This window comes from Cervus elaphus, chromosome 7, assembly GCF_910594005.1.
Source record: "Cervus elaphus chromosome 7, mCerEla1.1, whole genome shotgun sequence".
NCBI lineage: Eukaryota > Metazoa > Chordata > Mammalia > Artiodactyla > Cervidae > Cervus > Cervus elaphus.
In genome coordinates this window covers 23,017,922-23,090,010 of record NC_057821.1, presented here as the reverse complement: position 1 = coordinate 23,090,010, position 72,089 = coordinate 23,017,922, and the positions used below count along the sequence as shown (strand labels likewise).

General features: G+C 37.8%; 2 protein-coding genes and 1 non-coding gene across 3 annotated transcripts; 2 read left to right on the top strand and 1 right to left on the bottom strand.

Moving 5' to 3' along the window:
• Nucleotides 1-20,336: 20,336 nt before the first annotated feature.
• On the top strand, nt 20,337-35,470 carry CRISP1 (cysteine rich secretory protein 1). Its single transcript, XM_043908742.1, has 7 exons — nt 20,337-20,402; nt 25,391-25,519; nt 30,254-30,344; nt 31,881-32,029; nt 33,758-33,849; nt 34,037-34,125; nt 35,343-35,470. Exons 1-7 carry the CDS (start codon nt 20,337-20,339, stop codon nt 35,468-35,470), a joined length of 744 nt encoding a protein of 247 aa, XP_043764677.1.
• A 22,128-nt stretch (nt 35,471-57,598) lies between these two features.
• On the bottom strand, nt 57,599-57,670 carry TRNAC-ACA. Its single transcript has one exon. It is a non-coding gene; the product is annotated as a tRNA-Cys (tRNA).
• A 1,242-nt stretch (nt 57,671-58,912) lies between these two features.
• PGK2 (phosphoglycerate kinase 2) lies at nt 58,913-60,564 on the top strand. Its single transcript, XM_043908741.1, has one exon. It carries the CDS (start codon nt 59,030-59,032, stop codon nt 60,281-60,283), a length of 1,254 nt encoding a protein of 417 aa, XP_043764676.1. The 5' UTR covers nt 58,913-59,029; the 3' UTR covers nt 60,284-60,564.
• Nucleotides 60,565-72,089: the final 11,525 nt, after the last annotated feature.

The following is a 72,089-nucleotide window of genomic DNA, read 5'->3' as shown; positions in this document are numbered from 1 at the left end:
AATCCTCTAGTACAAAGGGACTTGATAAAATGACAAGTTTCATATCCTTCTGTCCAGAAAAAACTTCACTTTATCAAGTCAGCTGGCTCCTCTTTGTAAGTAAATCCTAAGAAGATGCAGTTTATACATAACACAGGTGTTAATTATAGTTCATTCCTTTCGTTATTTACCTTTAAGATTAGATATATTTATTGGCTTAAGACGAGAACAGAAGCCTTTAGAGAAGAAGAAATTTTAAGGGTATATTCTAATCTAAGTCAAAGTTAACATGTCTTGGCTCTCATTACTCAAAGGAATGCCAAGTCTAGTTGGGAATATGACCTGCCACTGTGTCATCACCTCACATCTGCTAAATGCTGACAATAACCCATTTTGGAGCTAATATCCTGACAAACAGCAATCTCCCATGAGTTAGTTGTGGCATATTTGCAAGTATTCATGAACACTGACAGAAAAATAAGCTATTCCTATAGGAATTCTTAGAATAAAAAAAATACTCATTTTCTTAGTTATGGTTTTTATGTACTGAGAAAAAGTAATGAAGTAGGAAGATTCTTGGCAAAATGAGCTCTTAATCGTATGAGTACATATTTGCAAAACATTAACCATGGTTTCATAATGTGCTCTTGAAATCATAAGCAAAGAAAATCTCAGAATCACAACATAAGAGGCAAGGGAAAAAAATCCCCATGTATGACAATGTGTTATATAAAATGGCTAAAATTAAACTCAAAAGTGACAGTTTTGCTATTCTTTACTTAGACCCTCTACTTTTAAAAATGGGGTCCAGTGGCATTTTGCTAATTATGAGACATGAGACACCTATAAAACCTAGTTCTTAAAGAGAAAAAGAGGCAGAAATTTCTGGCCTCTAATTTGGCCAGTTCAACTGTTCAGATTTTAAAACCAGAAATATAAAATCTCACTATGTTGTGTGAAAAGCCAAGTAGTTTATAGTTAGCTGTAAAAATAAAAACACACATAAATGTCAGAATTGCTTCTTTTGAAAAAAAAAAAAAAACCTATAATTTGAGGACCATTTAGAAAGTAAGAATTCTTATAAAAAATGAAGATATTATACAGGATGGAATTATATAACAAAGCATCTGGAAATTAGATTGACCTTTCCTCCTCAACTTAAATACCCCTATAATTGTATTTATATTTGAGGTAAAATTAAGATTTATATCATAATAATCCTTTCTTGAAATCAAAACATAATTTCATTGACTTTCTTTGAATTACAATGATGTTCATCAAATAATCCATCACTACTCAGCCCCCCGGAAGTTAGTGAGACCATGTTAGTATCTCCAGTCATTAAACTGTGAGCAAACGTGGTTACAGTTACTTCTTGGTCAAAGAATATAAACAAACTAGTAAGTATAAGCAAACTAGTAATTGATATTTACTAGCTTGTTCATATTTCTTCCAAAACCACAGCAGTACAGGAGTTTACATGTTGCGCATGTGTACTCAATCGCTCAGTCTTGTCCGACCCTTATGATCCCATGGATCTTAGCCCACCAGGCTCCTCTGTCCGTGGGATTCTCCAGGCAAGAATACTGGAATGGGTTGCCATTTCCTTTTCCAGGGGATCTTCCCAACCCAGGAATCAAACTCAGATCTCCTGCGTTGCAGGCAGAGATTCATTACTGACTGAGCTAGTAGTGTTATATCCATTTGATAAATTAGGAAATGGAGGATAAAGTTGGTCATCACTGACATGATGGTCATGATGAGTAAAAAGCTTGAGAATTTAGTGACATATGCTAAGCTGTTAACATGTTGTAGATCCTCAGCAGTGGAGACATATTTTTCTTACATTGTCACAAACTCAAAGACTTTTTGACATATTTTAATCTTTAACTTTTTTCTAAGAGTTACAATAAGACATAGTGAAAAATCAATTTTAACATGGGACATTTTCATATTACAGAGACTCAGGTCCGTCTAGTCAAGGCTATAGTTTTTCCAGTGGTCCCGTATGGATGTGAGAGTTGGACAGTGAAGAAAGCTAAGCGCCAGAAAATTGATGCTTTTGAACTGTGGTGTTGGAGAAGACTCTTGAGAGTCCCTTGGACTGCAGGGAGATCCAACCAGTCCATCCTAAAGGAGATCAGTCCCGGGTGTTCATTGGAAGGACTGATGCTGAAGCTGAAACTCCAATACTTTGGCCACCTCATGCGAAGAGTTGACTCATTGGAAAAGACCCTGATGCTGGGAGGGATTGGGGGCAGAAGGAGAAGGGGACGACAGAGGATGAGATGGCTGGATGGCATCACCGACTCAATGGGCATGAGTTTGAGCAACCTCCGGGAGTTTGTGATGGACAGGGAGGCCTGGCTTGCTGCGATTCATGGGGTTGCAAAGAGTCAGACACGACTGAGTGACTGGACTGAACTGAACTGAACTGAAAGCTGTCAATTGCCTGATTAAATCTCTTCATTTTTTTCCTCTCAAGAATCAAGTTCAGATTTTGTAGCATTCTAGAAGATTGATCTGCTTTCTGTTGATTTTTCACCACCATCTTTTTCTGGTAAGCATTAAGTCAAGTTATATTCAATAGCTCAAGTGATTCATATTTGTTTATCCCAGCAGTCACTACACTTTCAAACCTATGATAACATTTCCCTGCAGACCTGTGGCTTCTTGCTCTCTGGGATGGAAACATTAGCTAGTTCAGAATAGAGTCATTTTTAAGAGTGAGTAAAGAAGTTCTTTGGAAGGTAAACCTTCCTAAGGGAAAAGCAGACCTGAAAACTTGAGAAATTCAAGGAGAAAGAACATTTGAGCAACTGGATCTGGCCATACTTAAAGTGAAAAGCCATACTATACCATCTGACTTCTCACATACAAATGACAAATAATTTCTTTCACTTGTGCCTATACTTTTATATACTTACTTATATTTTCATTTTTCTAATTATCCCCTACATTTTCTTAAGATAGGGATTCTAAATTTAGTGTGCATAAGAATCCCTGGAAAAGTTAGTTAGTGACAGATTTATGGCTTTTCTTTTAGAATTCCTGTTTTAACCACTTGAGGAAAGAACCCAGGAATTTGTATTTTTTAGCCAATATTTCATGTGTCTCTTATATATCTGAGATTTTCATACTTTAAGGAAAATTGGTTTTAAGGATTAAGAAATTATGTGTTTGATGGTACTTGAAAAACATCAGCCACAAATATCAATAACATTGTCTAGTACAAATATTAGGTGTCCTTCTTATCCCTCCAAGTATATATACAATGAATAGCACTTGCTTTACTCAATCAGATAACTGAAAATAAGAAATCAATGGCTGTATCCTCAGAGAGGCATCCTTCTGATCAATAGCCATGGGCTGTCTTTACCTAACACTCAACACCAGGCACACTAACAAATAATCACTGAAATTAATGACTGTATATTGTCCTACGTTCCGGACAGCTGTTCCAGAATCTTCTAATATGAACTGATACTTGTCACTGCTGATGGCAACCATGGCCCATGCTATCATGCCATCTGCTCAGCTCTCACTCACCAGCAGCTGCTGCTCTTGCTTTGGCACCGTCTGCCTGGCTATCTCTGCCTCCCATCTGTACTACTCCTTGGCACTGCTAAAATTACAACACATTTCACCCCCACTCCTAAAGAGAGGAATTCCTTAGTCATTTCTCCTTTTAGATATAGGGAAGCCCTTTGTGAAACCTCCATAGGGCTCACTCTCCTTTCTTCTCAGACATAACCATTTCATAGTCTCAATGATTTCTTAAATTGTGGGAGAAATAGTCTTGTTTGTCACAGCAGAAATGCAGATGCAAGTATAATAACATTTGGTGTTTAGATAATGTTTGTGCTTAAAAAATACTAATAATAATAAAATAATTTTTAAGAACTAAACTATTTTACTAGTTATAAAGAAGCAAATGAACTCTTAGAGATTTTTGCAATATATACATATTTGCAATAAATATATATATATAAACAAATGTGTTGACTATAAACTTATCATATATTTGATTAACAAACAAATATGAGAACAGTAATATACTACTATCAGTGAGAAATATGAAATTTTAGACACACTAACCCAGTTTGGGAACTATATAGAAATGATTGTAATATAAGATATAGAAAGATCGTTTAAAAAAAAAAAGATATAGAAAGATCAATTAAGTCTTTGGAAGAAGGATTTATCTGGTTGTCCAGTGGTTACAGCTTCACCTTGCAATGCAGGGGATGTGGGTTCAATCCCTGGTTGAGAAGTTGAGATCCCACACACATCACAACCAAAAACCCAAAACATAAAACAGAAGCAATATTGTAATATATTCAATAAAGACTTAGTGGGAAAAAAAGTATTTAGAAGAGTTAACCTCTGAAACACTTCCCCAGTGCCCTCCTTTATCTCTATAGGCAGATGACTCCTTTCCTACAGAAAATGGAAGATTTCTAAATTAAAGAAATTAAATAAGAAGAGATCTGGATTCAGGGGTATGAAATGAAGCACAAGGCAAAAATAAAATATATGGAAAAATTAAAAGAAGATATTTCATAATAACATCTATATACTGAATCAGAATTCTAAGTTCTAATCTTCCTCCAAACAGGTAATTCAATAACTATCCATAAACTTTAAATTAAAAGGTTATTTTCCCCTTTGGTGGTGACAAAGGAAAACCTCCACATTTTTATATTTGAGGTGTTTAAATAAATTTTTAAGAGAGAAAATCATGGTTCTTGTACAAATATAACCCTATTATGTCAAACAGAAAACAAATCCAGGATTAGTAAAGACAGACTTTTGACTGAAAGGCTATTGCAAGGGAGGGGGAAAGGCTATTGCCTGGAGAAGAGACCAGAGCTAAGTGTGAGGGCTGTAGGATTTCTAAGGGCTGGGTGAGCTAGACAAAAAGTGTTGGAGAAGATTGGGAGGCGGTCAAATGCTACCTGTGTTTGTGAACTGATTTTATCCAAAGGAGAAATAAACTTCTCCTATCTTTAGGACAGGAAGTAGTTTTATAGCTCAGAGCAAGGCATCCCATCACAATCAGAGTCCCACTTCCCGTAGAAACACAGAGAGACTAATGCCATTTTTTTAGAAATATTAATAATTTAAAATAATGCTGATAAGACTAGGAATTTTATCTAGGCACATTTTGTAGAAGGTAAAGAGTAATCCTACTGTAGAGGAAGACATTCATCCTTTAAACAAAGAAGCAACCTGGGACTCAGCAAACTCTGAAAAACATTTATGTATGTCTCGTGATTTCACTGTCTAGAATAAACTGATACCTGAAGACAAAATTATTCTATTTCTCCTTGGGATAAAAATAACATACGTATATATTTCTCTGTCACTGTTGTTCCTTGTATAGACTTTGCTAGAAATAATAGTTGTAACTTTTTCTTTCATTTTTTCAGATTTATTAATTTTTATATATTTAACAAAATACAGATGTTACTATGTTCTGGGACATTGATCTAAGTGCTTAACAGATATTAATTCATTCAATCATAACAACCTCCCAAAACAGGTTTTATTAGTACCTCCATTTATAAACAAGGAAATTGTGACACAGAAAGGTTTAGTTGTTCAGGATAAGTTGATGAATGGCAGGGCAGAGACTGTGCTATTTTGATGAAACAACTAAAAACTATTTAAGTCACACAACATGGAACAACAGAACTGAAAATGGAACCCAGATTTCTATGTTTTGTTTCCTATTTGAATAAGTTTTGCGTTTAAAACTTCCTTTTGCTGGAAGAAAATCTGACCAACAAACTCAGAAACAAAACATGCCTACCTTTTAGAAATCATAGCACCAGATTAAGACAGAAAGTTAATTATGAAAGGAAGAATAAATGTGGAAAAACCAGAGTAGCTTTCTTCAAGTAGATTCATTCTTGTCTCTTCTTAGGTGCAGCCCATCCCCCTCCAGGATAAAAGAAAACAAACAAAAAGCAACCTTTAAAGGGATTATGTCTATGGCTTGATTCACTTAGAAATTTTATTTTCTTATAACTTAAGTGCAATCAAATGTGTTTTTTTAAAAACAAAACAAAACAGGAAGTTGAATGATACAAAATATAAAAACATAAAATCTAAAGGTTTCACAGGTGGTGGAGTGGAAAAGAATCCACCTGCCAGTGCAGAAGATATGGGTTCGATCCCTGATCCAGGAAGATCCCACATACCATGGAGCAACTAAGGCCATGTGCTACAACTATTGAGCCTGTGCTCTAGAGCCTGGGAATCACAACTACCGAGATTCGTGTGCTGCAACTACCGGACCTGCGTGCCCTAGAGCTCATGCCCTGCAACAAGAAAAGGCACCCCAATAAGAAGCCCATACACTGCAACTAGAGAGTAGCTCCTGCTCATGTCAACTAGAGAAAAATCCTAGCACAGCCAAAATAAATAAATTTTTAAAATAAAAATTAAGAAGTAGGATTTCTTCAATCCATAAGGAAGATCTATATCTGTAACTAACCTAATAAGAAATACCGTTTATAAATTATTTTTTGTGTGTAGAACATTTGTTTATTTTTGTTATTTTTATCAGAGAATAATAAAAATGTTACTTTACAATTTTGTGTTGGTTTCTGCTGTCCAGAAAAGACAGAATCAACTATATGTATACATATATCCCACATTTCCCTTGGATTTCCTTCCCAATTAGGTCACTATAGAGCATTGAGTAGAGTTCTCTGTGTTGCAATTGTAACTCTTAATCAAAATTATCTAAATCCCTTGTAAAGAGAAAAACGTGAAAGGTGGAAAAGTAAGAATTGACAGTCAAACACAAACATTTGAAGAAATTAACTGAATGGCAATGTGGAACTGTATCTGAATTCTACGTTCCTGGAAAGTAGCAACTATCAAGAAATCCCCAAGCATGTGTTGATTCCAAGAAAAGACTAGCCACAAAGGACCATCCTACTCTTACATATTCAGAAATATGGCACTTTCCCTCCTTCCTCCTGACTCTCATACACTTGTGTATGATTCCTTTGTTTACTTGACTCTGTAAAACTCCAGACTCCTTTTCTTTCAGGCAATCTTCACCTGTTTCCCTATCACAAGAGGCTGAACACTGTTACCTCCTTAATTGTCCTATGCATTTGTCTTTCACAAGGCACAACTTTCTACAGCTGTGTACATCCCTTTTACAATAATTAACTAGTAATTTCTGGATGTAGGAAAACATTTCATATTGACACCAGGAAAGTCCAGGTTTTTCTTAACTGTAGACACACTAGCTCCCAGGCAGACAAATGCATGAGCACTTATAGCTTCAGTTCTACAACCTCAGCCACAGATCACAAGTAAACAGATACAAAAGACTTGCACATTCCTTCCCAGCAGGCATAAACTTATTTATCTCTTTGAGCTGGCAACCAGAAATATCATGGAAAATGACTAACAAACTGGATTCTCCATCATCTCTCACCTAGTGGCGAACAGATTAACATCATTGACCAACCAAGAACACCAAATGAATGGTCAGATGATAAAACTGAATTATCAGTTACTTCTTCCACCCACCAATGGGGAATCACTTAGTGGCTGTAATGAATGAGAAACAAAAATGAAAACACAGAATCAGAAAAGAGGAGGGGAAAAAGAGTAAAAGAGGGTCATATGCTTTAAAACTTCATTGTCATTTGGACTTCACTTTAGGAGCAAAGAAAACCATGCCTGTGGTTAAGAATCCCAAGAAGGATTCTTCTGCATCAGTGCACTTTACCAAACTGACAGGTAAATCCATGAGTATCTTGGGGTTTTCTCTAAAAGAAACGCTACATTGATGTTTGATTCCTCTATGGTCAAGTTTACCAGTTGCTAAGTCTACCCTCCCAGATTGAGCTTCCTAGCGAGCGTCTGTAGTGTTGTTTCACTCTTAAATATAAGCTGACAATCATAGATCAGCAAATATTTTGAGCATAAGAATAAAAGATATCAAAGCCAACAAACAAGGAAAGTCATTATAAAGTAAAAAGAGCCAATTCAGTTTACAGGTTTTTAAAAAGGGAGAAAAAAAATGATTTTGCATGTTATACAAATATGTTCATTGTGCTATCTTATCCACCCCTACCAGAAGCAGCTATCAAATGATTTACTCAACAAACAAAATGCAGAGATTTCCAAATGAAGACTAAATGGTTAAGAAAGCAAGTGAGAACTAAAATGTAGGTAGGATCACCTTTTGAGGGAAGTGATTTGCTAACTAATAATATGAAATATATCCCAAAAGTTAAATAGAATTGTTGAGGAATTCTCAATTTGATAGTGTATTCAGTACTTTCACAAATATTTGACATTATTGAAATATAGCACATTAGAAATTTACTTCACTCTTTTCTACTGTGCATCCTAACAGAGAATCTAAATACATAAAATAAGTCACAAATTCTTTGCTTCTAGAAATTAGAGGTCATATTTTCATTCATATTCTAAATTTAAGATCTAGAAGTACTCAGCCCAGGTGGGATGCATGAGACAAGTGCTCCGGCCTGGTGCACTGGGAAGACCCAGAGGAATCGGGTGGAGAGGGAGGTGGGAGGGGGGATCGGGATTGGGAATACATGTAAATCCATGGCTGATTCATATCAATGTATGACAAAACCCACTAAAAAAAAAAAAAAAAAAAAAAAAAAAAAAAAAAAAAAAAGATCTAGAAGTACTGAATACTATGTTATATAACCCATGTAGGATAGTCCTCCATTTCCCAGGGTTACAGGAGGCTGATGAAAGAGAGGCAATTGGGGAAGTAAATAGGAGTACGTGTTATACCACCTCCAGTTTGGTGAGTTATCTTCTCTGGCTATACATCTAGAGAGAAAGATTAATCTTCCTACTAACTGTTGAGAAGCTGGGGAGCCCACCTTTGCATTCAAATATTTTGTGCACCAATAATATACAAAACTTAGGGATTTACTTAGTGGAGGCTTAAGAAGTTTTGGGTTTTTTTGCATTTTTGAGTTTAACATTTTCTAATTTCTCTACCTTTCTCTTTTTTCCTGATTCTCTAAGTGACCTGTATCTTTCTTCTGCTGTCTTGTCTTTAAGTATTTTTTACACACTATTCCTTGAAAATAATTGTATCCTCTTGTTCTTTTTCCTTTCTTACTCTGCTAGTGCAAGCCTCCTCTTAATGCTGAGTATAAAAGAAATCTTTCTCTCCCTAGACTGTTGTCAGGTCTGAAGTTGGGAGGGATAAATCTGCTCCTGTAGGAAAGTGAAAAAGTGAAAGTGTTAGGTGTTCAGTCATGTTCAACTCTTAACTCTTTGGGATCCCATGGGCTGTAGCTTGCCAGGCTCCTCTGTCCATGGAATTCTCCAGGCAAGAATACTGGGGTGCATAGCCATTCCCTTCTTCAGGGGATCTTCCTCACCCAAGGGATCGAATCCAGGTCTCCTACATTGAAGGCAGATTCTTTATTGTCTGAGCCACCAGGAAAGCTACAGGGAAGCACTCGGAAAGCTCCCATAGGAAGATGATGACATTTTCAATGTTAATCTAACCCCATGCATTCTTGAGTTCACCTTAATTCAATTCTCTGATGTCTCCTCAAAATGAAGGCTTCACAAACTCTCACCTGGAGTATAAAACAATGAAGAAGAACTGATGGAGAATAATAAGAGAGGTAGTGGAAAAGAAAAATTTCACCGAACATTTTCTAAAAATATCAAGGAAAACTGTATTCAAGATTATTGCAGTAAGGGTCAAGACTATATTGCAAGAGAAAAGAAAGACTGAACTCAATTCTGTTAAACAAAAGAGAGGATTTTACATTCCAGCGCAAACTAATGGAAAAGTACTGGAGGACGTGAGGGGGTAGGTCAGTCAATGTGATTACTACTTTACAACAATGTGTTTACTAATTGTTGCTTATTGAACTTGGGCTTCTATCCTCCCACAGGGACCCACAGGCAGTGGCCCTATTTTCCTTGATGTTTACATATCAAAGGATGGTTCCAAGGTATTTGAGAGAGAGATTCCTGGGTTCTAAAAGTTTCACAGTCAAAGAGGAGAAAAAGAATTTACAATTGTGAGTTTTCTAAAGTAAATGCTCTAATAAAAGGGGACATATGTTGCTTTCTGTGAGAGCAGATATAAGCACAGTTATAAGAATATAAAAAAGGAATGGCAACCCATTCCAGTAGTCTTGCCTGGAGAATTCCACGGACAGAGGAGCCGAGTAGGCTACAGTCCACGAGATCACAAAGAGCTGGACAGGACTGTGCAACTAACTTTCAAAAAGGAATGATAAAAGAAAAGGAAATGTTATCTACCCAAGAACTGGAACAGAAAGGGAGGCTTCTTGAGCAGAGAACATCAATCATTAACCTACTCCAAACATGGGACACCAAATCAAATTTTTTTTTATGTTCTTCTAACCATGAAATATATAGTTTTGTAGTTCATTTATTATATATTTCATGAATGTGGGCACACCTAACAAACTGAGCAGTACTAAATTGAATTACCAACACTCCAGACTTTTCAGTCCAGTGTTTCATCAAAAATTTATTCCTCTGTGCAAAAGGCCTTTCTAGTCTGTTCAAGTTATTATTGAATCCATGGTATGGTATTGATGACCAGTTTATGAATTAGCTAGAAATATCACTCTCACTAAAAATATGTCAGGAAGAAATGGCATTTTTATTTTTGTTTCATTCTATTTATCTGTTTTAAAATTATTGTGTTTTCTGAAATTTTTGGTAGCCAATTGTTAAGTAAATAATTGATGTTTTAAAATTTTTTAAGATGCATATGTTTTAACAAACATGATGTGCTTGCTTATAAACACAGTAGTCTTCCTCTATCTCCCAAAGATATTTCTGGGATAAATCCAATTCTATTCTGTTCTATCATTTTGTTATATCATATGTTAGACCAATGTGTCTCGATTTTCTGTTTTAGGGGAAAAAAAAGTCATGGCAGATTATTTCATACTATGTTAAGTAGCTTAAACAGAAAAAGGACAATATATGAAAATAAGAAAGATGTGAATGAATCAGCCAACTGGCATCCATACATGGGACTCATATGCAAATCAAGTTATTCTGTGCTTTCCAACACGTCCCAAATTCTTTTAAAACCATATTTGAAGCTGGATAGCAACTCTTTATGAAGACATCAGTGACAAAAATACAGACAGCATTGTGTTGGGTAAAGCAATGCCAGGAGTTGACAGGACCAACAGATAAAACCAAAGCAATTAAGTTTCCATAAACACTTGAGTTGGTGTTGAATCAACACTCTTCTTTCTAAACAGCAGTGTAGCAAGACATAAATGACAAATCATACATTTCCAATCTATAAACCATGCTGGTTTGATGAAGTAGCAGAATTCTTTTTCCAGCTTTTCTTTTTACCATGTGAAAGAAAAAAAAATGCTCAATAATTTGGAGTTTTACTTCAGAGATGTGAGTTTCTGTCTACAAAATACTAGAAAAATTATAGATAAGCTTTGGCATGATTCCAGCTTCCTACTATCCATCTCCAGCAACAACAACAAATTCATATGGCCAGAGGGAAGCAAGGTATGAATGACATTTAGTCATCCTTTCTCACAAACTGTTTTCCAGGCATTCATTATCAACTCTTTGGCAAAGTCAGAGAATGCTATCTCAAGAGCCTTCCATATCTCTGTTATTTTTTATTTCATTTCCCCTACCTCAACACATAACACAAAATAATTCAAAACTATGCACTATCTACCTTATCTCCCTTACTTTGTTCCCTTGTAGATATTCAATTGAACTTGTTCAGGAAAGAGCCAAGGAATATATTTTTATTAACTAATAATGTTTTCTTTCTTCCAAAGAAGAAAGCGATAATAAATTTCCAATATAAATGGAAGTGTATAATATATAGACAGACTTCCATTTGTGTTATACTATATAGAGACTTTAATATAAATGGCAAGACGCTCATGTAAACAAACATTTTCCAAGTTTTCAGAACAATAAAACAAAAGCATCTGATTATACCTGGTTTCAGAGTGATTTACTACACTCACTTATAATTTCTGTCTGTGTAGCAATGTCCTTCTTTGCTTTAAAAGTCTTATGTATTTGTCCTTATCTAGCTCATATGGAGTATTTAGTACTTTAGTATTTAATATTTCCAAACATTTCAAGGCAGTTAATCCATGTCATGTCTGACAAATGACATGGACATTTTTTATTAGACAAAATTTTATTAGGACACTCTCATATTGTAGGCAGCTTTCCTGTTGTACAAGAGATTCCTTAGGAAAATTGATTGCTTCTCTTTTCATTCCCAGAATTTCAAATTGTCTGGCATTTATAGTGCAGTTGCCATAAGTGCATTGTATGCACTTTATACCACGTGATAGATTGCAAACTTTAGGAATTGAGAGCAGTTTATGTATTTGATTATTCCAGGTTTCTTTATATCTAGAGGAAGGCATGGCACATACTAACATCTTAGTAAATATTTATTGAATGCATGCAAGCATGCAAAGAAAGCTGATAAGTTGCTTCTCTTTTCTAGGCCATGGGGTCATTTTGAGTGTACTGCTCTCTATAGTGGCTCCACTAAATCATGCAGCTAATCTCTGCAGTTTGTCCCAAATGTGGCAGTTTAAGGCTGGTGAGGTTCCTAAATGACGTTACCTGGATTACAAACTAGAAACGCATCCACAGTTGTGACTTGTAGTCTTCACAGGCTCTAGATTATTTCTGATTATTGTGTGTTCATGCCGCTTGTCTACTGTAAATTTCTGACTCTCTTGTAAACATTTTCACTGAGCTGACTTTCTCATAGAGCAAATCTCTCATGTGGAGTACTGTGTAAAGGCAAGAATATACTATACAGCCAAATATCTGGTTCTCGTCATAACACTGGCAAACTGTGTGAACTGGGGTAAGTTATATAAGTCTTTAAGTGTTGGTTTAATTATCTGACAAGTGAGATTAATGACACATGACTACTTAATAGCATCATCATAATGTTAAATAAGAGATTATGTGCAGCCTTATCTTAACACCATTCATTGTAATATAAATGTTAGTTGGAGAACAGACTTGTGATTGCTAAAGAGGAAGGGGGTGGGAGAGGTATACAGATGGAGTTTGGGGTTAATAGATGCAAACTAGTACATATAGAATGAATAAACAAGAGCCTATTGTTAGTACAGGGAACTATATTCAATATCCTGTGATAAACTATAATGGAAAAGAATATAAAAAAGAATGTACGTATATATATAACTGAATCACTTTGCTGTATAAACAGAAATCAACACAACATTGTAAATTAGTTATACTTCAATTAAAAAGTTAAAAAAATAGTATAACCACTTTGGGGAAAAGAAAAGTAAATGTTAGTTATTTCCATGCTTTTAGTAAACGAATTAATAAACTTAGACATGCTACACAAGTGTAATATTACTTATTCAGATCATTCTCCAGAACTACTTGTAGCAAGACTAAGAAGAGATTAACTTTCATGTAGGGCCAAATACCACGTGGTTATACACATCTTAAAGTGCCAAGGCAGGCGTCTTTTATTTCACAAACTATGTGACACTGCTTCCAAAGCAACCAGCCAGGCATAGGCAGCGGCCCTCTGGCCCTTTTATAACGGAAGGCAGGCTAGTTTCAGATTTTACATTAGGAGTAAACAGGCCTGGATTTGCAAACAGTTAAACCGTATAACATGTTTATGCAATCCTGTTTACATATCCCATTATATTACACTGGCCCATTTATCTAGAGTGGTGCCATTAGTGGGATTCCCAGTTGTCTCAGTGGTAAAGAATCTGCCTGCCAATGCAGGAGACAAAAGAGATGCAGGTTCAATCACTGGGTTGGGAAGATCAAATGGAGAAGGAAATGGCAACCCATTTCCCAGACTAAGATAAAAGATTTACAGTACATATGTTTGACAAATACTTTATATCAAGAATATGTAGAGAATTCTTGCAAATCGATAAGAAAAATGCAATCAACCTAATTATAATGGAGTGAAAAATTTGACAGACATTTCACAAAAGATAATATGAAAGTGGCTGACAATTATATAAAAATGTGGTCCATATCATTAGGAAGTAGACAAATACAAATTAAAAACCATGATGAAACACCATTACATAAACATAATGAGTATTTTTTTTAAAGAAAAGACTACCAAGTATGGGTGAGGATGAAGCTGGTAGAATTATAAAAGTACATATTTCTACAACTCCTTTGGAAAAATATTTGACAGTACTTGATGAAGGAAAATGTATGTATATTGTATAAACGCAATAATTCCACTTCTAGGTGTATGTCCCAAAAAAGTAAATAATAATATGTACCAAAAGGCATACAGAAAAGTGACCATAGAAGTTTTACTTGTAATAGCTCTAAACTGAAAACAAACCAAATGTTCATTAATAATAAATAAATTATAATCCCTGCATACTACCCAGCTATTAGCAAAAATAAACTTCTTTACATGCAACATGGATGAACTTCATAGGCATAATATTAAGTGAAAATGTTTATATGCTGAAAATATATATTTTGTCTATGTAAAGTTATAAAGTTGATTAAATTATGGAAATCAGAATGATTCTTACTCTTGGGAGTTACTCGAAAGAATTAGGCACTTTCTTGAGTGCTGAAATTATTATATGTATATTACTTTTGGTGGTGGTTATTATTTTTAAATTCACAAATTCACTGAGGTAAAGAAGATAAAAAGGACTGGTGACCTAATTTGGTAGAGTTCATTCTTATGAACTCTTTGATTAAAGGAAGGAAGAGACTGTTCTTGTACATACTTTCTGAGCAGGACATGGTCTAGCAATTTAATCCATATATGAGAATAAATTCCCAAGGGCATGCCAGAGGGCAGGACTTGGTTCTCCTTAGTGCTTTCCTTCATTTTTTATCTTTCCTCCTACCAAATTAAGTTGCAAATAGCCAAGTTCTGTTTATTTGTTAATAAGACCTACAATCTGAAACAGAAATATAGGGAAAATTAACTTTTTAAAGTGTATCAAGTTTCTAATATTATCAGAAGAGAGTTTAAAAGTTCGGGCTTAAAATTGTCTATTGCTCATGAAATAACTGTGTTGAGTAGGGACTGAAGCTAAAGTTAGTGAGGTGATATGTCAGCTACTTCTGTAATACTTCTGTTCAGAAAAACTGCCTTTACCTAAGTACATTAAATGGAATTTCATAGTTAAAATGGCCTAGTTTATACGTAGATTTCCAGACCTCCAGTCAATAGAGAATCATTTAGATCATTCTGGAGGTTTGGCCCTGGTCCTGAAACTTTTCCTGTACTAATCCTCCAGTGGCTAGTCTCAGTGGGTCCCCAGAGTCTCTTACCCTGGGTCCACTTATTTTTTCCACCCTTACAACCTCTACTCAACCTCTGAGTCATGCGCTCCAGTTCTATTTATTTCTCACATTGATCATTTTGCCAGAATCACTGCCTGACAAAATCTCTGCCTGATGCCTGTTGCTTTCTAGTCCCTTAACCCAAGCATCTGACTCTACCTCTAAGGGCTACTCCAGAGTCCAAAATCAGTACATTCATAAAAATTTCAGGCCAAGAAGGATACATGTATAATTACCTGAATCCAATCCTCCTTCTCAAATGCTTAGTATACCACTGATGCCCAAGTGTTAACCTTTATCTTTCTGTTTTGACTGTTTCTCCAAATGAATATTTGAACCTTAAGTAAAGGTAGCCTCCTATTTTCCTGGTACCCTTGATCTCTGAAGAGCTTTAATTTGAATGCACACATTCTACTTATTCATAGACCCAAGCCAAAACTTCGGCTCAAAAATTTGCATGTCCCTTTAGCTTAGTTGCCCTTAGCATCAACCAAAGTTCTTTGGAGGCGCCCAACATGTTAAGGTAACAATAATCCCAGATGACACTGACTATCCCATTAACAGTCTCAAGAGGTCATGATAAGCTTCTTTATAAGTTGTTTTCAGTTCTTGTACAGGATAAAATGTCTAGCATTAAATCATCAATTGTATCAAATTCCTTATGTGTCATTATAAAACAATGATTTTTCACCTACTTATGACAGAAGATACTATATCTGTATATAAAATATTTAGGTTCTATTTATCTATTTTCAATAATATAGGGGATACTGTATGTCAAAAGCTATCTATCAGAATTATAACCCATTTGTATAATATAGCATGGCTTTCAAGTATGGATTATAAAGCCCACTGAGCAAATTGCAGCATTCTAAAAATAACAGTGGTAGTTAACTCTCAAGAGTTGGTTGTGTTTTGTACTTCTATGAATTTGAAAGCCATCTATATTTCCAACATATTAGATTTCATTCTAAGCAAAAACAAATTGATTTTCAGAGAATTTGTGGATTTATTGGTGTCAGAGCTAATAGAATCAAGGACAAATCATTAGTATTTTAACTGCAGGATCAGTATGACTTTTATTATATCACATGTATTAATTAACAGATTGTGTGTATGTGTGTGTGTGTGTCTGAAATAGGCAATTATTTCAACTGTACAAAATATAATTTATTTAATAAATATTTATTGAGCACTTATGTATCAGGTTTACTTAGATTAATATTAGTTTTGTATCATGTCAAAAGAACAAAGTGCAAGATTTCAATAAATTTCAAATTCTGAAGCTCAAATCCTATGATAATTTATGAAAAAATCCTAAAAATGGCAGGGTATTTGTTTTAAAATATTTATAATAACATAACAGTACTTGTAGAGAAAAATATTAAAGCCTAAAATCAGACTTAGTCAAAATCTTAAGCTAATTACAGGTTATTCACATTATCAAAATAACAATCATAAGGAATATATAATAATAGAAATTCTGGGGGAAACAGGATACAATTTTTGTATGTATTATGGATAATAAGGATAAATCTGAATATTGAATTTATACATAAGAAAAAAGACTTGAAAGACAAAATCTGAATGATCAATTCCAGTTCTTTGATTGGTGTGAAATAATTTTTTTGGTATTTCTTAAACTATTTATGACAGCTTTTTGAGGTACATGCTAGTATATATCTGCAAAATTATCATAACAATTAAGATAATGATCTAACACCATACACAAAAATAAACTCAAAATGGATTAAAGATTTAAATGTAAGGCCAGAAACTACAAAACTCCTAGAGGAGAACATAGGCAAAACCCTCTCCAACATAAATCACAGAAGGATCCTCTATGACCCACCTCCCAGAATATTGGAAATAAAAGCAAAAATAAACAAATAGGACCTAATTACACTTAAAAGCTTTTGCACAACAAAGGAAACTATAAGCAAGGTGAAAAGACAGCCCTCAGATTGGGAGAAAATAATAGCAAATGAAGAAACAGACAAAGGATTAATCTCAAAAATATACAAGCAACTCCTGCAGCTCAATTCCAGAAAAATAAATGACCCAATCAAAAAATGGGCCAAAGAACTAAACAGACATTTCTCCAAAGAAGACATACAGATGGCTAACAAACACATGAAAAGAGGTTCAACATCACTCATCATCAGAGAAATGCAAATCAAAACCACAATGAGGTACCATTACACGCCAGTCAGGATGGCTGCTATCCAAAAGTCTACAAGCAATAAATGCTGGAGAGGGTGTGGAGAAAAGGGAACCCTGTTACACTGTTGGTGGGAATGCAAACTAGTACAGCCGCTATGGAAAACAGTGTGGAGATTTCTTAAAAAACTGGAAATAGAACTGCCATATGACCTAGCAATCCCACTTCTGGGCATACACACTGAGGAAACCAGATCTGAAAGAGACATGTGCACCCCAATGTTCATCGCAGCACTGTTTATAATAGCCAGGACATGGAAGCAACATAGATGCCCATCAGCAGATGAATGGAAAAGGAAGCTGTGGTACATATATACCATGGAATATTACTCAGCCATTAAAAAGAATTCATTTGAATCAGTTCTAATGAGATGGATGAAACTGGAGCCCATTATACAGAGTGAAGTAAGCCAGAAAGATAAAGAACATTACAGCATACTAATGCATATATATGGAATTTAGAAAGATGGTAATGATAACCCTATATGCAAAATAGAAAAAGAGACACAGATGTACAGAACAGACTTTTGGACTCTGTGGGAGAAGGTGAGGGTGTGATGTTTTGGGAGAACAGCATCGAAACATGTATATTATCTATAGTGAAGCAGATCACCAGCCCAGGTGGGATGCATGAGACAAGTGCTCGGGCCTGGTGCACTGGGAAGACTCAGAGGGATTGGGTAGAGAGGGAGGTGGGAGGAGGGATTGGGATGGGGAATACATGTAAATCCATGGCTGATTCATGTCAATGTATGACAAAACCCACTACAATATTGTAAAGTAATTAGCCTCCAACTAATAAAAATAAATGAAAAAAAAATAAAGTAGAAAAAAAAACAATTAAGATACTGAGCATTCACATCACCCCCCAAAATTTTCCCTTAGAAAAAGATGTAGAGATATAATGTAAGGGATATAAATGCTAATTTGTGTGTATATATCAGCCTACTATAGTTCAGAAGATTTTTATTCTATTTTTTCTTCAGTTAACTTGGAAAAAAAATATTTGCTTTATTGGATTGTTGAGAATTAAGTAACAGAATTAGTTGTATATTTCATCTGTGTTACTGTGTATTTTAGGGTTTGAGGGTTTGTAACATTTTGGAGGCAGAAACAGAGGAAGGGAAAGAAAGATATGAAAAAAATGCAGTGAAGGACAGATTGCTTATGTGTGTATGTTCCCTGAAAGAATTGATTTACAAATTCCTCTCATACAAACATGTTTGGCAGCGTGTAGGGGAAGTTTAACAGCAATGGAAAACTGCATTGTTTGTATTATTCTGCGCAAATCATCTAACCTGCTCTTTGAAAGTCTTTAAAATGAGAACCAGTTAGCCCCTTCTGCTTCCCACTCAGCAGGATTGATTCAGAACTAAACTTGGCAGACTGTAAAAAGAAGGTATCAATCAAATTTAATAACCTATATTTATTAATATGCTAGCATCAGCAACCTGTATCAGACAGAAATAAAATAGAGAGTATGTTCACTCCGATTTGTTCCACTCACAATGACAACCATTCTTGACAGAGTGATCAGACTTTACAGAATATCTCTAAATCATGTATGTAAATCATTTGCACCAACATCACACCCCCTTGCTATCAGTTCAGTTCAGTTCAGTTACTCAGTCATGTCTGACTCTTTGCGACCCCATGAACCGCAGCACGCCAGGCCTCCCTGTTCATCACCAACTCCCGGAGTCCAACCAAACCCATGTCCATTGAGTCAGTGACGCCATTCAACCATCACATCCTCTGTTGTCCCCTTCTCCTCCTGCCCTCAGTCTTTCCCAGCATCAGGGTCTTTTCCAATGAGTCAGCTCTTCGCATCAGGTGGCCAAAGTATGCTACAGGCAATAGAAAATTCAAATCTCATCTTTCTGTATTTATATTAGTTTCCTGTTGCTACTGTAACAAATTCCTATAAGCTCAGAATCTTAAAACAGTACACATTTACTATTTGTATAGTCTGGAGCCCAGGAGTCCAAATGGGTCTCATTGAGCTAAAATCAAGATTCAGCAAGTAGAATTCAGGGGAGAATTCATTTCTTGCCTTTGCCTATTTTCAACAGGTTGTCCATATTCTTTGGCTCATAGTCCCTGCCTCTGTCTTCAAAGTCAGTCGTAGCTAACTGAGCCTTCCTCATTGTCCATCACTGACGCTGCCTCTCTCTTCCACATACGCTTCCCAGGTGGCACTAGTGGTAAAGAACCCACCTGCTAATGCAGGAGGACATAAGAGACATGGGTTCAATCCTGAGTCGGGAAGATCCCTGGAGGAGAGCATGGCAGCTCACTCGAATATTGCTGCCTGGAGAATCCTATGGACAGAGGAGCCTACTGCCTATAGTCCATAGGGGCACAGAGTTGGACACAACTGAAGCGAATTAGCAGATATTCTTGTGATTACATTGAAGTTACATGGATAAGCCAGGACACTATCCCAACTCTAAAGTCAACTGATAAGCAATTTGAACTTTATCTGCTACCTTAATTCTCTTTTGTCACACAATGTAACATATTCAGAGACTCCAGGGATTAACATTAACTTCTGTTATTCTTCCAATCATAGTTCTCTCTTCCTCTCTTGGTACCAATGACTAGCATATTAAAATTGTTGTTCTGATCCTGCAGGTCTCTTTTTGCAAAAAAATAAAAAATGCAGATGCATGTAAAAGTGTTTCCCAAAAAGACTTATGACAAAACATTATCCCCACAAGTCGGCAATAGTCTAAAATTATGTTACCTTTCTTACAGGGATGACAATGAAATGCTTCTTGTTTCTGGCCGTTGCTGCTGGCTGCCTGCCTGTTTTGATTATAAAAGTATGTGAGGATTGTATATTTTATGATTACTTTTGAGAGGAGGATAAGAGCTAACTCTGTGCTAGAACTTATTTTGTTGCAGGCACTATTGTGAGGATGCTATGACCAGTAGGCCAGCTAAAGTCCACGGGGTCGCAAAGAGTCGGACACAACTAAAGCATCTGAGCACACACAGGCACACGCCCAGTATTCACCTAGTTCTCACCATAGCTGTATTAGGCAAGTACTATTCTTAATCTCATATTACAGAGAAAGAAACCAAATAGAAGAGGTTAAGTCATGTGTCCAAGGTCAGATAACTTGGAAGTGGCAGAGCCTGAAGGTAAATCTAAGCAGTTTGACTTCACAAGCCCATGCCTATATCATTAAACTTCTCTGAATAATGCAAAAAGCTAAAAATGTAGGGTGGGAATTACTTCTTTACAACTGATCCATGCATTTTCCATGACAAAATGGGAAAAATATTGTTTTTTAATTTTTATCCAGAAAAGGTAAGTATTTCATCAACATCCCAACTGAACTTTCTGATTTATGACTATAACAAGAATTTAATACATCCAAATTAAATATAAAATGAAAAGTGCCAGGACTTCCCTCAAAGTCCAGTGGTTTGTAGTCCACATTTCCACTGCAGGGGGCTTTGGTTCCACCCCTGGTCTGGAAATTAAGATCCCACAAGCCTCGCATCACAACCAAAAATAAAAAATGAAATATGTCAACAGCAAGGAGAGAAATGTGAGGAGCTGTTAGCAATGGAGTCAATATGTGATGCTTGAATCTCACTACTTATTAAAAACAAGAGTTTCAACATTCACAGAACAGAAATGAAACATTTAATGGTATATAAGAAGAAATAAATTCCGAGTATTTTACAAGTCATCCAATAACATGTACCTGTAAAAAAATCTCAAGGATATAAGGAAAATACTACATTGCAATGTACTGAAAATATTTTTTATGATGAACTGGTTAATAGTTTTGGTATAGAACTTGAGTGGTTTTTATATTTTCACAAGCTAGATAGAAGTCAAAAGTAGAAAAAAGTGAAAGCCACTTAATTCAATAAATGAAAGAAAATCCACATACAATAGATTACTGGGGTGCTGGTGTGGATCTTATCACTCACACTTCTTTCTCCATGAGAAACCAGATGGAGCTCTTGCCTGATACCCAACAATCCTCTGGTAAGTTAAATGTATTGCATTTTGAAGTGATCATCAGATATAGGCTGCAACCTTTATGGTAGAAAACTAAAAAGCCTCAGAAGAGAAGTTTAAGAGACTAAGTTCTAGGGCCCAGGATATGAGATGGTTGAGTCATCCATGTGAATACTGATGTCACTCCTATTGACTGCAGAATTTGGGGTAGACAAGATGAATTGTTTCAGGAGACCCAATTTCTATCAATGAGAGGAATTCATAGGAAAATCACTATAGGAGAGTAAATGTACAGAGGTGAGATAGCTATGACATGAATCTCACTGAAGCAGCATATTTTAAGGGGAGCAGGGAGAGTTATCATATGGAACTTAAGGAAATTCTTGTGGGTTCCCAGCTTAGTTCAGTTCAATCACTCAGTCATGTCCAACTCTTTGTGACCCCATGTGCTGCATCCTGCCCAGCTTCTGTGTCCATCACCAACTCCAGGAGCTTGTTCAAACTCATGCCCATCAAGTCAATGATGCGATCTGACCATCTCATCCTCTGTCATCCCCTTCTCCTTCTGCCTTCAATCTTTCCCAGCATCAGGGTCTTTTCAAACGAATCAGTTCTTCTCATCAGGTGGCCAAAATACTGGAGCTTCAGCTTCAGCTTCAGTACTTCCAATTAAAGGTTGTTGCTGAGCTGTGAAAGACACAGGGATTCTTGGCCTCCAGAGGAGAGGAATTCAATCCAGAGCCAATGACAAGGCTTGATCACTCAAAGCTATTGTGTAATCAGTTTTATTAAAGTAAAAAAGAGATAGAGAAAGCTTCTGACATAGACATCAGAAGGGGGCAGAAAGCGTGCTCCCCCTGCTAGTCTTTAGCCAGATGTTATATAGCTACTAGCAGGCTGCTAATTAGAGGAAATGTCTCAAAACTCAGAGTGGCACCAGGCCCCTCACCCACAACATGCATTTTGAGATAATATTGGCACAAGGTGAGTCACTCCAGGGCCATAAGACGATTGACATGATTCTTGAAGAAAGGCAAGTTTCCAAGCAAACATATGGTTTCATTAACATAGATTAGGAGAACAATGGTATGAGTAAAACATACTGGTTTGTCAAGTCAGTTCTGAGTCTTAGGTGGAACCAACTTGAAGACAGAGTCTAGGGTAAATACGTAGTTCATTAACATAGCGTAAGAAAAACATTTCCATAAGAAAAATGCATTGGTTAGCTCAAGATTTGAGAAAAGTTAAGTTCAGGTGGAAGCAGGTGCCATCATGGGATCAGAGAATTTTAAGAGAAACCTTTTAATTTTGTATAAAGAAGGGGAAAAAAAAAATCTGACACTTGTAGTTTGTTTCCTCCTGCCACTTAAGAGAGAGATAAAAAACATCTGACACTTGCAGCCTCTTTCCTCTGCTTGGAGACCCCTAGCCTTGGAGATCCAACCAGTCTATCCTAAATGAAATCAGTCCTGTGGCATCAGTCCCATCACTTCATGGCAAATAGATGGGGAAGCAATGGAAACAGCGACAGACTTTTTTTTTTGGGGGGGGGCCTCCAAAATCACTGCAGATGGTGACTGCAGCAATGAAATTAAAAGATGCTTGCTCCTTAAAAGAAAAGCTATGACCAACCTAGACAGCATATTAAAAAGCAGAGACATTACTTCACCAACAAAAGTCCATCTAGTCAAAGCTATGGTTTTTCCAATAGTCATGTATGGATGTGAGAGTTGGACTATGAAGAAAGCTGAGGGCGGAAGAATTGATGCTTTTGAACTGTGTTGTTGGAGAAGATCCTTGAGAATCCCTTGGACAGCAAAGAGATCCAACCAGTCCATCCTAAAAGAGATCAATCCTGAGTATTCATTGGAAGGATTGATGCTGAAGCTGAAACTCCAATATGTTAGCCACCTGATGCGAAGAACTGACTCACTAGAAAAGACCCTGATGCTGGGAAAGATTGAAGGCGGGAGGAGAAGGAGATGATAGAGGATGAGATGGTTGGATGGCATCACCAACTCACTGGACATGAGTTTGAGTAAGTTCCAGGAGTTGGTGAGGGATAGGGAAGCCTGGCGTGCTGCAGCCTGTGGGGTCACAAAGAGTTGGACACGACTGAACAACTGAACTGAACTGAACTGAACTGAACTGAGCCTTCCTGCCTGTTACTCTCTCACAATGAATATTCAAGACTGATTTCCTTTAGGACTGACTAGTTTGATCTCTTTGCTGTCCAACAGACTCTCAAGAGTCTTCTCCAACACCACAGTTCAAAAGCATCAATCCCATGATCTTAGTTTTTTGAATGTTGAGTTTTAAGCCAGCTTTTTCACTCTCTTCTTTCACCTTCCTCACAAGGCTCTTTAGTTCCTCTGTGCTTTCTGCCATAAGGGTGGTGTCATCTGCATATCTGAGGTTACTGATATTTTTCCCAGCAATCTTGATTCCAGCTTGTGCTTTATCCAGCCTGACATTTTGCATGATGTACTCTGCATATAAGTTAAATAAGCAGGGTGACAATATACAGCCTTGACGTCCTCCTTTCCCAATTTGGAACCAGTTCATTGTTCCATGTCTGGTTCTAATATTGTTTCTTGACCTGCATACAGGTTTCTCAGAAGGCAGGTGAGGTGGTCTGGGATTCCCATATCTTTAAGAATTTTCCACAGTTTGTCATAATCCACACAGTCAAAGGCTTTAGGGTAGTCAGTGAAGCAGAAGTAAATGCTTTTCTAGAATTCTCTTGCTTATTCTATCATCCAACAGATATTGACAGTTTGATCCCTCTAATCTAGTCCAGGCTACTTGCAGTATGATAGGAAAATAGCACCTTATGGGTATGTTTTTGAAGAAATGACATCCACAAGGGACAGTTTTTAGAGAAGTATAATGATTTTATAGTTTTGTCTTCTCCCAGTATCCTTAAATTTTTAAACAAAATAGATGACAAGAACTACTATATTTGAGCAAAGTATGACTGAATCCTATCCATTCAGAAACTGTTGGTAGTCCTGTGGTAGTTGAGACATACATAGATACCACTCAAATTATGCCACATAAGTCTTTCACTTAAAAAAAATAGTATAAAATACATGTGAATCACACACATAAAAGAAGATGTTTTTTACACAAATTAATGCTAACCCAAAATATTAAAGCCATTAATTGTTCTTCTTAGTAAGCTACAGGATAAAAGGTAAACAAATGAAAAGACTACTGACATATTTTAGTTTGTAGTTGATTTGAATTCTATATTGTATGTACGTATGCTGATACAAATATCAGTGTTTTCTCATATGACTCAGACAAAGATGCACAATCTGGGTTGAAGATCCTGAAGGTTTGTACTCAGTGATGAATATTTAGATTCTCCCAGACACATACCTTTAAACAATATTCAAGTGTGAGTGGTTTATTTGGGATGCAAAGAGAACACTTGCAGGAGGTGGGGTAGAGAATGCACCAAGGAAGGGAAGTCAGTCAGTAAAAGGTATAATCGTATCAAAACATTTTCCACTATGGTTCATATTGCCCAATAAAAATGCCCTAATATGGTCCAAAACACCAATTATAAATCTGAAAAACAATCCTATCATAGTGCACTGTTCTGTAGACTTGCATAATGTCAGATTGATATTCAAAAGTCCTCAAAACTAATACTGGAGCAATGGAAACTAGCATACTGAGATGTCTTAGAGCGAAAAGTGCTGTAGAGCATTGTTTATCCAACATAAACTATAAATTTATTTCATGAAGTCTATAAGTAACATACTATATGTTACAAATTCCACTTAAAAGAAGCAAGACTAATTAGTAATTTTCTGGTCACAGACAAGACCAGCCAAAGTTCCATATGATACACTCTTTACGGAACTGGCAGCTGTCCAAGAAGAAATTGTAGCTGTACATAACACCCTCAGGAGAGGAGTATCTCCACCAGCCAGCAACATGCTGAAAATGGTAAGATTAATTAAACAGCAACCATGATGATGCCAATAATAGTAACGGTGTTTACTGAGATTTTATTAAGTTCTATTTGGTTTCCATATACTAAAAGTCTGGTCTTCACAAATAAACCTATAATGCAGCAGCAGAAGAAACAGAGGCTCAGAGGAGGTAAGTAGCTTGCCCAAACTCACAGAGTTAGTAAATGACAGAGCCACAATTCCATCGCAGGAAGTGTAATTTCATTCTTAATGGACCCTAGGACAGTGTTTCTCAAACTTTAGTATGCTTGAGTCAGCTGAAGAATTTGATGAAGCACAGGACCCTGGACCCCACTATCTGAGGTCTGATTCAGGAGGGCTGAGATGGATACCATTCCAAGCTCCCATATAATGCTGATGTTGCCAGTCAGCATCATCAGTATGGCAGATGCTACAGGTGCTTTAACAATGCATTTGGAGAGGCATTTCACAGTTGTCTTCATTGGGCAGTAGCCCAGAGGCTAAGATGCTCTGAGAATCAAGATGTCCATGTTCTAACCTGGTGGTGCAGCTAGATGAGCAAATATTGGCAAATCCATTTCCCTGTTGCAAACACTAGTGGTAAAGAATTCTCCTGCCAGTGCAAGAGGTTTAAGAGACCTGAGTTCGATCCCTGGGTTGAAAAGATCCCCTGAAGTAGGAAATGGCAACCCACTCCAATATTCTTGCCTGGAAAATCCAATGGAGAGAGAAGCCTGGCGGGCTACAGGCCAAAGGGTCACAAAGAGTCAGACAAGACTAAAATGACTTAGCATACATGAAAAGAGAAATTGTCTTTCCTCTGTAAACCTGCGGTGTGAGCAAAAAAGTGCTATAAAACAAACAAATGTAGGAACTGTTCAGGTGTATTAGGTGACTAGCCTCACCTATATTATATCCCAGAAGTATCACTCAGGTTTGGGGGATCCTAAACTTGGTTGTTTAGCCCCAGACTAATCTAGAATAACAAGGGTTAAAAATAACGCAGGCTCTGGGAACTGATTCTAGGGGACAGTTTTCTTAGGCAAATGACAAAAAAGGGAGGAAAAGAGTAAATGGGAAAATTTATCTTGAAATATATCTCTTGGTCATCTTAGAACCCAAAATAATAAGAGCCAGCAGCTAGCATAGGCATTTTTGCATTGTGAGTATTGTAAATGACAGCATATTATACTTACTACAGTTTGAAAGGCATTCTTCTAGAACCTTGTTGCATTATTTCATTTAATTCTCTCAATCATCTTGTGATGTAAATGATACTATCATCTCTATTTTACAGATGGTAAATCTGAACATCAGAGAGATTAGGTATCTCATCTAAAGTCTTAAGTACTGGATAAAAACAGATTCAATATGAATGCCCAGCTCCAGGGACCAGGTCTTAACACTTTACCTTCCTTAGGACAAACAGGGTTCAAAATCCTCAGTTTCCAGATGAGCAAATAACTGTAACTAGGAGGTAGTGAAAAAGTTATAGAGTGAACAGAAAATATAGACTCTAATTTCAACGACTTTATTATTGTGTATTCAAGGTGAATAGAGAGGAAATATTAGAACATAGTATTGAATATATGGGCTTCCCTAGTAGCTCAGCTGGTAAAAAATCTGCCTGCAATGCAGGAGACCCCAGTTCAACTCCTGGGTCAAGAAGAGCCCCTGGAGAAGGGATAGGCTACCCACTCCAATATTCTTGGGCTTCCCTGGTGGCTCAGACTGTAAAGAATCTGCTTGCAATGCGGGAGACCTGGGTCCAATCCATGCGTTGGGAAGATCCCCTGGTGGAGGGCATGGCAACCCACTCCAATATTCTTGCCTGGGGAATCCCCATGGACAGAGGTGCCTGGGAGGCTACAGTCCATGGGATTGCAAGGAGTCTGACACAACTGAGTGACTAAGCACAGCACAGCATTGAATATATAGAATATATAAAATTAATATATTTAAGTGTTAAGATGCAAAGGTATGAGAGATCAATAATATGATAAATTAAGTGCCCCAGTAAAACTGAGTAACATTTTAAAAGACAATATGGGAGCTGAGTTTTTCCATAAATAATGCATAGGGCATGGAGAGAAAGGAACTGATAGAATCATAGTAGAGCTGAAAAGCCAATCACAAATGCCAGGCAAAGATTTTCCAGAAAAGAAAAATGAAAGTTTCTGCACATAAAGTTGGAATTTTATTTAAACAGAACCATTTGCTAAAGCCAGAACTTGTAATTTTGCTGCAATAACCATACATACTTACTTTTGACTTAACTTATGATGTATAATAAAAAAATTTGTATCTTATCATTACTCAGAGGTAATATCCCAAAGAGCTTCCTCAAAGAAGTCTGAACCACAGACTATTTGTGATTAAGGTTTCAGGTGCTTTACACAATAAGATAAGCATGCTCTGAGATGGAGATTAGCATGTATGATATTAACTGGGGAACAATTTCCAGAGATCTGTGGATGTGGATAAAAAAGCAGCATAGAGTGTACAAAGAAGCTGGGTTGTGAGTATAGGCACAACAGAAGCCTCCATAATCCCATGGGAAACGGTACAACTAGGACGGCTCCGTAGACCTTGTCCTGAGTTGGAGAGAGGTTGCGTGGCATTTATAGTTACTATAGCTATGTGCTTGTGCCCTTAGATACGTGCTGCCCTAGGGAAGTAAGTATGCTCATGAATAAGGACAATATTTGTTAAAAAGGACAGCAGAGCTTTCTGTGGGCAAGACTCTCAGCTCAAGAGGAAAAAAGTGCTTCAGTTCTGAAAGTGATCTGGGTATGGGCGGTGCATCTTAGCATGCACAATGAACAGTCAGCAGTAAATTAGCCAGAGAAGTTCCAGTTCTAAACACTTGGTAACCTGGTCATAATAGGCACGATTTTATATTTGTGAGTTCAATGATGTTATTCCCACTGCCAAGAGATATTATGCCCTGATGAGATGTTTTATGTCATCTCTACCTTTTTAATTAGACGTATCCATCAATGAAATATATATTGCATCTTTTTTTTTCCTTTTCTTTCCTCAAGGACTAGCTTTTTTTTCTTTTTTTCTTTCTTTTTTTTAACTGGAGTATAGTTGCAATGCTGTGTTAGTTTCTGCTGTATCACAACGTGAATCAGTGATACATACACATCCTCTTTTTTTGGATTTCCTTCCCATTTAGGTCACCACAGAGCATTGGGTAGAGTTCCTGCTTTTACAGTCAGTTCTCATTAGCTATCTATTTTATTTATACACAGTAGTGTGCGTATCTATCTATCTATATCTATATACATATATATAGTGTATGTCTGTCCCAATCTCCCAACTCATTCCACTCCTTGGTATCCATATGTTTGTTTTCTATGTCTGGGTCTCTATTTCTGCTCTGCAAATAAGTTCATGTATACCATTTTTCTGGATTTCATGTACATGCATTAATATATGATATTTGTTTTTCTCTTTTGACTTACTTCACTCTGGAAATACATCTTTTCTTGCATGAAACAAGCAAACCCAAAAAAACCACATTTTTACTTTGACCCTAAGCTAAGGAGTTACTTGATTAACCTCACAATTTAATCAATTCATCAGCCTGCAGGATAATTCTATAAAACTAACACAGATGGCAGCCTATGCATATAAGATAAACTTCTTCAATGGCAGGGAAAATATTGAAAATCCAAGTTAAGGCATTGTTGAAAAATTCTTTTCAAGAGTAGCTGGATGATTTATATAAAAGCCCATAGTAAACAAGACATGCTGCAACTTTTTTTTCAGTAATAATGTGTTTTGTGCAGATTTGGGGACAATCTTTTAAGTGGATGTACATAATGTGAGAATGATAGAATGTTCAGGAGAACATTTGTCACCATCCCATAACAAGGGATGTAGACTTTCTGCCTTTCATCTTATTTGGAGAAAAACCCAACAAAATGCTTCAACTTAACACAATTGACACACGCTCCAGAGCCAGAAGAACTTTGATTCGAATTTTCTTTCTGCCACTTATAGATTGTATTATCTTGAAAAGTTAAGCAACATCTCTGTGTCTGTTTCCTGATTTGCAGATAGGGATAGTAAGAGTGATTCCCTTGTAGAACTGCTATGAGTAAAGATGAGAGAATACACGTAAAAAATTGGTGACAGATCCTTGCATGTATGTTAGCTATGATTTGCTATCATTATTCACAATTTAGATGGAGCTATGTGACGCTATATTTGTTTCTAATCACAGCAATATTTATTTATCGAGCATGTAGCATAAGATTTATTATATCATAGTTGTATTACATAGATTATCCAAATTAAAATCTTAAAATTTTTGAACAAACTATTGTGTATGAATTATGGGGCATATTTTACAGATGAAAAAACTGTGATTCAGAGAGATTTAATAATGTGTCAAAGGTAAAACTATTAATAAATAATGGGGTGGATTTCTAACTTGTCTGTTTTAATGGAAGCATTTACTTAAATGCTAATATTTCAGAAAAAGAAGCTACATCTGAATATTATTATCAAGTTTTGATCTTGTAAGTTCTAGGGTTAAAACAATGGACTGAAAGATTTGTTTTCCTCTTCCAACCAAAATATTTAAGAGAGGTGCTTTCAACTAAAATATTTAAGAGAATTCAATTGTCAGCCTACACAATTGAGAATATTGCTAGCTTTGGATTTTTAGAAAGAATGAACTAGAATCTTATCATAGAAATGTTATTAAGGCCATGTGTCTGTATTTCACTTGTAGAACTGGAGTGAAGAAGCCGCACAAAATGCCAGAATGTTGTCAAAGGATTGTGAGCTGGTACAAAGCAATGCACTCAAGAGGCGAATTACAAGTAGGTATACAACACACATTTTTGCTCAAAAGTCCTCCGGAATTGTTCAGTAACCTGGTAAGGGTAAGTTAAGTCATCTAGCATGTATTTACATTTACCCCATAAATGGCAGTGAATTGTGACTCATAGTACTGTTCCATTGCTGCTCATTTTTAAATTTGGATATTCAAATTTTCAAATTCCTGATTCTGATCACCAAAAGAAAAGAGTCAAAGTTCTCAATATCATAGGATAGTTGAATGCAACAATAACAGATGAAAAGCTACATGGCTAGAAGGTTTCTACTCCATGTAGTTATTTTGTGCATGCATGCTAAGTCACTTCAGTCATGTTCGCCTCTGTGTGACCCTATGGACTATAGCCCACCAGGTCCTCTGTCCGTGGGATTCTCCAGGCAAGAATACTGGAGTGGGTTCCTCTCCATGCCCTCCTCCAGTGGATTTTCCCAACCCAGGGATGTAGTCCACATCTCTTACATCTCCTGCACTGTTTGGCAGATTCTTTACCACTAGTGCCACCTGGGAAGCCCATAGTTATTTCAGCTACTCACAATATTACCATGGGACTATATTTAGCTTTGGAATGAGCTATCTTTATTTGAGAAGTGAGTCATATTCAACTCTATGGAGCTGCCCATAAGAACAAGTTTAGATGATCAAAAATAAACCCATCTCATGGCATATATATTAGGTAGATCACTGCTAATTTCCTGAAAAGCCATTAGTGTCTCCTACACGAGCAGACATTAATAACACTCTGTATTTAAAGATTTGGGGGCATCTTTACTCAATGCTGTTAAGCTGTGAATTGGCAATATGAATCTTCCCTGCCCCAGAGAAAGGCAGTTTACTACCAAATGTCACGTTTGATTGAGAGCCCACATCACAAGTGAATGGATGGCCAAATGAGCAAATGTTTATTTCAAGGTCTTTGCATGATGAATACTTCGTGTGGTTGCTTTCAAGGCATGGACTTGGTTACAACTCATAGATTGCTCTGATTGGTTTCATCTTTCTCCATCAGCTTGGACATGGCAGAAACTAAGATGTCGGTTGATCTGACTTCCAAGCTTGCAGATCATTTCCTACTGTCAAGTTTTCAGCAAACCTGAGCACCACACATTTATTCATCAATGAGAAAGAAAATTGTTAGCCAAATACAGCTGAGTTGGCCTCCTCTTATCAAACATTAGTAGACTTCCCTGGTGGCTCAGATGGTAAAAGTGTCTGCCTACAAGGCAGGAGACCTGGGTTCGATCTCTGGCTTGGGAAGATCCCCTGGAGAAGGAAATGGCAACCCACTCCAGTATTCTTGCCTGGAAAACCCCATGGACAGAGGAGCCTGGTGGGCTACAGTCCATGGGGTCACAAAGAGTCGGACACGACTGAGCAACTTCACTTTCCGTTTCCCTTTCACTTTATCAAACATTGCTTGGATGACCAGTGAAACATTTCTAAAATAAAAGTGAGGAAAGTATCCTTGTAAAATGTTTCTAAGCTTCATAAAGTATAACCTAGTCCTTTCTCCTCCTCTTAGATACTTTTTGTGGAGAAAATATGCATCTGACAACTTATCCTATCTCATGGTCAAATGTGATCAGGATCTGGTACAGTGAGTCTAAATATTTCCAGTATGGGGAGTGGACATTGACCGATGATGACATGACAACTGAGCATTATACTCAGGTAAACTGTGTGCTGGCCAATATACCTATTAATTAAGTGACTCTAAGGGTGTGTGGAAAATAGGCAAATAAGAACTATGGGAAATCATTCTACCCACTTTTTGCAAATTTACAGTCCTCAAAGACACTTCTTAACTTTTAGTGGGAAATAATACTTGGAAACCATTATCTGGGATCTGGGTATGTCCAAGGACTTCTTTAGTTTAGAAAAAACTAAAGAAGGGGTTGGAGAAAAAGGCTGAACCATGATACCTTCAAGAGCTGAAGGAGATGAACACAGAGGGAAGGGCCTTATCATTGGAGCCATATTAACTATTATAAATGTTACCTTGTATTTTGAATGTAGTAGAAGTCATTAAACAGAAGAATGATTTAACCTAATTTGCATTTTTAAAATACTACTGGGCTTCAGTGTAGATAATAAATTAATTCTACAAAAATGACTTTGAATATCTGAATCAGGTGATTTATTTTCCAGCAAGATGTAAGTTAACAAAACTCATCCAGAATGGATAGATTTAAATATTTAATATGCAAGAAATACAAATGATAAAACAGTGTTATCCCCCAAGCAGAAGATTCAGTTGTGACACAAAATCTGTAATAAAATACACTACAATATTGTAAAGTAATTAGCCTCCAACTAATAAAAATAAATGGAAAAAAAAATCTACTCACAATAAAACCTACTTAAGATTAATGTTAAAAGCTTACAAAGATAGCACATTTAAGAAACGTAGACTTAATCACTTATTCTAAAGCAAAGCAGGCATTTCTAAATAAAGACTAGCAAGTAGAATTCTTCTTCCTTATTATTATTATTTACCTGGTCACGTGGCATGTGGGATCTTAATTCCCCAACAAGGGATCAAACCCACACCCCAAGCAGTGGAAGTGCAGTCTTAACCACTACACCACCAGGGACATCCCAATAACATTCTTATTTTAAGATCGATATCGTTGGACACAAGCAGTATGTGCCAGGAATCCTAGAGTAGTATAGCATTAGACCATTTATTTATAGTTTATGCTATCAGAGGATAAAAAATTATTACTCAGAGAGCTAAAAATATGACAATGTGAGACAACAATTCCTACTTTCCTTTCCTTTTAGGTAAAAGTAGACTAGCCCCACTATTTCCATCAAAAGAACATGAGCTCTATTACTCTGAAACAGTAATTTAATATTTCTTCTTCCAAACACTTGAAAGTTTTTTTTATTCAATCCCCACAATATACCTATGATGTAGAAGCTAGTATTATTATATTTCATTTTACAAATAATAAAATGAGATTTTAAGACATAAAACAAGCTGGTAAATACCATCCCACCAGGAAGTAGCAGAGATGGATTTTGAACCTGACTCATTTTTTTCTCAAGGGCCAACTCACTGTTCTCCACCATGCCACTTTTTTGATGATTAAGCAAGGTTGCTGCCATGTTCTAATTTTTATGCAATCACCAAACAGTCTTCATCATGTTACTATATTTTCCATACAGATTTGATAAGAAGAACATAAGTCAGGGTTAGTGATGGCACCCAAGTATGCATAGGTATGCATGATATCTAGACACATGGGAATCTGTTCCTATGATCTCCTAACAAGCCATGATGCTCAAAGCATCCTAAAAGCATGTGTGTTTATTTTCAATCATGGATAACAATATTCATATTGTAATCATTTAGCAAACTACCAAATTATTAACATAATAATCCAATCTTTACAGGTTGTTTGGGCCACTTCATATCTTATTGGCTGTGGCGTGTCATCATGTCATAAAGGAATTCACTACCTCTACATTTGTCACTATTGTCATGAGTATGTATTACACAGTTTTAGTTTCACATAACTTTTAGAAATACATTTCCCTTACATCATCTAGTTTCTCAAAAATCATTTGTTTTAAATTATTTTAACTGATTTTCAAGAGTGAGTAAAATTTTACTTGCATTTTTCAAACAGGAATTTTATTAGACCATTTTTTTCTTTGTTCTTTTTTTTTAAGGGGAAATGATCCTGAAAAGAAGAACGTGCCTTATAATAAGGGAAGTCCATGTGGAGACTGTCCAAATAACTGTGAAGATAAACTATGTAGTAAGTTTTACATCTCAGTGTGGTTAATATTGATTGTTGATCTGGGAGCCATGGATCATTAAAACCAAGCATTTAATAATATTACAATTTTCTATAATATTACTTTTTCCTCAATCATCCCAAAGGAATAATTAACATTATCTGGTTTCCCTTCCCCCACTCCCAAAGTGATCCAGGAGACCAATGATTAAATCTATTGGATTGGAAATTAGAACATTCAGGTCTAAGCTCAACTTTCCCCCCTAAAACTTAAAGTTCTCACTCTATAATAAGCGCATCTTGGTAATAAGATGTTACTATAGATAACTTTTTCTCTGCTCTTTGTATAAAAAGTTTCTTGGCTCTGTTATCGCAGCCCTGAAGTTAGACACCTTGTTTTCATGTTCCCAGGGTTCTCAGGCTGCTCTTTGGCCACAACCCCTCTACCTCCCTGTCCACTTATCAGAGCAGGTGGTAATTTTTTACTGAGTAAGCCTTATGCTTTTAAGTTTCCACGGATACATTGGAAGACATGAGCTGATGATCATACTGTCTATTTACTGTACATCATTTTATTTCTTAAGTAAATCTTAGCTAAAATGTAGTATTAACTAAGTGGGTTCCAATTCCATGTTCATTTCCTTAGGTAACAAAAGTGTCTTTTTCTGGAGTTTTCTTCAGGCATAATTTACTAGTCCATGGGGATATGTTTATAACTTAATTTTCAGTAAGTTTATGGAGAAATAATAAACCTCCCACCCCCAAAAAAATATCCTTTATCTGCAGATTTGGAAGACTAAAAGGTTTATTTTCCTTCACCTGACCAGTCCATTCCATTTGCTTTTAAAGCAAGGAAAAATGCAATCTCTTTTCCTCTATCAATTTCTCTGTCTCTCTTCTCCTCCTTTCCTTCTTCTTCTTCCTGTGACTTTCAGTAACTCATTTTTGAAAATAAATGTAGCTGGAGAAAGATAAAATATCTACTAATTATCTTTGCTACAGGGTAATGGGATAGGTTTTATTTTTTATCCAAGAGACAAAAGCAATGTCTAGAATGGAATGAAAAATGCCATAGAAGTAAAATGAAGAGTAGAAAAGAAAAAAAGTATTACTTAATAATATTGACTCTATAACACAGAATATACATCTCTTAAGCCCTTTACTCACCTGCAAATGCATGAGAAGATGAGAGATGAGTTTCTGAGTCAATATGGTGTAACCTTGCTTTTCCCTTTCAGCGAACCCCTGCATCTACTACGATGAATACAATAACTGTAATACACAAACTCAACATCTTGGCTGCAAACACCTGTCAGTTCAACGACTCTGCAAAGCTAGCTGTATGTGTCAAACTGAGATAAAATAGCCTTTGTTATTTGCAGCTGTAATGTGCTGCTGGATCATCTTTGACCTTCCTTTGTTCCAGCAGCTTCTGATGCATTTCAATTCATTTTAATTACACCTGAGATACTAATTTTCACTAATCATATATAAGTGTTAGTCACTCAGTCGTGTCCGACTCTCTGCGATCCCGTGGATCATATATGGGCATCAGTATATTTACAACAATGCCCTTCATTCCTATTCTGATACATTGTGAAGCAACATTGTTTTAAACTTTCTTAAAACTGGAGTGAAATATGATTGATGAAATGTGATAGAACTATGAAATATGGAATGAGATATGATTTAAATATGAAAGAGTTCAACACCTGCCTCATATTTAAATCATGTGATGTCTAGTTCTCAGGTTGACATGATTCAATGGATCGGATAACTGATTCAGTAAAGTGTGCTAAAGGAGGGTCTTTCCCTGTTTAATTCCTTCTCCTGCTTTCCCAGGCCTCCAACTTCCCTGGTATTTGAGTTCCCTGCACAATTAACACACACTAATAATTCATCTCTTCTTAACTTCACTTCTACCTTAAATCAACCATTAAAATAATCCACAGAGCAAAGAGTCCAGTCTCATTACTTGAAAGGTAAATATTGGTTAATGGGAAGTGGTTTGAAGGTCTCACTGTTTCACTGCCAAATCTATACACATTTGTAAAGCCGGGCAAGAAAACTGTGTGAGTGCTTAATTTAACAAAATAAATATTCAGCATGGATTACATACAAGGGGTAATCCATACATAGAGGATATTCCCTCCCTTATTTCCAACTAAACTGGAATATTAAAGAAACCTAGTGAAGTGTATGGCTACACAGAGGGCACAGTATGTGGTATTTTTTTCGTATATTTTTCAGGTATTTTTTTGGTAAATGTCCTCTTTCTTTCTGAAAGTTTATATAAAAGAAAACTCCCTAGGTTTTTATCATTTGTCATACCAAGTAAAAGAAAGAAGCAGTAGAAATAGTTTCACTTCAGGCTGAAAATTTTTTGTGTTACCCCAAATGAGCTTCGTACTGCGAAATGTCTCTTAGTAGCTGTGACACAAACATAGTGTGCTGAATTGAAACAAATACACTGCCAGATATTTCTCCAGCAATGAGTTTATTCAGAATCAGCAGAGAATTGTAATTTGGAGTGGGCAGCTATGGGGAGCCACATGCAAGTCCCCACTTGGCAAAGAAGGAAGGTGCCTTTGCAGGGAGGAAAGGAACCAGGGAGGACTGTAGTAAACAGAGTTCACGGCTCATTATTGGAGAGTCTTTGAAGGAAGGAAGAGGGAGCTTTCTTTTTCTTGGTGGGCTCTGCTATCGCTGCAGGGCATGAAGGCTGCCCTCATCGTGTCTCCTGACTGTACTTCATTGAGGCTTCTGTTTATGAATCTTTCAGAAGTGCAACTTTTGGACTACTTCCCAACATCACTCCAATGACCCCAGCTTATCAGGAGTGTTTGTGGACACAGCGGCACTCTTCCCTGTAGACTTGAAATTTCATGGTATACCCAAGGTCTATATCAGGGGGAGTGTCAAGACTGGACTCAGGAACTCAAATACATTATTCTATTAAAAACAAATGTATGTGAAGATAGCCAACACTCTGTTTATGGAATGTGTATCACTTTAAATATACTTGCTTTCACTTAGAAAACAAGTGGCTGTGTATGTGTGTGCGCGCGCACACATATGCTCATGGATGCCCAGAAACCCTGTAAAGCAAAAGTAATAAAGAGCATCCTTGATGGCAAAAATCTAATTAGGTTGTTGGGTTTGTAGTGCAGAATGGATTCAGGTCACAAGGAAACTGAAAGTCTTGGCTTAATGCAACAGAAAAATGTAACACATCCTAATTCTCAATTAAAAAAAAAAGACCTCTATAATAAAAACTCATTTCTATGCAGATGGATATGGAGGCATGTGTTTAAAATGTTCCAAGATATGCAGATAGACAAGTGCTTATTTTGGAGGTCATTGTTCTCAGCATTTGGCAGCCTGGTCATAACAGCAAAATTTCTTCACGGCATTAGTATTCCCTTTGCCAGAAAATCGTATACCCTCTTTGGGTATTTTCTGTCAATTCTACTCCTTCAGGCACATATAGTTTGATAGAAATATGTACTTTTTAAAGTACACATACTAGGAAAAAAAGAAATATATCTTGTGGTGTGTAGTAATTAAAAGCTGTAGAACCATGTTTTTTTTTTCCTCTGCGCCAGGCTGTGTTTATCCCAGTTTAGAAAGTTTATTCACATAAAGACTAATTCCAGGAAATGACCACAAGATGGCAGCATATACATATGATCACTAAACATTTGAAGCCAAGGAAAAGCAACTGTTATGCTATTTTAAAATTATTCTTTAAAAAGTAGCTCAATGGTTTTCATAAAAAGATTATAATGAAAACAAAATAAAACAGCCTCCACACTTTGTGGGCAATAGGTCACTGTGTTAAGTGGATGTACCCAGAAAAGGATAACTCTAATAGTGTTAGATTATTCATCCCACACTTACTGATAAAGAGGTTCTTTCTTTCATCTTACTTGTAGATTAGCTGTTGCTGACATCGACCTGATAACATATCTGCATCTCAGTTTCCCCATTTGCAAATGGGAGCAAGAATAGCACCTCCCTTGTAGAGCTGCTGTGAGGATAAAGTATGGGAAAATATATACAGAATTCCTAACAGATCCTGATATGTTGTGTTAGCTATTAATTTTTATTTTTATCATTCACAATTTTTGTTTAAGCTGGATTTAGAAAAGGCAGAGGAGCCAGAGATCAAATTGCCAACATCTGTTGGATCATCGAAAAAGCAAGAGAGTTCCAGAAAAACATCTACATTTACTTTATTGACTACTCCAAAGCCTTTGACTGTGTGGATGGCAGCAAACAGTGGAAAATTCTTCAAGAGATGGGAATATCAGGCCACTTAACCTGCTTCCTGAGAAATCTGTATGCAGATCAAGAAGCAACAGTTAGAACCTGACATGGGACAACAGACTAGTTCCAAATCCGGAAAGGAGTACTCAAGTCTGTATATTTAACTTATATGCAGAGTACATCATACAAAATGCCAGACTGGATGAAGCACAAGCTGGAATCAAGACTGCCGAGAGAAATATCAATAACCTCAGATACACAGATGACACCATCTTTATGGCAGAAAGCAAAGAAGAACTAAAGAGCCTCTTGATGAAAGTTAAAGAGGAGAGTGAAAAAGTTGGCTTAAAACTCAACATTCAGAAAACTAAAATTAAGACATCCAGTCCCATCACTTCATGGCAAATAGATGGGGAAACAATGGAAACAGTGACAGACTTTGATTTGGGGCTCCAAGATCACTGCAGATGGTGACTGCAGCCATGAAATTAAAAGACACTTGCCCCTTGGAAGAAAAGCTATGACCAACCTAGACAGCATATTAAAAAGCAAAGACATTTCTTTGAAAATAAGAGTTCATCTAGTCAAAGCTATGGTTTTTCCAGTAGTCATGTATGGATGTGAGTTGGACCATAAAGAAAGCTGAGGGCCCAAGAATTGAAGCTTTTGAACTGTGGTGCTGGAGAAGACTCTTGAGAGTCCGTTGGACTGCAAGGAGATCCAACCAGTCCATCCTAAAGGAAATCAGTCCTGAATATTCACTGGAAGGACTGATGCTAAAGCTGAAGCTCCACTATTTCGGCCACCTGATACAAAGAACTAACTCATTGGAAAAGACCCTGATGCTGGGCAACATTGAAGGCAGGAGGAGAAGGGGACGACAGAGGATGAGATGGTTGGATGGCATCACCGACTCGATGGACATGAGTTTGAGTGAACTCCGGGAGCTGATGATGGAGAGGGAGGCCTGGAGTGCTGTGATTCATGGGGTCGCACTAAGAGTCGGACACAACTGAGCAACTGAACTGAACTGAACTGGGGTCTCTCATGGCAATGAAGAGATTACATGGCCATGACTAAGATGAGGTGGTTTCTTTCTATTCTATTTGCTGAGTATTTACATCACAAAAGAGTATTGAAAATGTGGTTATCAGCTCTTCTACAACTAGCTCTATAAAAAGAAAAACCACCTTGAGACAGGTAAGAGGGGAAGAGACAGAATCTACTTAGGACCCCCGCTCCCACAAGCAGGAGGGGACATCACAAGGGTAGAGAGGTCCTCCCCGAGGAGGAAGGGTGTGCACCCCACATTAGGCACCCCTGCTGTGGGAAGGTGAGCCCCCCATAGCACGGTCTTTGAAAGCCAACAGGGCTTATGTCCAGAAGGGCCGGAGGGCTGTGGACAACCAAGCCTCTGCTCAAATTCACTCTTTGCAAGTCCCTGCAGTGAGGCAGCAGTTTGAAAAGCACCTCCACCAGACATGAAGGAAATTCACTGACTCATTTTACAGAAAGTGCCAAGGAGCATGGATCCGCTGGAGCTATCTCCAGGGATCAAAGAGCTGGCATGCACCATTCACCTTTCACTCTCCCTCAGCCTAACTGGTTGGGCTCTGGGGGTGCCTTCCTGACATTTGCCATCTACCAGGCTAGGGTCACTTGCCTTGCCCGGTGTTCCCCTTGCACATGCAACCCACCCTCCCTGGCCAGCCCTCTTCCACAGCAGCTCTTGCCCCGCCACACCCAGGGGGCAACCTTGGCTGGGACTGGTTTTCCACTCTCAGCGGATGGCCTCAGACTGAACCAGAATGCTCCTCAAAGCGGCTCCTACCCCAGAGGGGTCCAGCCCAGCCCACCAGGGCACTAGCCCCAGCAGTTTGTGGCTGGACCTGGCCACCAGACCTGCAGAGCTCAGGCCCGGCCTCAGAATCAGCCTTGCTGGGGGCTCACCCAGCTTACCAACACATGTGCAGCAGACACAACCCGGCCCAGGCGATGTTACACGCCGGGACAGGCTGGGACCTGGGATGCTTTGCTGTGGTGCCTGCACCTAGTTAAATGTCTCCCTGAGCAACAAAATACAAAACAACTGTGAGGGACTCAAAATAACTCTGTGCATGGACTGTTGGGGAAAATTATGGATGACCTGGGACAAAAAGAACAAAAAAACCAGCTGCCACTTCTGAAGAGCCCGGAGCAAAAAACAGGGTGTTGGGAGCCAAAGCAGGGTACTGCACATGCCCTCTGCACAAAATACCACCAAAGGGTTGGGCAAGCTGCCTAAGTCACTCCTGCAGCCTGACCCCTGGACACACTCCTACCCTCACCCCCTGTAAGGATTGAAGTTGCCCCACCTCATGGAGCAAGCACGGGAACCTGTTGTCTGTTCTGACTCCCCTCTGCTGCAACAGGGGCCCCAGTAAAGCCTTGCCTCAATTTCTTGGGCTTCCCTGATGGATTCAGATGGTAAAGAATCTGCCTGCAATGCAAGAGACCTGAGTTCGATCCCTGGGTTGGGAAGAGCCCCCGGAGGAGGGCATGGCAACCCACTCCAGTATTCTTGCCTGGAGAATCCCCATGGACAGAGGAGCCTGGTGGGCAACAACAGTCCGTGGGGTCACAAAGAGTCAGACACAACTGAGCAACTAACACTTTCACTTTCTTGAATTTCTTATCTGGCCGCCTATCAATTTCTACTGGTTGGGGAAAGGCCAAGGACTCTGATCTGTATCATTACTACTATGACTCACTGAAGGCTCAGATGATGGTTAGCATTTTTTAGCAATAAAGTGTTTTTTAATTAAGGTATGTACATTTTTAATGTAGCTCGGTGGTAAAACAACAACAAAAAAAATCTGCCTACTAGTGCAGGCGATACAGGAGACACAGGAGATGCCAGTTTGATCCCTGGGTCAGGAAGATCCCCTGGAGTAGTAAATGGTAACCCACTCCAGTGTTCTTGCTGGGGACATCCCATGGACAGAGGAATTTGGTGGGCTACAGTCGCTCAGAGTCAGACGTGATTGAGCACGCATGCAGAAGCACATTGTTTAGACATAAAGCTAATACTACACACAATAAACTACATCACTATGTAACCATAACTATTATACGCACTGAGAAAACAAAAAAATTCCTGACTCACTATATTGCTATATTTGCTTTATTGCAGTGGTCTGGAACCAAACCTGCAATATCTCCAGGGTATGCCTATACTAAAGTCTGGTCCTCACAGACCAGTCTATGCTATTTCAGGAGAAACAGAGATCCAGAGGACATAAGTAACTTTCCCCCACATCATACAGTTAGCAAATAACAGAGCAATAATTCCAACAGACGGTCTAGTTTCATTAGACAGTGCTTCTCAAATTTGAATGTACTTAAGAATCAATTGAAGAACCCAAAAGAAGCACACATTTCTGAGCTCCATTCTCCAGGATTCTGATTTGAAAGATCTAGGGTGAACACCACGCCACACTCACAATTAATGTGATGTTAGTCAGTATCCTCCATATAGCAAACTTTGTTTAACAAGTTATTTTGGTTAACAGGAGTCATTTCATGGCTATCTTCATTGGGCAGTAGCCCAGAGACTAAGATGCTGTGAGAATTAAGACATCCAGATTCTAAGACAGTTGGTGCAACCAGATAAATAAATGTTGGCAAGTCTATTTCTCAGTTCCCTTGCATCCCATAAAGAAAAAGAGAACTTGTCTTTCCACTACAAACCTGCTCTGTGAGCGAACTAGCTGGTATAAAACCAAGTGCCAAGGTGCAAAGGTATGTTGTTCAGTGGCTAAGTCATGTCTGACTCTTTGTGATCCCATGAACTGCAGCACACCAGGCTTCCTTGTCCTCCACCATCTCTCAGAGTTGGCTCAAACTCACTGAGTTGGTGATACCATCCAACCGTCTCATCCTCTGTCGTGTCCTTCTCCTCCTGCCTTCAGTCTTTCCCAGCACCAGGGTCTTTTCCAATGAGTTGACTCTTCGTGTCAGATATGAGACATCAAAAAAATGATAAAAAATGATAAAATTAAAAATTCTTAAAACTAAATAACATGTCAAAAGGAATATAGGAGATGAGCTGTCCCATAAAAATGCATAGTGCATATATGGGAAGGAACTGATAGAATTAGCAGCAACACATTAAAGGAACGGGAATGGGGGTGAAGAGAAAAACACAAACACCCCCTCCTAAAAAAAAAAAGAAAAAAAATCTGTTTATAGGATTAGAACCTGATTAAACTGAATCATTTGTTCAAGCCAGAATTCACATCTTTGGAGCAAATACAATGAACATGCTCTTGTAATTTTAATCAAAGATGTACCACCTAAAACAGGAATATCTTTCCAATATTAATCAGAGGTAATGTCCTGGAGAGCTCCCTCAAAGAAGCCTGAACTGCAAATTGTATATATCAAAGTTGCAGGTAGATAGGCAGAGTGTGGAATGGAGATTCCTTGGCAGGGCACTTATTGGGGGAAAATCTCCAGATTTACATGTCCCTGTGGACATAGGGAGAGAAACAGGATTGGACACCTGGAGAAGCTGGGTTGGAAGGCAGTCACAAGAGGGTCTTCAGCTAATCCCATGGTAAATATAAAACGGGGATGGCCCTTCAGAGTTGTCCCGACGTGGAGAGAGGTGCCCGGTAGTTACAATTCCCACAGCTATCAGTTCTTAGGTGCGGGCTGCTCTGAGAGGAGAGTCAGTTCACGGGTGAAGTTAACTTTTAGAGGGCACACGGTAGGGCTGTGTGTGGGTGACTCCCAGCTACTGGGGAAGTACATCCTGCATTGTAGAAAGGAACCTGGGTAGCACATCACAGCATCCACTCAGGCAATCGCCTGCGAGTTAGGCAGTTAAGTTCCAGTCCTATTCATCTGGTAACCTGCTCCCAATATACAAGATTTCTCTCCTAATGATTATAATGATATTCCCATAGCTGAGCATTCCTATACCCTAAATGCAGCATGTTCTGTGATATCTATTCATTCAGTTAGATGAAGCCAAGACAAAATCAGGTATTTTCATGTATGATTAGATTAAAACCTGCAAACCACATTCTTACTCTGGGACCAGGCTAATGAGCAACTTCATTACATAGCTCAGTAAATTCCTTAACATGACGGGTAATTCTAGGAAATAACCAAAAGATGGCAGTGTATACACATGATTGCTAAATTTCTTTGGCTGCCAGGGAAAACTGAATTCTAAGCTAGCTTGTCTCCCAAATGTTGTTCTAAAGAGTAGCTAAATAATTTACACACACTTCTATAAAGAAAAATCCACTTTTTGTTGGTGATGTAATTGCACACAGATATAGTGACAGTTCTTTAAGTGTGTTAAGGAGATAAGCTGCCCCACACCTGCTGATAAAGAGGTTCTCCTTTATCTTGTATAACAGCTGTTGCTGACATCTGCCTGATAACATATCTGAGCCTCAGTTTCCTCTTTTGAAATGGGAATGATAGTACCTCCCTTGTAGAGTTGCTGCAAAGAAAAAAATAAGGGAAATGTTTATATACAGGATTCATAACAGATCCTGGTGTATTGTATTCACTATTAATGTTTACTTTTCACATGTCAATTGACATACTAACACTATACTTGCTTCTCATCCAAGTTGTCATTTATTAAATGTGTGCAAAGTATCACATTTAGCATTTCACAATCATATTGCATCGGGTATCTCATTAAATCTTTGGAGCAAACTTTGAGTATGAACAAATGGGTCACATTTACAGATGCAGAAACTGAAATACAATGAGATCAAAAATCATGCCCAAGGTAAAACTGCTTATAAATGACTGGAATGAATTCCTAATCCTGGTTGTATTTACAGGAAGGCCTATTGCCAGGGACGGGGGAGGAACAATTAAAGCAGGAAACAATACCTCTGACTTCTAACTTTGATGCTCTTTCACATCTTCTCTCCACAATCCCTCATGACACATTGTGTTCACCTCAGGCTTCTGAATTACTCAAATTCATATTCTCCTGATGTGAGGCGGAAATCAACATGGCCTGGATTGCTGAAGATTTATATTGCTTGACTTGGAGAAGCAGCTCTATGACATTAGTTGGCCACTGTAGATATTTAAACGTATTAAAGCCAAGGGATGTATCCACTTTTCTGTGTTCTTCTAAGTTGTATTCATTTTCTTGGTGTGGAGAGTTCAAAGAGTTCGAGTATTTTTGAGAGAAGAGACAGATATTGTGAAGATGAAGGCGGGGACAATTGTTGGGTGGACTCCCCAGATTTGACTGCTACATACCTTGAACTACTCTGAACTGGCAGTCATGGCCATTCTCCATTGAGAGCCTGAGATGCAGGAGGGGACTGGGGTTGAAATGGAGGGAGGAGACTAAAACTGCACAACTGTAGGCCAGGGAGACAGTGTGGGACTCAGATCTACGAATTAGCAATGCGTGTCTTCTCATCCCAGGGTAAGGCAGACCACCCTGGAATACCATGCTCGCTCAGGAGCCCACACCATGAGTGGATGGCTAAGTGAACAAATGTTTGTTTCTATCGAGGGCACGCATTTTGAACACCTCTGAGTGGCTACTTTCAAGGCACCGGCCTTGTTACAACTCATCAGTTCAGTTCAGTTCAGTTCAGTCGCTCAGTTATGTCCAACCCTTTGCGACCCCATGGACTGCAGCACACCAGGCTTCCCTGTCCATCACCAACTCCCAGAGTTTACTCAAACTCATGTCCATTGAGTCGGTGATGCCATCCAACCATCTCATCCTCTGTTGTCCCCTTCTCCTCCCACGTTCAATCTTTCCCAGCATCGGGGTCTTTTCCAATGGGTCAACTCTTCGCATGAGGCAGCCAAAGCATTGCAGTTTCAGCTTCAGCTGAAACTCCTTCAGTCCTTCCAATGAACACTCGGGACTGATCTCCTTTAGGATGGACTGGTTGGATCTCCTTGCAGTCCAAGGGACTCTTTCAAGAGTCTTCTCCAACACCATAGTTCAAAAGCATCAATTCTTCAGTGCTCAGCTTTCTTTATAGTCCAACTCTCACATCCATATGTGACTACTGGAAAAACCATAGCCTTGACTAGATGGACCTTTGTTGGCAAAGTAATGTCTCTGCTTTTTAATATGCTGTCTAGGTTGGTCATAACTTTCCTTCCAAGGAGTAAGCCTCTTTTAATTTCATGGCTGCAGTCACCATCTGCAGTGATTTTGGATCCCAAAACAATAAAGTCTGCCACTGTTTCCATTGTTTCCCCATCTCTTTGCCATGAAGTAATGGGACCAGATGCCATGATCTTAATTTTCTGAATGTTGAGCTTTAAGCCAACTTTTTCACGCTCCTCTTTAACTTTCATCAAGAGGCTCTTTAGTTCTTCTTCACTTTTTACAATTCATAGGCTTCTCTGGTTTGCTTTCAACTTTTTCCATCCAGCTCAGTCTACAGTTGGCACAGACTAAAGTGACTGATCTGATTGCAAAGTTTGTGTGTCAACTTCTCACCAAACATGAGTTCCACAAATTCATTCATGACAGGAAAGAATATTGCCAGGACAGATACAAATCAGTTTGCCTCCTCTTATAGGATGTCATTTACAAGATCAGTGGTGTATTTTTTAAATAAAAACAAGAAAATATCCTTGAATATATGCCCAATTTTTGTAGAATTAGCCCAATTTCCTCTTTTCAGAGTACTTTTGGAAGTCATTAGAAACGGACAGATCAAATTTCATGGTCAAATGCAATTGAAGGCTGTTGCTATGAATCTATTTTTTGAATGAGGAACAGACATTGTCAGATGAGAACATAGTCACTAACTATTATAAACAGGCAAACTGTGCACTGGAAAATGTACACATTGCTTCAGTGACAAAAAGGTGGGAACAACTGAAATCATTCTATTGTCTTATTGCAAATTACACTTGCTGAGTTACTTAAAACTAAAATGACTTATAATTTGGAATCCATTGAAATATGGCTCCTTCAATATATTGACTTGGGGCTTCCCTGGGGGCTCAGTGGTAAAGAATCCACCTGCCAATGCAGAAGATACAGGTTCAATCCCTGGGTTGGGAATATTCTCTGGAGAAGGAAATGGCAACCCACTCTAGTATTCTTGGCTGGGAAATCCCCTGGAGAGGAGCCTGGCAGGCTATATAGTTCATGGGGTCACAAAGAGTTGGACACGACTTAGTGACTAGACAAAAACAACAACACTTTTATAGTACAGAGATTCCCATAAAAAAAACCATCTTACCATTATATGGCATTAATGTCCAGGGGCATAAAGTCAGTTCCCATTGTTGTACAACCATCATGATCATTCATCTACGGAATGTTTTAATCTTCCTAAACTCAACATCCGTCTCCAGGAAACAATAACTCTTCATTTTCCCCTTCCCCCAGTTCTTGGAATGTATACTCTACTTTCTGTATTTATCAGTCTGATTATCCTAAGTTCCTCATATAAGTGGAAATACAGTATTTGTCTTTTTGTGATTAACTTATTTCATAAAGCAAATACATTCAAATCTGTGTTCATTCATTTTGTAGCGTATGTCAGAATATCAATCCTTTTTACTGCAGAATTAAATTCCACTGTATGTAATAGACCGCCTTTTATTTATCCACTTGTTGTCAATGACCATTTGGCTTGTTTATACCTTTTGGCCTTTGAAATTATGCTGCTATGAACATGTGTGAGCAAATATCTCTGAGTTTTTGCTTTTTGCTGGATCACTGGTAATTCTTTTTTAAATTTTTTGGGAAACAACTATACTCTTTTCCACAGCAGCTGCATGATTTACATTACCACCCACAGTGCACAAAATATCAGTTTCAACATATCCTCACCAACATCTGTTATACTCTGCTATTGTTTTATTTTAAATAGTAACTGTTCTAATGGGTGTGAGCTGGCAAAATAGTAAGGTTTTGATTCACATCTTTCTAATGATTGATGGTGAGCATCTTTTCATGGGGCTATTGGCCAGTTTTATAAATTCCCTGGAATAATGTGTATTCAAGTCCTTGGCCCATTTTTTAATCAAGTTGTTTGATTTTTGTTGTTGTGTTGTAGTAGTTCTTATATGCTCTTATCAGATATGTGCCCTGCAAATAACGTTTCCATTCCATGAGTAGCCTTTTCACTCTGTTCATTTTGTCCTTTTTACACAGAAATTTTTGGTTTGATGGGGCTTCCCTGATGGCGCAGAGGGTAAAGAGTCTGCCTGCCATGCAGGAGACCCGGGTTCGATCCTTGGGGTCAGGAAGATCTCCTGGAGAAGGAAATGGCAACCCACTCTACTATTCTTGCCTGGAGAATGCCCATGGACAGAGGAGCGTGGGGGGCTGCAGTCCATAGGGTCACAAAGAGTCGGACACGACTGAGCGACTTCACGTTCACTTTTTTCACTTTTCAATTTATCTGTTTTTCTTGTCTTGCTGTGCTTCAGGTCTCATAGAAGAATTCACTGTTAAATCCACTGTCATGAAGCTCTTCCTGTAAGAGTTTACAGTTTAGCTTTTATGTTTAGGTCTTCAATCCATTTTTCATACGGTATAAAATGAGGGTACAGTTTCACTCTTTACCATATGAATAGTCAGTTTGTCCAACACCACTTGTTGAAAAGACTGTCTTTCTCCATTGAATGATGTGGGATCCTTCTTGAAAATCATTTTGTCATATGTTTTAAGGGTTTATTTCTGGGTTTTCTGTCTTTTCCATTCTATTATATATGTCTTTATGCTAAAACTACATTGTTTTTATTTTTTAATTTTTTGTTTTTTGACAAACTGTTTCCTTTATTTTTAATTTTTGCTAACTTTTTGTTGAAATAGTTGATTTGCAATATAATAGTTTTAAGTGTACAACATAGTGAATCACAATTTTTAAAGTCTACATCTCATTTATAGTTATTACAAAATATCAGTAATATTACCTGTGCTGTACAATATATCCTTGTAGCTTATTTTATGCATAGTAGTTTGTACCTCTTACACCCTACTCTATCTTGTCTCTCCTCGCGTTCCTTTCCTGACTGGTAACCATTAGTTTATTCTCAATATCTGTGAGTCTGTTTCTTTTTTATTATCTTCACTAGCTTGTTGTATTTTTTAGACTCTATATATAAGTGATATCATACGGTGGCTGTATTTCTCTGTCTGACTTATTTCACTTAGCATAATACTCTCCAAGTCCATCCGCGGTGCTGCAAATGGCAAACTTTTATTCCTTTTATGGCTGAGTAATATTCCATTGTACATATATATTGCATCTTCTTTATCCATTCAACTGTTAATGAACTCTGAGGTTGCTTCCATATCTTGGCTACTGTAAATAATTTTGCTTTGAATATTTGCATATATGTATCCTTTCCAATTACTGTTTTTGTATTTTCTTCAGATATATACCCCGAATTACTGGATCATATTGTATTTATATTTTTAGAGGAAATTCCATACTGTTTTCCATAGTGGCTATGCAAATTTATATTCTGACAACTAAAAAATGTCACTTGTCATCTGGTTCGGCAAGAATTGAGTCATTAGCCACTGTAGTTGCTGACCTTCAACACTGAAAGGAGTTCAGGGTGGAGATCAGGAATGAGGCACTCTGTGCTCTGGGAAAACTGGCAGAACAGGCCTTTAGACAGTGAGATATTGTCAGCAGAAAATTTTATGGACCCAATTTCTTGCATTTTTTCATATCTAGAAAAGCATTAAAATCCTTTTTCAAAGACATATATGCTCCTTGAGACTAGCAGCAATCTTCTATTGAAATACATGCCGAAATTACATATATATACTAATGTCCCCCCACCATCACTTTGGAGCAGTTTGTCAGAGCTATCTGAGAGGCTGTCTCCCAGGCTATAACTCTCAATAAGCCCCAATTAAAACTGAACTCACAGCTCAGTGAGTGCATTCTTTTTTCAGTTGACAATTCTTACTAACAGGATACAAGGGTTCCCTTTTGTCCAGATCCTCAAATGTTATTATGTTCTCTTTTGATAATAACCATTCTGACAGGTGTGAGGTGATATCTCTTTGCGGTTTTGACTTCTCTGATGATTGGCAACGTTGAGCATTTTTTCCTGTGCCTGTTGGCCGTGTGTACATCTTCTTTGTCAAAATGTCTTTCCAGGTCTTCTGCCCATTTTTAATTGGGTTGTTTGTGATTTTGATATTGAGTTGTATGAGCTATTTGTATATTTTGGCTATTAACCCGTAATTGGTCATTTGCAAATATCTATAGATTATCTTTTAGTTTTGTTGGTGGTTTCCTTTGCTGTGCAAAAGCTTTTAAGGCTAATTAGGTCCTATTTGCTTATTTTTTTATTTGATTTCCTTTGTCTTAGGTGGCAGATCCAAAAATATATTGCTATGATTTATGCCATGGAGCGTTCCACTTGTTTTCTTCTAGGAGTTTTATAGTTTCCAGTCTTCCATTTAACTCTTTAATCAATTTGAATTTACTTTGTATATAGTGTGAGAAAATATTCTAATTTCATTCTGTGACATGTAGCTGTCCAGTTATCCCAGAACCACTCACTGAAGAGACTATCTTCTCTCCATTATATATTCTTCCCCCTTTGTCATAGATTAATTAAACATAATTATTTTTGACTCTCTATCCAGTTCCACTGATCTGTGTGTCTGTTTTGGTGCCACTGCTATACTCAATTAATATAACTTTGTACACACTGCATTTATACAATTTATCATATGCATTTAAAATTATATTTTTTATAGTCAACACTGGGCAAATATTTGTAAATTAATTGCATACAATGTTTTTTATTTCTGCTTTTCATGTGCATATACAAATTATAATGAATATATGGAATCACTTCCAACTTAGTAATATTTACCTTGCAATTGTAAGGAGATCAAACCAGTCCTTCCTAAAGGAAATCCGTCCTGAATATTCATTGGAAGGACTGATGCTGAAACTGAAGCTCCAATACTTTGGACACCTGATGCAGAGAACTGACTCATTGGAAAAGACCCTGATGCTGGGAAAGATTGAAGGCAGGAGAAGGGGACATCAGAGGATGAGATGGTTGGATGGCATCACCGATTCGATGGACATGAGTTTGAGCAAGCTCCAGGAGTTGGTGATGGACAGGAAAGCCTGGCATGCTGCAGTCCATGGGGTCGCAAAGAGTCAGACATGACTGAGTGACTGGACTGGCTGACCTTGCAATTAATGAGACTGAACTCTGTGTTTGCTTTGCTGTGATATATGAAACCACATGGGATGTTACACTACAAAATTTTTTAAGACATTGAATATACTTATTAACTATAAAATATTAATTATAAAATGTTATATAAACATCCTAAAAATTAAATATGATTTGTATTATGCAGATTTTTTTTTACTTATATCACAGCTGTGATTAAACATCAGCCCTGGGATGATGAAAAAGTTTGTTTTAGGAACACTCAGTAGTTGGTTGTCCTAGTCACATTCTCGGATTTCCTACTAAAAGTTGTGAACTCTGCAAAAAATAAAAAGTCACACACATTCAGATGCCAGCATCAGTTGCTCATGTATGCTCACCTTACAGGTGCCCAGGAGACAAACTCACTGCCCAGTTTTCATCTTGCACCTGCCCAATGGACTCACCTGTTGACCAGGGATTCAGGATGCTATTATGAAGCCAGTCAGTTGCACGTGCCTACACTGCGGGCAGGAAGCAGGGTGTTTCCCTGATAAAGCCAGGAAATGTGTTGACTAACTCAGGTGGAGCCCCTTGTATTATCCTCTTAGCCACCAGTACATTCTACACTCCCTTCTTCCTGTTCGTGCCATTTATAACATAAGGCATCTCCCCTGCAAACAACTGTCACTTCCTGACAAATGGAAGAAAAATCTGAAGTCCCACACAGCTGTCTACCTTGCCATTGATGTTATAGGGTAATAGCTCTGGGAATCTGGGATCCCTGGCCCATGGCATGTAATTGTAAGACAATTACACAGGTTTGTGGAGTTGTTTTCGACTTTTAATTAACCAATTCCTTACTCTGTCTTACAATGAAAATACTCTTAAGAGTAAAATTTCTTAAATGTTGTAAATGCATCTTTTGAAAAATAAATCTGTTGATGAGCTTGACTCTCTGGCTTCTACACAGTATTTGGTTACAATTTTAACTGCAATAATCACTTCAGAAATATTATTTTGAAACAAATGGTTTTTATAACACAATTTTTTTTGTTTGTTTTAGAAGGTGACTGCCTACAATTTGGTTCTTTTGGAGAAAATAAAACACAACCTTACCTTAGCAAGACACCAATCCTCTCCTAGGATTTGCTTGACATAGAAATGGTTTATCTTGTTTATTTATGATGATTCTTTTTTTTAACTTAAAACATTATTTATTTTTGGTCGTGCTGGGTCTTCATCGCTACATGGGCTTTTCTCCAGTTGTAACGAGTAGGGACTACTCTCTAGTGGCAATGCGTGGGCTTCTCATCACAGTGGCTTCTCTTGTTGTGGAGAGTGAGCTCTAGGGCATGCGGGTTTCAATAGTTGTGGCACAAAGGTTCAGTAGTTGCGGCTCCCGGGCTTTAGAGCAGAGGCTCAATAGTCGTGGCACATAAGTTTAGTTGCTTTGCAGCACGTGGGATCTTCCCAGCTCCGGGATCGAACTTGTGTCTCCTGCACTGGCAGACAGATTCTTCACCACTGAACCACCAGAGAAGCCCCTTTAGTGATTCTTATTTACTTCAGTTTAGTAAAATTAAAGTCCCTATCTAAGACTTTTTTCATAGGTTAGTTCTATGCAAGGCTTATCTTAATCAATAACTGATAACAGAGATTGGTAATTTGCATGCAAAAGTTCTATAAGAGTATCTATTTGTGACGTGGGCAATTCAGCCATTTAATTTTGTCCGCACGTTTATCTGTTGTAGAAAAGGACAAATAAATAAGAAAGTCAATAAAATAATAAGCAGATAAACTAAAAACTTTAAAAGGTATGCATTGCTCACATAAATGCAATGTATTGCATAACTTTTTAGCTTTTTGAAACTAGTTCTACAGTGACTAACATGTTACAAGCACATAACTTCCCCTTCTTTGTCTTTAAGAACAATCCCAAGTGCTTACTAAAAATGTTTAGAATGTAAAAAAAAAAAATTTAACTTTGCAATTCACTAGAATTTTTGAAAGAGAGATTAATTGCTTCATAAAAAGTAAGCCTAATATTTACTGAGAGATTAGTCTGTATTGGTCATAAAACAAGTGATTCAGTTAGCTTATACTCATACAGATTTTTACCTCAGTACCCAGAACTCTGTACGTTTCACAGTGAAATGTATACTTCACATATATTGTCATCAGAAAAGTTAAATGAAACTAGAGTGAGCAAAATGCATTACATGACTTATTAATAGAATAATAGGTTATATCCATATCTTATGACTTACTTCAAAGTCTTGTTATCAACATGTACAAAATTTAAGAGCAGCCATTGAGAAACAAAAACAGCTGAGGAGTCACTAAAAGACAAGCTGGATTTATGAGGAGGGTGCCTGAGGCTGGGTGAGGAAGGGTAATGCGGAGATACTAACCAAAGGGTACAAAGTTTCAGTTATGCCCAATAAGTCCTAGATACCAACTGTACACCATCGTTCCTATGGTTAGCAATACTGTGTTGTGTACTCAAAAATTTTCTAAGAGGATATATCTTATGTTAAGTGTTCTAATCACATAAAAAATAATAAATGAAAAGGGTAGAAGAAAACTTTGAAGATAATGGGTGTGCTTATGGCGTTAACTTGTGGTGATGGTTACATGAGTGTCTCTCCCAACTCAAGTTGTATACATCAAATATGTACAGCTTTCCATATGTCAATCATATCTCAATAAAGTGTTTTATTTAAAAAAAGAGAAAGAGAGAGAAGAAACTATGGGGGAAAAATAGACATGATGGAGATGCAGATATCGGATATCTGGACAAACAAAATCCGAAAACTTCTGGGCAGGAGCAACAGCAGGATATAGCATTGTCTACATACCTATGTAAACATAGGTAAATATTTGATACAATAAAATACACATTTCAGGTTGACCTAGACATGAGATGACAGGAATAAAAGCAGTGAAAGTGACAAGGAGGCTTCCTCTGTTTACACTTTTCTCTCGTATCAACAACTACTAAACATCTTGCGTGCATGCGTGATGCTCAGTCATTTCAGCCATGTCCGACTCTTTGCGACTCCACAGACTGTAGCCCACCAGGCTCTTCTGTCTATGGGATTCTCCTGGCAAGAATACTGGAGCAGGCTGCCCCTTTCTCCAGGGGATCTTCCTGACGCAGGGATGGAACTCATGTCTGCTTGCATCTCTTGTATTACCCACTGAGCCACCTGGGAAACCCACTAAACATCATGCTAGCCCCTAAAAATATATATACTTGTTGCCATGCACAGTCAACTTCTTCTGCTAATATTAAAGTAAAAATTCCATTTTTTTCAATCAATTTTATATTGACTGATGAAGCATGGCAACTAGGGGTAAATGTTGGTGTTTTAGTATTTTCATCTAGTAGGCGATGTTATCAATTGTATTATACATAATTATTGTATAAGCCAGTAAAGAGGAAAAAGAAAAAAAAATTACTGTGAAATGTCTTCAGTACCAGGATTATCCTAACTTCAAAGAAGATAAATTGTCAAAAAAGCAAGGAGTATCTGAAATATGCCTGATATTATAACAAGTGTTCAAAATATTACTGAGTTTCTATCAACAATTTGATTAAGACATGATAGAAAAAAAAGAAGGAAAGAGAAACTGGTTTAATTATTTAGAGGTTAAATGATCACTTAAGACATTTGTTTGTTGCTTGAGTTTTCTCTTTAAACTAAGAAACTTCAGTAAAGAAGTCCAATATAAGATCAACCTATCAACATAAACAATGTTTTGCAATACTGGCAGTAACTATGGAATAATATAAAAACCAAGTTACCATTCATAATAACACTAAAAACTCTAGAAATTGTGATCATTACTTATTTAGACAAACTTTACTAAGATTGAAATACTATTTAGCTCCCCAAATTCACTTAAATATTCTGGTAGAATAAACCTGCCCGAGTTGCTTTACTTTTTTACAAAAAGACAGCCTCAGTGAGATTAACATTCTGATTTTTTAGAACTTAAAATACCTTTATTTAACTTTATTTAAATGATATGTTGCCTAGATATAAAGGTTTTGGGGAAAAGTTGTCTTTTGCTTATTGTGATAAGTGGACTGTCAATCTGAAGCTTTTTCCTTGCATGTGATCTGCTTTTTCATTCTATAAACTTCAAAACAATTTTTTTCTTTCCCTATCTGACTTGATTCCCTTAGCATAATACCCTCAGGTATCATCCATGTTGTGGCAAATGACAGAATTTCCTTCTTTTCTATGTCTGAATAATATTCCATTGTACATATATACCACATCTCCTTTACCCATTCTCTATTTGAAAGTTGTTAAGAGAGTAAATCACAAAAGTTCTCATCATAAGAAAACAACAATCCTCTATGACCCACCTCCCAGAATATTGGAAATAAAAGCAAAAATAAACAAATGGGACCTAATGAAACCTAAAAGCTTTTGCACAACAAAGGAAACTATAAGCAAGGTGAAAAGACAGCCCTCAGATTGGGAGAAAATAATAGCAAATGAAGAAACAGACAGAGGATTAATCTCAAAAATATGCAAGCAACTCCTGTAGCTCAATTCCAGAAAAATAAATGACCCAATCAAAAAATGGGCCAAAGATCTAAACAGACATTTCTCCAAAGAAGACATACAGATGGCTAACAAACACATGAAAAGATGCTCAATATTACTCATTATCAGAGAAATGCAATCAAAACCACAATGAGGTTCCATTATACGCCAGTCAGAATGGCTGCTATCCAGAAGTCTACAAGCAATAAATGCTGGAGAGGGTGTGGAGAAAAGGGAACCCTCTTACACTGTCGGTAGGAATGCAAACTAGTACAACCACTATGGAGAACAGTGTGGAGAGTCCTTAAAAAACTGTAAATAGAACTGCCATATGACCCAGCAATCCCACTCCTGGGCATTCACACCGAGGAAACCAGATCTGAAAGAGACACATGTACCCCCAATGTTCATCGCAGCACTGTTTATGATTGCCAGGACATGGAAGCAACCTAGATGCCCATCAGCAAATGAATGGATAAGAAAGCTGTGGTACATATACATCATGGAATATTACTCCATGTAATTACTCCATTACTCCACAGCCATTAAAAAGAATTCATTTGAATCAGTTCTAATGAGATGGATAAAACTGGAGCCCATTATACAGAGTGAAGTAAGCCAGAAAGATAAACACCAATACAGTATACTAATGCATATATATGGAATTCAGAAAGATGGTAACGATAACCCTATATGCAAGACAGAAAAAGAGACACAGATGTATAGAACAGACTTTTGGACTCTGTGGGAGAAGGCGAGGGTGGGATGATCTGAGAGAACAGCATTGAAATATGTATATTATCAAGTGTGAAACAGATCACCAGGTCAGGTTGGGTGCATGAGACAAGTGCTCAGGGCTGGTGCACTGGGATGACTCAGAGGGATGGGATGGGGAGGGAGGTGGGAGGGGGTATCAGGATGGGGAACACATGTAAATCCATGGCTGATTCATGTCAATGTATGGCAGAAACCACTACAATATTGTAAAGTAATTAGCCTCCAACTAATACAAATAAATGGAAAAAAAAAAAGAAAACATCTGTAACAGTGTGTGGTGATGGGTGTTAACTAGACATTGTGGTGATCGCTTTGCAATATACCCATATATTGAATCATTATGTGGTGCATCTGAAACAAATACATTGTTAGATGTCAATTATATATAAATATAAGTAAATAAACAATAAGTAGAACTATAAAAAAAATGTCTCTTGATATAGATGTTCCTAAATATTGTTTCCAGAGTATGTGTTTGTCTCAAGTCTGTTTGTACTATGTTATGGGCTCTTTTAACCTGAGATGTAACATGTTTATTCAATTATAGGATATCACTTTTTTCAACTGTTCTATCACCTTCATGCTCTCTCTATCCCTTTATGACATCTCTGTGATGTATAAAGAATTGTTAGTTCCCACACACCTTGGCTTTGTCCTTACCCTCTTCCTCTTGGTCCTTTTTTAATGTATTATGTACTGATTCCTCCACAAATTATCTGATCACTAATTCATTCTTTACTTTTTTATCTATTTTACTATGCAACCTATCATTTTGAATTATATGTTTCAACATCTTTTATGTCCAATGTGTTCCAGTGTTTATGCTTTTTAACTGCTTCATCAGCCTTCCTACTTACATTATCTTTTTTGCTTTGAGATTATTTTCCCATTTATTTTAATCTTGTGTCTAATTCTCATGAATTTGACTTGTGATATATTGTGCTGTTTATTGCCTTTCTCTTTTAGGGTGGGAGCACTCAGATATATTTAATTTTCCCTCTATAAATATTTTTTTTGCCTTGATTACTACCATCAGCTGGGTGAGCCAAACTCCAGTGCTAATCACATTTGTGTGTGTATGAGTGTGTTGAAACTGGAAGAAAATATCAAACAAAAAACCTTTTACATTGCAGTGATTCCCTCTTCCTTATTGCTATTTCCACTATGGGTATTATCTGTTCTCTAGGAAATGTTACAGTTCATCCACTTTAATAACTTCTATCTTCATATCATCAGTTGAAAGGAGAGCTTGCCAAACTGAAGTATAACTGTTCCTGACTCCTCACTCTAGTCTAACCCCAGCACCATCCTCACATTCTTCTGCAATAAGACAGAGTTAGAACCAATTCCAAGGCACTGGTTTAATGCTTCTAGTGCAGGGTTTCTTTATCCCTTTTTTTTTTCTGTTTCTTTCTCACTTGACTTTTTTTCTTTTTCTTTTTTTTGCTGAGTTGGGAACCCAGAACTTACTCATCAAAGCTCATGAGTTGTACACCCTTGCTGCTGTTTCTATTAATTCTCTCCTGGTCACACTTGCAACAAAAATCCTCAACAGTAGTCCAATAGCTCTTACTGGGCTTTGCACTTCTCCCTTTCCTTCTCCCTTTCTGCCCCCCCTTTCCACGCCTCTTGCCTTAAGAATCACAAGAGCACAATAATCTTAGGTTCCCATAGGCCTCCTGTAGGTTTGGTAGCTGGGTTGCCATTTCCTTCTCCAGGGGATCTTCCCTACCCAGGGATCGAACCTGGGTCTCCCGCATTGTAGGCAGGCACTTTACCATCTGAGCTACCAGGGAAGCCCTTTAAAGTAAATCTACTTAATCACACTGGCATCTCCAAGACTAGATAAGAGACAGATAACCAGCATCTTTGGCAAATGTCTCCATCTTGTACAGAAATTATGGACATCTGGCCATATGTTGAATATATGTTGATATATATTCCTCCACAACATTTTCTTATGCTGAATTCTTAAAATCAACCAATTACTACAATGTATACATTTAACAACTGTTAAAATGTATCCATTGGCTAATCTATAGATAATGTTACTGCATGAGTTATAGCTTGTGGGATCTCAGGCACTGAAGCAGGCCATGGCAGTGAAATTCCAGAATACTAACCACTAGACTACCAGGGAACTTCTCAATGAGTTATTTTCAAATTCATTCTGAACTGAGTAGAAAGTAACACAGTTTTTATACCTAAACCAATCAGCCACATATACTTGCTCCAAAAATAAAAACCCTCACTCATTTTCAGCTCAAATAGATGTTTTCATCCTCATGAAACCATGCTCTTTTCAGATGAATTTTGACGTTATGCTGGTAGTGAAACAGAGGGAGAGGAGAGAGAAAAAGGTAGGGAGCTTCATCATAATTCTGTAGCCTGAAAGAAATGTCACCACGACCTTGAGCGCTTTACTGGCATCCCTTTGCTATGATCTTACGGGCTTCTCTGGAAGAAGCCACCATCGTTCCCTCACAGTAGTCTGAGAATGGAAAAAGCAAGGTAACGATAATATGCTATTCCCACCCCACACCCGAGAATATACCTAAAGCCAAAGTCGAACACAAAACTATGCTCTTAACAAAGATATCTGTCAAGATAAGGAATAAAACAGAAGCATATTATATTGCCTTGAATAAACAAGGTGTCAGAGACCCATTATTTCAAATTTTTCCTTTAATGGGGCGCTGCACAAGTTTTTACCCTCAATATAATCAGGATCTGACAGAAGTGAGGGCATTTTTTTTTTCTTTTAAAAGGAAAAAAAAACAATTGTTAAAAGGGATGTGGGAAAGAAACAGCAGGAGGCGTATACCTCCGAATCGTTCTAATTCCAGTTTCTTCATCTCTTCAATAGTCACCCCCAAGCCGCCAGTTCCGGGTTCACCCTCAGCGCCGGCAGTTAGAATCTGCACGACGCAGCACACTCCAAATTCAGACTGACAGGACCATTGACAAATCGCCAAGCCGGTTTCCTTTCCCCGGTCCAATCATGGCTGGCCTCGTGGGAGACTTACTGCTGGAAGAAAGGGGCAGGCCAAGGGGAAAGGCGTTAGGAAACACCACCCACCCAACATCTCACCAGCAGTACAGTGGTTCTCTTCAACACCGGGATTTATGTGTTAACCTGTCTTTGTATCATCAAGATGTCTCTTTCTAAGAAGTTAACTTTGGACAAAGTGGATGTGAAAGGGAAGCGAGTCGTCATGAGAGTTGACTTCAATGTCCCCATGAAGAAGAACCAGATTACAAACAACCAGAGAATCAAGGCCTCTCTCCCAAGCATCAAGTACTGTCTGGATAATGGAGCCAAGTCAGTCGTTCTTATGAGTCATTTGGGTAGACCTGATGGTGTTCCGATGCCTGATAAATACTCCTTAGAGCCTGTTGCTGCTGAACTCAAATCCTTATTGGGCAAGGACGTTCTGTTCCTAAAGGACTGTGTGGGTCCGGAAGTGGAGAAGGCTTGTGCCAGCCCAGCCACGGGTACGGTCATCTTGCTGGAAAACCTGCGCTTTCATGTGGAAGAAGAAGGGAAGGGCCAAGATCCTTCTGGAAATAAGCTTAAAGCTGAGCCAGATAAAATAGAAGCCTTCCGAGCATCTCTCTCCAAGCTAGGGGATGTGTATGTCAATGATGCTTTTGGCACAGCTCACCGGGCCCACAGTTCCATGGTGGGAGTGAATCTTCCCCAGAAGGCATCTGGATTCCTGATGAAAAAGGAGCTAGATTACTTTGCCAAAGCCTTGGAAAACCCAGAGAGACCATTTCTGGCTATACTTGGTGGAGCCAAAGTGGCAGACAAGATCCAACTCATCAAAAATATGCTGGACAAAGTCAATGAGATGATTATTGGTGGGGGAATGGCTTACACCTTCCTTAAGGTATTGAACAACATGGAAATTGGTGCTTCCTTGTTCGATGAAGAGGGAGCCAAGATTGTCAAAGAAATTATGGCCAAAGCTGGAAAAAATGGTGTGAACATTACCTTTCCTGTTGACTTTGTCACTGCTGACAAGTTTGAGGAGAACGCTAAGGTTGGCCAAGCCACTGTAGCATCAGGGATACCTGCTGGCTGGATGGGTTTGGACTGTGGTCCTGAGACCAATAAGAAGTATGCAGATGTGGTGGGGCGAGCCAAGTTAATTGTGTGGAATGGACCTGTAGGGGTATTTGAATGGGATGCTTTTGCTAAAGGAACAAAGGCCCTCATGGATGAAGTTGTGAAAGCCACTTCCAAGGGCTGTATCACCATTATAGGAGGTGGAGACACTGCTACATGCTGTGCCAAATGGAGCACTGAAGATAAAGTCAGTCACGTGAGCACTGGAGGAGGTGCCAGTCTAGAGCTTCTGGAAGGTAAAGTCCTTCCTGGAGTGAATGCCCTCAGCAACCTGTAGTTGACAAAGTGTCCCTTCCTACTCTTTTCTGTCCACAGCCTGTAAGTCAACTTAGTGCTTTCACATCTCAACTCAACTTTTGTTAAAATGAACCTTTAAATCAAAACTCAGGCAATATGACCAAAGGATGGGTCGACCATCAGAAACTCTTAACATCAGCAGAGAGATGCAACTCGTTTTAGTTATGCCATGCATTTGCTTACTCTCTTCAAGTTCTCATTTGAACTTTACTGTTGTGATTCATAGAAAGTGAGCTACTTATTAAAGTGAGTTGAATAAGCTGAAGCTCTCTCTCTTAATTTTAGACCAACTTTATTATTGTTTCACTACTTGAACCATGGAAACAAGACAAAAAAATGTTGCTGAGAAAGGGTGGGATAGAAGCAAATTATTAAACTGAAAGTGTCCAAGTAAACTGAGAAAAGTAAATACATTTAAGAACTTGTGGGAACCATTAAAGCTCTGCTAAGGGAAATTTTTTACTAAATAAGAAAGAGAAATAAAAGATACATATTAAACCTTAGAAATTAAAAGGGGAAAAAATTAAACCCAAGGAAGGAAATATAGCTGTGTATGCAGATATACAAGAGTACACATGCATACCTGTTAGAATGGGAACTAAAAATTAAATCCAGATTTTAAATAAATAAGTAATTGCTTTATTTTTAAAGCTGGTATTATTTAATAAATAGATAACATAGCTGTTAAATCTTAAAATTGGGTTTTTGAGATAAAAATATGTGCATATATATAGTTTAGTTATGGGGAAAAGTAGTACACATATGTAGTTTATTGTGGGGGAAAGTAGAGATGTGAGAGCACTTCCATATTAGAAAATAGTATAATAAAATACTAAGAAATGTACAAGAAATGAAAATGCTTACTGGAGAATATTTTGCTTAATTCTGTGAACCAAGGGCTAGTCCAGGGCAATGCTGTTAACAAATTAAGAGTGCAAATGAACAGTGCAGGATTTGAAGCAAGATTATAACCTGTTATTCTCTTGCATAGAAGTCTGGGCTAAATAGGTGCTCTCTTCTCCATGAGGTCATCTTGTGAAAAAGCTTGCTCCTCCCAATAAAGGAGTTCCATATGCCTAAGGTATCTGTCGGAGTTTTATTACCTGATAGGCAGCCTAAAGGGAAAGTTAGTACAAGACAGTGTTATTTCTTTTATACACCAAAAATTTCCAAGATTTTTTTTTTCACTTATTCTCTTGGCTGTTAGCTGTGTGATAAGTTCTTTTGTGCAGTGGAAGCTTGGGAATGTATTCTCTTCAGTCGAGCAACTTGTATTCAACTGAAACTCTGTTACTAAAAGGAAGTAGATTCTGTTACTAAAAGGAAGTAGGGATAGGAATAAATACTGGCGTAAAAGTAATGGTTTCTGATGGACTGGTACTCTGGCCACCAAGTATCTATGTACGAGTATCCATGTATCCCTTCCTACATGTAGAAAACATGCCTTCTTCAAGACGCACAATCAAATGTCTTATTCAGTTACTGCATTCCACTCAAAACTGGGTACCCCTGGGTGATACACAACCTTTTCTATGTGATCCATTGGGAAGTCCAACAGTCTGGTGAGTTAAAAAAGTATAGTCATTTCTTTTTCTTACACTTCCAAAGCCCCTCTGCATACATGAAAGGTGAAAATGAAGTCATTCAGTCGTGTCTGACTCTTTGGGTCCTCTGTGGCTTCTCCGTCCATGGGATTTTCCAGGCAAGAGTACTGGAGTGGGTTGCCATTTTCTTCTCCAGGGGATCTTCCCGACCCAGGGATTGTACCTGGGTCTCCTGCATTGCAGGCAGACGCTTTACCCTCTGAGCCACCAGGGAAGCCCATACATACCCACCTGATAATACAAAAGTGGAAAAGAAATGGAATGACTGCAATAAAAATCTTCATCTAAAAAAAAATTATTGGTTCATTACATGTATGAAATAAACCTTGCTGGATAGAAACTTCAAGAACTCCCTGACCTGACAGTAGGAGGATTTCCTTGATCACACTCTGATTTTCTTCTTTGGAAGGAAGTTACTTCTTCATTGTCTATTTTTGGCCCCAGGTTTCATTATCCTGGAAGTTTTCTTGTTTCCTAATCTTCCATGCCATCTTTTGAAGCAGATATTGGAAAGCTGGGCCACTTTAGGCCACTGTACAGCTTTCCTAGCATCATCCTTGCTGGTGAAGTTTAAGAAACCAAGAAATTCTTTATATAATCACACAATTAAAAGCTTTTGAAGACCAGACCTAGTGATTTTTCAACTTTCTCAAGAATCAAGATTTCTGATCTATTTAATTCCCTGTGAAAGTGTTCTCGGGAGGACAAATAGTCTTGAAGCAGGATCTTATTTCACATTCCAGGAACTGAAGCCAGCCACCAGTCTAGCAGGTAGACCACCAGGCTAGAGGCTAGAAGCAAAATTCCCTGACTCTTACCCCTCTTTGAAAGCAAAAATGTTTCAAGGAGGCAAAAACTGCAAAACAGATACAAAGTTTATTCGTGGAAACACAGCACAACTGGGAGAGAACACAGATTAACAGTTGAAGTCAGAGCAGGGTAGAAATACACACCTGGGGAGGAATGTGGGCATCCTGAATGAGGAGTGCAGTAAGGAGGTGATTTAACTCACTTACATAAGACAGTCCTTCTTTTTTTTTTTTTGTTTACCTTTGGCCAATTGTTTCTTTTTTCACACCTGAGTAGTCCTAAGACTCTCCCAGAAATGCATGAGCAATTTTTTGCTAAGACGGATCCCACTGCAGAGGTGTATGGGTGCATATCCATATTTATCATGGAATGGCACTCCCTTCGCTTTTTGATCCCCAGTGATCCTTCCTGCGTTTGTGCAAACAGGGAAGTTTTCCTTGACCTCAGGTGTGGCATCTTATCTCTTCATTGCAGTAGAGCTCAGCTTCTGCCACTAGCTTTGTCCTCAGAGTGTCTGGGTGAGAACAAAACTTCAGTTTTATTCCATTTGATACACCCCAGCTGTCCAGCCCAGAAGCCCATTTATCTCTCACGTCAAAAGAACTTCACCCCAAAATCTCTTCTAGCTATAGTTCTTAATCCTTTGACTTTTGCTTTTTATTTAACTGGCTACTTTGCTGGGTCCATTTCCCTCTTCCTCATTTTAAGCGTGGTTAACTCGTGGCCCCCTGAAAAATGTAGGCAGTGATGGGGGGCAATACCTATAATCACGTCTTTGCCTGTGACCTTCCCAAATTTTTATCTGAAAAGTCCACATGGGAGATTTTGAGAAAAATTCCGAGTGGCGTTCTTTCTCTTGCTATTTGTGATATTGAGACAGTTTGCTTTTTCAACTCTGCTCTCATATTCTTGGCCTCCCTCACCTTTCCTGGTCTATTGGCCAATTTAGGTTGCAGACAACAAGCAGATTGTCCAATATTTCCTGACTATGCTCATTGTTTGCTTAAAACTGCATGTAACAGCCAAAACATGCTGACAGTCTGCTTCTTTCTAAACATTTTCCCTGTGCTTTTAGGCTTTGTAAGAAAGTGTTCGGTCTACTCCATAGCACAGGCAATGGTTTTACCAACTGCCATGGGAGAAAAATGGTCACCACCTTCCAGCCCTCCATGTTGTTTTACTCACTTTCCTTTACCTGACCCCTAGGTGAATGCTATAATTCATGAGTTATATTAAGGCAGTGTCCCTATTACAGGCAGCAGTTTCTAAACTAGCCAGTCTAACAATGAGTGATTTTCAACTGGGGACAATTTTCCCCATATTTGCAAAGAATGGAGACATTTTTGTTTGCCACAAATGGAAGGGGTGATGGTGCTATAGGCATCTTGCAATTGCAGCCAAGGATGCTACAAAACATCCTACAAGACATAGGACAACCTTCACAACAAAGAACTATCCATATCAAAATGTCAACATGGGAATTTCTTTCTTCTTCTTGTGACATTCCAGGGTGGTTATGGGTAAGTAGACACTTCTTGAGTTCATCCCAGTACTCAGGCTAGCAGCATGGCTGCCATCAGCTGCACTTGGCCTCCATTTCTAGGAGCAAGAACCATACAGAAGCCCTCCTGAAGAGTACCTGAAGAATTAAAGCTCAAAAGCACAAGTAACCCTGCTCAATATTCTAATTGCCCATATGGGGAAAGAACCCGAAAAAGAATATATATATATATGTGCTGTTCTGTGCTTAGTCACTCAGTCGTGTCAAATTCCTTATGACCCCATAGACTGCAGCCCACCAGGCTCCTTTGTCCATGGGATTCTCCAGGCAAGAATACTGGAGTGGGTTGCCATGCCCTCCACCAGAGGATCTTCCCAGCCCAGGGATCAAACCTTTACTGGCTGAGCCACCAAGGAAGCCCAAGAATACTGGAGTGGGTAGCCTATCCCTTCTCCAGGAGATCTTCCCAATTCAGGAATCAAACCAGGGTCTCCTGCATTGCAGGCAGATTCTTTTCCAGCTGAGCTACCCGGGAAGCCCTGAATACATGTAAATGATGACTGAATCCTGAAGCTAACGCAACACTGTAAATCAACTATAGTCCAATAAATTTTTTAAAACAAGAATTAAAGCTCATAAAAATGCTTCAGAAGATATAACCTCTCATCATCTGAAAATAAACCTCATCTGGAAACTAATTTCTACCCGAATATGGCCTCTGAATGGATAGATGTTTAAATGCACACACGTGCAAAATCAGTGTTAGCTTCTGTAATGACTCCTTTCTTGCATTAAAATGTGTTCAGGCGGTTCTTTGCTACCTTTACCAAAAAAGGAAGAAAAGAGAGATTAAAGAGAACATGATGCCCTTCAGGGTCCCCAAGGCAGGACGCTGTTTCTTCTCAGGACATTCTTCATTTTCTCTGAGGACCCTCATGTCTGTCCAGAGAAGAGCAGAGCAGCGAGTTGATTGAGAATATTTCTGTCAAGAATTCTAGTTAAATTCTATAGATATTTTAGATGTTATTTTTTTCTCTGAAAACATACACAGTTCTTTCACAGAAAGCAATAGGCATAAGTTAAATGTGCTATTTATAGTGATTGATTAAAAATTGCATTCAGAAAAGCAAAAATGACCTAACATATATTTAAAGATGTGTTTTTAACTGAGGCAGTTACATTTGCTTAAAGCATTTAATATTTATTTTCTTATATATTCAAAAAACCTTAGAATTATTTTGGACACTATGATGTCTATAGAAGAAACATGATTTTTGTAAGCTCATATGTGTGGAAGAGAAAAGAAAAGGTATAATTATTACATGCGAGGTCACCTGAGCTCAGATACTAAAGGAGGGAGGGAAGGGAATATGGAAGCAGTGGGAAGAGGTCAGGAGGATATTAGAAACTGTGACAGAATAATCGGTAAGCGTTGTTGACCAGTTAGAGATGGATAAGCAAGAATGCATAGTGAGAGAGAATAATTTTGACCACTATAGTAGAAGTAAGGGATAGGATAAAACATATTTTAGTATTCAGTATTTTAAGACTCATACACACAGCCAGTGGTTTTAAATTAGATAAATAAATAATTGCTCAGAAAAACTTCAGGTCTTAAAATAAGCCATTAGCAAATAAAGCCTTTAAGTGTACTGCAGAGAGATGATATCTTACCAAAGGGATAAGGCAACCTCAACTTGCCCAGTGAGAAATACCTAGTAGCAAGTTCTCAGCGGCTTGTGATTGAGAATACTTAGACCAAACAAACTAAAAGAATCAAAATGAAAGCTGTAGAACAAGGTTATGAATGTGTTCTTCCTGGGCTAGCAGCAAGAAAACCCAGAAACTTGTTAGAAATGCAGACTACTGGGCCACCCACCAGACCTACTGAATCACAAACTTTGGGTAGAATCCAGCAGTCTGTGTTCTAACAAGCTCTCCAGTGTTCCTATCTTAGCTATTCTGAGAAACCACTGGTATAGAATAAAGATCACTTTAAAAGGGAATAGGAACCAGTGGTCATCACACTATTTCCATGTTAGTTGAGGCAAATAATTTCACTTTTCTGAGTGCATATATCTGGAAAAAAAATGTTATATTATTCATATGTTATCTGAGGTTCCTTCTAGGTCCCAAATTATATGGCTCTAAATTACTTTTTGGTATATTTGAAACTACAAGACTCTTGAAAAAGAGGGGGAAAGGACCAAGAGCTAATAGACACTAAACTGAAAAGGGGAAAAACATCAGAACTTTGGCTCTCCAAGATAAATTTCCTTGCAATTTGACTGTACTTTGTATATATGAAAGTGATTTCCTCTGAACTACAGTGTCTTGAGCGCTTAATGTAGTACAAATAGAATGAAATATAGTGAAATATATTGAATTACTCTTTGCCTTATTAGAGTCATTTAGATAAAGAGAAGATGAGTCCAAAGTTCATGTCTATAGGAGAAAATTGATTATTCATAGAGGATACTTGGATACTTGTACATTTTAGGATTTGCTTTTTTTTTTTTCTTGTGTGGCTTCGGTGGATGTTTAAAGCTCTTATTTGGTTACTTGTGAAGATAGAAATATAGAGTCGAAAGAGGCTTGGTGTTCATGGAATGCTGTCTTCTAGAGTTTAAGTTGGTGCATGCATTATCTTTTCAACTAGGAAAAATCATCTACAACTGAGAAGAATATGGATTTAACTGGACACACCTAGATAGTACCACTGAAAGAAGCCTTACTTTAATTTCCACTGCCCAATCCACACATCCACAGGAAGGATTCAACCCTTGGGACTTTTGGTTCTTTATGCAAACCACCTGTTTCACGCTAAGATTATTGGGACTTTTATTGTTTACATACCCATCTCTCCCAGCTCTGGACAGTCAGAGTTTACATCTTATTCAAAGGCTCTACTCCAGAGTACCCTAGCACAGGATTTAGCACATAGAAGGTTTCTGTTGATCATGTTGTATTTTATAAACTGAAAGTGTAGTCACATGATATTTGAAGATAAGTGCTAAAACACCAATTGCCCAATGAAAGCAGAAATGTGACAATGTTTCCAGTGCCGCATAAAAGGAAATTCACTCTCACAATCAGGAAGTTTTTCTTAACTTTCAAAAGAAGCTGAATATTCCACTTAGTATGCTACAGAAATAAAGCAAGCTGGCTAGGATACAGAATGATCAATTACTAGAGAAAAACAGAAAGATTTTTAACTTGTACATAACCAATGAGCACTTGGAGAAGGAAATGGCAAACCACTCCAGTATTCTTGCCTGGAAAATTCCATGGACAGAGGAGCCTGGCAGGCTACAGTCCATGGGGTCGCACAGAGTCAGACACGACTGAAGTGACTTAGCACCAATAAAAACTCATTACTGAAAAATCACAGGAAGCTGATATTGATAATAAACATTCTGCATATTTTACCAGAGAAAAGATATATGCATCCTTAATTTCTTGTCTACAAAGTGGAAATGATATTAAGGTATTAGTTGTGTGTGTTTATGTGAAGATGATAGGAGACAGTATTTCTAAGGCACTCATCACAGTGCTTGGCAGAAAGTTCTAAGTATGTAAGCTTCTTTGGATTAAGAATGTTTTCACAATATCAGAGTTCCCTTGGAAAGATGAAGCATTTGCATGAAATAATATATATTTAACAAAGATATAGGCCTTAGTAAAAATATTTTGATCCTTCCTCAAATTATGCTTATAACAAGTAGAGAATTAGAGGAAGCACTTTTAATAGAACTGTCCTATAAAAGATAATTGGAGAAAAGGCATGCCTTCTCAGAGGGGAAGGTGAAGTTGGCCTGAGAAATCAGAATTATTTCCCCAAAACTGACAAACTACTGCTACTTAAATTCTTTTGGACAGTGCAAAAGTGGCCAATGCAAAAAAAAAAAAAGTCCCACAGTTACATTTTCCTGTAGTCCTGAAAATGTTATGATTGAGGTTTCCTGGGTTGGAAAGACCACTAGTGCTAACACAAGTTTGTTTAAAGGTTTAAGAGGACTGGGAATTTCAAATCTGAAGGTGAGACTTAGCAGAAATGCTTGCCAACAAAATAGAAATAGCTTGAATAAAATGTGATCTAGAATTTGTGTTTTGCATAAAATATCCCAAACAAAAATCCGTACTCACCCTCCTCAGAATGGTCAAACTGAGAAAGTGAATCAAACTGCATTAGACATACTGGGGTATTGCCAACAGTCCAAAGATGTCAGTGAAAATATCATAAAAATATCTGGCAAACTTGGATGATATGCCTAAAAGTGAAGCCAGAGAATTTACTCCTAACCCTTCAGAGTCTGAGTTGGGAATTCCTTGGAGGCACCCAATGGTGTTTTGGAACCTATTCTTGTAGTAATTTATAATATAAGCAACTGCATTCTGATTTGACCTCCAAACGCTTTTTACATGCATATCTTTTACACTATAATGACAGTACTACATATGTGTAAAGTCAATATTGCTAGTATGATTTCATCCCATTTCTTAGGTATGGACATAGTCTACATTTCATTAGTATTATAGAATTCAAGTGGAGTTAACTAAACAGAACTCTGTTTGCCTTCCTTATTCAACCACACTAAGTACTTGCACAATGATTTTGCAGAACCACAATATTACCTAAATCTGAAAATACAGTAATGCTAAACAAGGAAATGCCATTTATATCTCCTTTCCTTCTTTTGTGTGATTTACACCTTATATACCCAAGGCTGGAATGAACTAGATGGTGTAATGTCCATTTCATAGTTTGAAATGCAGGTTACTTACAATTATATGTGCTTGTAGTCTCCTTATTTCTAACCCCAAAGAAACAAAATAGTCTTAAAAAGTCACACCAACAGTTATTTTGAGGGGCCATGTCAAACTTGGACAGTCCCCAAATACCTATAAAATCCCTCTGGGTTCACTTACACATGGAAAAAGGACTTACAAAACTGTATTTTTTACAAAAAGATGACCAACTCTTATGCACGGTTAATGATTAATGACTGCGGTGCAAAGAATTACAAGGCTTCTATGCTGAAGGGCAACACCCACAAGTGGGACAAGAATTAGGCTCAAACCAACTCTTTACAGTGACCTTTACAAACCACCCTATTTCATTTATTTCTTCACAGAACTTTCAATAACTACCAATTTACTTATCCAATCAGTAGAATAATTAATATCATAAAGATAATCATACCCTTAAGACCAAAAGAAGTCTTAATTTCTCTTTTCTGCTCTAGTGCTGGTTTTTAGCCCTCCATATGTAGAAGGTTGGAGAGTGACACAGAGGAAAGAAATGAGCACTGGGGCCACGCAGCTACCGGGCTGGCTTGAGCACTTTTCTTGGTTGGCCCTGTGGACCCTCATCCATCCAGATACAGGAAGGGGCTTTAGAAATTTTCACTCAAAGCATAGTGGCCCCCTGAGATCCATATCATGGGACAAGGAATTATTTTCACAATTGATCTATAATAATGCTGAGCTCATTTACAAGAAATTCTTATCTTCTCATTTGTTCACTTTGTCAGACTTTGATTTGCCTTGTCATGTGCTTAATCCCAAATTCACTTAAGGTTATTCTCCTTTCTCTTATCATGTTTAAATATGTCTGGTCCTTAATGAGCTATCTTCATCTTATTTTTTCTGGTGTCCATCCACATCTCTGTCCTATTCACCTTCCTGTACTTTTTGTACAGAATAGTTTGTGACATTCTTATTTTTTTCAATACAAATATATTCATTAAAAGAAGCTGCAATCATCTGACAATTTCACTAAGTCTTCTGACATAGTTGTGCACCAAAATTTCTGTATTGAAATATATATAATTTGCTATGAATCAATTTTAGCTCCCCATGACATTATGCATGGGCATTATTAGTATCAATTTTTTAAAGATATAATTATGTGTAGATATTTTATGTTCAATACTGTTCTTTTTTTTTTTTTTTTTTTAATTTATATTTTTTTTTCCAGTGGGTTTTGTCATACATTGATATGAATCAGCCATAGATTTACACTTATTCCCCATCCCGATCCCCCCTCCCATCTCCCTCTCCACCCGATTCCTCTGGGTCTTCCCAGTGCACCAGGCCGGAGCACTTGTCTCATGCATCCCACCTGGGCTGGTGATCTGTTTCACCATAGATAGTATACATGCTGTTCTTTTGAAACATCCCACCCTCACCTTCTCCCACAGAGTTCAAATGTCTGTTCTGTATTTCTGTGTCTCTTTTTCTGTTTTGCATATAGGGTTATCGTTACCATCTTTCTAAATTCCATATATATGTGTTAATACTGTTCTTTGACATGGGCAAGCAGGGTCCCTGCCCCATACCCAGGTTTCAGGAGGCCCCTGTGTTTTGGAGTAAGGTTCTTGAAAATATCTGAAGTCCCTCAGAAGTGTATCCTGACCCTATATGTGTGGGTCCCACTCCTAGTTACTTCCCTTTGGGCTACTGTCCAACCCTCTAACCCATAAGTGTGATCCAGATGCTCCTAAAGCATCATAATTGAAACTTTAAGCTGTCTTGGGCTACATGGCAAGACTTTATTTAGTTCCAGATAGGCTGCCTGGTAAATAGATTGCTCCCACTGGTCAGTGTGATATTTTTTTAAACAGGAACAAATGATATTGGGCCACCAGAATGGTGTTTGCATGCTGATTATAGTTGAGTTGAGTGGTTTACATAGGAAAGAGTCCTATAAAATATGTTTTCTAAGGGCTTTGCATACCCCAGGAGAAGCCCTAGATATATTATTCTCTGAATTTATTTTCAAAATAGTAAAGGTGTTAAAAATACTTGTGATAAAAAGGAAACATTAGAACGAAAGGTACAAACTTTCAGTTATAAAATAAAGAAGTCATGGGAATTTGGCAATGTACCAAAAAAAAAAAAAAAAAGGCAGGCTTATATTTGATAGGGTTGAGAATGATTATATGAGACTAAATAAACATTACTGAAATATTTGCAGGGAGGCACTGCTTCTTATTTCTGCAATCTTATTAAAGATTTCTGGAGAGGTCATAGACTAAAGAAGTTTCTGACAGCAAAGTCTCTAAGAAGAACATAATCACTGACTGTTCTTCCCTTCTTGCCAGGAATACTAGCAATTCCCTTGCAAATGGATCCAAGTCATGGAAACAGACAAAGAATTCTCTTTTACATCATTGACAGCTGCCAGCATGTCTAATCTCCTTATTGGGACCTCTATATTCAAAATATAATTTACATATTAGTAAAATTCATAAGCAAAATCTACTTTGTAGCAAGGTCAAGAGAGAAAAGCAAATCAGTTCAGTTCAGTTGCTCAGCCGTGTCCAACTTTTTGTGACCCCATGAACTGCAGCATGCCAGGCCTCCCTGTCCATCACAAACTCCCAGAGTTTACTCAAATTCATGCCCATTGAGTCAGTGATGCCATCCAACCATCTCATCCTCTGTCATCCCCTTCTCTTCCCGCCTTCAATCTTTCCCAGCATCAGGGTCTTTTCCAATGAGTCAACTCTTCACATCAGGTGGCCTAAATAGTGGAACTTCAGCTTCAGCATCAGTCCTTCCAATAAATATTCAGGACCGATCTCTTTTAGGATGGACTGGTTGGATCTCCTTGCAGTCCAAGGGACTCTCAAGAGTCTTCTCCAACACCACAGTTCAAAAGCATCAATTCTTCGGTGCTCAGCTTTCTTTATAGTCCAACTCTCACATCCATACATGACTACTGGAAAAACCATAGCTTTGACTAGATGGACTTTTGTTGGCAAAGTAATGTCTCTGCTTTTTAATATGCTAAGTTGGTCATAACTTTTCTTCCAAGGAGTAAGCATCTTTTAATTCATGGTTGCAGTCACCATCTGCAGTGATTT

Bases quoted from the DNA above. Each gene is read 5' to 3' on its own strand.
- CRISP1 (XM_043908742.1), top strand. From the start codon at position 20,337: ATGACAATGAAATGCTTCTTGTTTCTGGCCGTTGCTGCTGGCTGCCTG. The intron at 30,345-31,880 runs GTAGGTATACAA...TCCTCCTCTTAG, and splicing joins ACTCAAGAGGCGAATTACAA to ATACTTTTTGTGGAGAAAAT. The intron at 32,030-33,757 runs GTAAACTGTGTG...CAATCTTTACAG, and splicing joins CAACTGAGCATTATACTCAG to GTTGTTTGGGCCACTTCATA.
- PGK2 (XM_043908741.1), top strand. From the start codon at position 59,030: ATGTCTCTTTCTAAGAAGTTAACTTTGGACAAAGTGGATGTGAAAGGG.